At 42.5% G+C, this 51,261-nt stretch overlaps 1 protein-coding gene across 1 annotated transcript; it reads right to left on the reverse strand.

The window, feature by feature from the left end:
* Window positions 1–7,568: 7,568 nt before the first annotated feature.
* On the reverse strand, window positions 7,569–43,486 carry LOC113249757 (cytochrome P450 3A12-like). The gene is made up of 13 exons (XM_048224738.2): window positions 43,220–43,486; window positions 39,158–39,251; window positions 37,215–37,267; window positions 34,854–34,953; window positions 24,648–24,761; window positions 24,310–24,398; window positions 22,876–23,024; window positions 17,688–17,815; window positions 16,564–16,630; window positions 13,291–13,451; window positions 11,401–11,627; window positions 8,944–9,106; window positions 7,569–7,783 (listed from the first exon to the last, which is right to left on the reverse strand). The coding sequence occupies exons 1-13, from the start codon at window positions 43,288–43,290 to the stop codon at window positions 7,688–7,690; spliced, it is 1,512 nt and encodes a 503-aa protein (XP_048080695.1). The 5' UTR covers window positions 43,291–43,486; the 3' UTR covers window positions 7,569–7,687.
* Between the last annotated feature and the right edge of the window lie 7,775 nt (window positions 43,487–51,261).

Consider the following 51,261-nt stretch of genomic DNA (forward strand, 5'->3'; position numbering starts at 1 on the left):
GAGGGTTCAGAGGGGAGGGGGGTGGGGGAATGGGTTAGGCTGGTGATGGGTAGTAAGGAGGGCATGTATTGCATGGTGCACTGGGTGTTATACGCAACTAATGAATCATCGAACTTTACATCAAAAACCAGGGATGTACTGTATGGTCACTAACATAATATAATAAAAAAATATTTTAAAAAACAGGATCATAGGAGAAGGGAGGGAAAAATATAATAAGATAAAATCAGAGAAAAAGACAAAAAATAAAAGACTCTTAACAATAGGAAACAAACAGGGCTGCTGGAGGAGATACGGGTAGGGGATGGGGAAACTTGGTGATGAGCATTAAGGAGGGCACGTGATGTAATGAGCAATGGGTGTAATATGCAACTGACGAATAACTGAAGTCTACAACTGAAATTTAAAAAAATAAAAATAAATAAATAAAAATAAGTCAATCAGAACAAAAATAAATGGGGATAAAATATCAAAATTTTAAATAAAGACACGTTCACTACGTTAATTTTATGTAAGTAATTCACAACAAAAAATGGAAGGGGAAATATTACTAAAGCTAGAGAATAATTCAAGAAGTTCCGTTATCTGACCATAGGGGTCTCTGAACAAAGAAAAGACAAAATGAAAGAAATAATTTGAGAAAATTTCCCAGAATTGAAGAGCAAGACTCCAGAATAAAAGGCCAGTAGACCACACCATCCAATATACAGCCCCTGGACACATGTGGCAAGTTACATTTAGTTACACATTTTAAAAAATAGATAAAATCAGAAATGCGGTCCCCCAGCCACACCAGTCACATTTCAAGTGTGCAATAGACTCACGTGCCTGGAGGCAACCATGTTGGACAACTCAGAAACAGAACATTTGCATCATTGCTGAAGGCCTCTTGGACACCTCTGCCCAGCATAATGGATGACAGCAGATCCAGGAAGGCATTCTGTAATCCACTTTCAGAACACCAGGGACAAAAAGAAATCCCAAATGCTTGCAACTCCTTGCAAGGGGGAGGGGAGCAAGACACGGGTCACGTACAAGGAATCAGAAACCAGAAGGGCACTAATCTTCTCCACAGTGATTCTAGAGACAAGTCTGGTTCTTCAAGTTCACAGAGAAAATTCTAGCCCGCCTAGAAGTCTATGCTCAAATCAGACATCAAGTAAGAGGGTAGAGCAGAGATATATTCAGACACACACATTCTTAAGAAAAATGTACTCCTCTGTATCGCTCTCCTGAAAGCTACAAGGAGATGGCCTCTGCCAAAAGGAAGGAGAAAATCAAGAAAGAGATGGGTGGAGTAAGGTGCCACTAGCTTTGTTATACCCACCGTAGTACTGTTCAACTTTCTAAAGCATGTACATCTGTATATTCATTGTTAAAGATAAATTTTTAGAAGCCTCAAACCGGGTATCAACTCCTCCCGACCCCATCTGGAGACAAGTGCTCCTTCTCTCTGCTCTCAAGGCACCAGGGCTTTGTCAAAGATTAGTTGCCCGAAGAGCCGAGGGTCCATGTCTGGGTTCTCTATTCTGTTCCATTGGTCTATGTGTCTGTTTTTGTGCCAGTACCATGCTGTCTTTGTGTTCACAGCATTGTAGTATAGCTTGAAATCAGGCAACGTGATGCCCCAGCTTTGTTTTCCATTTTCAACAGTTCCTTGGCGATTCGGGGCCTTTTCTGGGCCCGAAATTTAAGGGCTGTTTGTTCCAGTTCTCTGAAAAATGTCATTGGTATTTTGATCGGGATAGCATTGAAAGTGGAGATTGCTCTGGGTAGCATGGACATTTTAACTATGTTAATTCTTCCGATCCATGAGCATGGAATATTTTTCCATCTTTTGGTGTCTTCTTCAATGTCTTTCAAGAGTGATCTGTAGTTTCTAGAATATAGACCCTTTACCTCTCTGGTTAAGTTAATTCCGAGATAACGTATGATTTTTGGTGCTATTGTAAATGGAATCGATTCTCTAATTTCTCTTTCTTCAGTCTCATTGTTCCTGTATAGAAATGCAACTGATTTCTGAGCATTGATTTTGTATCCCACCACATTACTGAATTGCTCTATAAGTTCTAGTAATTTGGGGGTGGATTCTTTTGGGTTTTCCATATAGAGTATCATGTCATCTGAAAAGAGAGACAGTTTGACTTCTTCTTTGCCGATTTGAATACCTTTTAACCCTTTTCGTTGTCTGATCGCTGTTGCAAGGACTTCTAGTACTATGTTGAATAATAATGGTGAGAGTGTTCTAACGCCAGTAGAATGGCAAAAATTGACAAGACCAGAAACAAGAAATGTTGGAGAGGATGTGGAGAAAGGGGATCCCTCTTACACTGTTGGTGGGAATGCAAGTTGGTACAGCCACTCTGGAAAACAGTGTGGAGGTCCCTTAAAAAGTTAAAAATTGAGCTACCCTATGATCCAGCCATTGCACTACTGGGTATCTACCCCGAAGATACAGACGTAGTGAAGAGAAGGGCCATATGCACCCCAATGTTCATAGCAGCATTGTCCACAATAGCTAAATTGTGGAAGGAGCCGAGATGCCCTTCAACAGATGACTGGCTTAAGAAGATGTGGTCCATATATACAATGGTATATTACTCAGCCATCAGAAAGAACGATTACCCAACATTTGCAGCAACATGGATGGGACTGGAGGAGATTATGCTAAGTGAAATAAGTCAAGCAGAGAAAGACAATTATCATATGGTTTCACTCATGTATGGAACGTAAGAAATAGCAGGAAGATTGCTGGAGAAGGAAGGGAAGAATGAATGGGGGGTAAACAGAAGGGGGAATGAACCATGAGAGACTATGGACTCTGGGAAACAAACTGAGGGCTTCAGAGGGGAGGAGGGTGGGGGACTGGGACAGGCCGTTGATGGGTATTGAGGAGGGTACATATTGCATGGAGCACTGGGTGTTATACGCAAATAATGAATCATGGAACACTACATCAAAAAATTAGGATGTACTGTATGGTGACTAACAGAACATAATAAAAAACTATTATTAAAAAAAAAAGCACCAAGCCATATGGAATCTGTCTATCCATCGGTCTGACTTTTCCCTACCTACAGGGTATATTCGGACCTGTTCCAGAATGGTAACTAAGAAATGTTTGTGCATCTAAACAAAAACCAGAGCAACAACCTTCCTGCTGACCTCTAGAAATGTTTGAGGTTCAGAAGAACTTCAAATAGCAGGTGGTGGGAAGCGCCCAAGTCAGAAAAGAATGCAGGTACTGGTGGAGTCCACGTACTGTTTCCAAGATGTGTTTCACAAACAGCCACAATATTTACTGAAGGCCTACTGGGTGCTCAGCACTGTGTAGGCCCTGAAACGACAGCTGTGGGGTCAACATTAGCCACAAAGCCATCTCTGTCCTTTGCAGGCCAGTGGGCTCCAGCCCAGCACTGGGACTAATGAATTGTCTGGAAGCCGCTCAGCATAGTGAGTGGAGCCACGGGACAGAGGGTTCCACCTTTTCTACTCTCTCACCAAAAGGGAGTCATTAAGCTCTCTGTGCCTCAATTTCCTCAGAGGGTTTTTAGGAGGATTAAATGAGACCCTGTAAAATTAAAGCCTTTGACTTGAGCAGTCAGATCTTTCCAGCTCTCTGATTCTTCCATTTCATCGTTGTTAATCAACCAGTGGTGTTATGGTTCCAACTACAGAAATGAGAGACATACTGCTTGTGAACACACACAGATGTCCAAAGAAAATGCAGCTTTTTCATTTTTCATCTTTGACATCATCACCCCCAGGAGGCCCTTCCTGGGTGACACTGGGGAGGGAGGATTTCTTGTTACCAAAAAACAACTCCTTGGTCTCACTTAGGTAATGAGCTTCTCTGAGTTCAGTCTTTCTGATCCTCCCCTGCCACTGCCCTTTCCCTGCTCCTCCCTGAATGAGCTCAGGATGTTTGGGGTATGACTTCTGGGCTGGGAAAGAGGGCTTCAGACTCTCTTTATGCCCTGCACCTTACAAGTGACACCAGCTCTCTGCCCTGGTTCTACAGAAGGTTCCTGATGGTCTGTGGCTGTGTCCATGGCTCTATAAGGACTGGGAGTTGCCCCTGCTGACCTGGGCCCTTCTCACTGGTACCCGAGACCAAGCCTCACCATCCCCCCAACTTTGCTCGAAGTGTACATTCACTCCTGTGTTTTCTCTAGCCCTCTGACAGGGATGTACAGGCCCACAATTATCATCCCTGCATCACAGATGGGGAAACTGAGGCCCTTAGGGTTAAATAACTAGATCCTCCGGCTCCTTTCGGCACAGCTGGCTTTGGATCCAGGCACCGTCTGCATCTCCAGCAGCACGGCCTAGTGGGGGCAGTAATCTTCAGCCTCCCAACAAAACAACTGCTGGGACCCTACCGCTTTACATATGTGTACACATACCCCCCCACACACACTCCCTTGTACTCAAAGCCTTGTACACACAAGCACCATTGCTCCCATAGACACACATCCTGTACACACAAACACGCACAACTTCTGGACACACACACTCCCCTGTAAACACAAAACACATTTAAACACACACACACACCTGTACACAAATAGTCACGCACACACACGCACACACACACACACACACAGACATACACTACACTGGACACAGACACACTGGACACAGACACAGGCCACCACCACCACCACCTCGCTCCCTGCCCAGCAAGCCCAGCTGACAGTCAACCCCTGGACCGTCTGCTGAGTTCTCTGCTGTGGCATCCGAGATATCCCAGCTCCTCTGGCTCTGCATTACTGAATATTCGGAAACAAATTACCCTAACACAGTGGCATAAAACAATGATTTTATTATCTCAGAATCTGTGGGTAGGAATTTGGAAGTGACTGGGCTCAGTGGCCCTGACATTCCTCTCATGAGGCTGTGGCCACACTTGTGGTTGGGGCTGCCATAGTTCGTAAACCCGTATAATTCCTACAAAGATATTATTCATCAAAGTCAGGAAGTGGACGCTGACACATTACTACAAGTAACAGTCAGAACCTTCAATTCCCCCAACTGTCCCCACAATGTCCTTTATAGCAGAAGGACCCCGCTCACACACTGAGATTACATGTCACCCCTCTTTAGTCTCTTTGGTTCAGTCTGGAACACTTCCTTAGTTTGGTTTTTGATAAAAAACAAAATTCCAGCAAGGCAGCTTGAAGATCTAATTGGCTTTATTAAGGAATTCATGAATCGGCGCCATCCCACAGGCCAAGTTGACAGATGCTCCCAGGAGGTGTACAAAATGCAGGGTTTTCTAGGGAGAAGGGTGGGGCAGGAAGAGCACAGAGGGAAAAGAAAGCATTGCTTCAGGCCAAGACACCTTCATTCTGGGGGATGGACTTGCAGGGTTTCTATCCTGCGGACGACTCATTAGTACCCAACAGGAAATTTCAGACGGACTCTTAAAAGGTCACCTTCCTGGGATAGGCTGATCCGGGTAATTAGGCGTTGCTTGCTGTGAGGTGGGGTTGGGGGCCAGTGACTCCACTCCTGGCTTGTCTTGTCCTTTTTATCGCTTTCAGGACCGGACTATGTAGAAGATTACACACCAGTACAGATTACGAGTAGATATTCCTTCATTTTGGTTTGTCTGACAGTTTGTGGGATTTCTTTTTGGGTTTGCCTCCTTGGCAAGAATATCCCAGAGGTGACACTGGGCTCCTCACCACGACCTGTCAGGTGATGCGCCGTCACTTCCTCCTGTTCCTGATGATGCTCACTGGTCTGCCAGGTCTCTGCTCTGTGAGCTGCTCTTTCCTCAGTAACTCATGGGTGTCTGAGCTGTAGTACTTTGGAACTGTGTGAGTGTCCTCATCAACTGTAACCTATCCCTGAATTTATCTCCACCTGTGTGTACTCGAGTTTCTGGATTTATTTAATGGGTTATAATTTCTGCCTTTCATTAGTTACCATGATGCCCAAATCCCGCCTGATGGGTGGGTGAAGCCCCTCACATTAGCTCTGTGTCCCGTGGACGTGTCCCCATCACTGTGTAGCACAAGATGCTCCAGGCTCGTCATGTGCTCTCCCAGCCTGGAATCACCCATTTCTCTGAAAAGCCCTAGTTCCTTTAAGAGGAAAAAGACATTTATGAGCCAAGATCTGGGCACAAGGTGTGCTCATTGCTCTTACAGTGTCACTGTTTTAAGAGCTGTCTGTGGAGAGAGGTAGGGGGTATGTGTTTTTACACACAGACAGACAAACACACACATTTCTATCTCTCTCTACCAATCTACCATCTAGCCATCGGAAAGCATGACACTACACTGACACACTCACTTCCAGTCTCTGAATACACAGGCTTCATTTGGCTTTCTCCCTTTCCAAATCAGTGACTCCCTTCTCAAACACCGAGAAACTCCTGAAACCATGTAGCTTTAATATATTTACTTATTTGATCAATCCCCCTTCATGTAACTAACCCTCAGTCCATCCCTTGACACTCATGTATGCCCCCACCACGCTCCTTGGGTTCTCCACACTGTAGTTCAGCTCTGGAGGCTCTCCCAGACCAGCCCTCTGTGTGGGCACTTTCTCACCTAGCTTGGGCTCCCACACCCATGCCAGGCTGCTCCTCTATGTGGACACCCTCCCCACCCTACTCAGTCTCTAACTTGGAGTCACTGTGACCCCCCTGGTGTGGGGCTGCCCACCTGGCTGTGCCCTACCTATGGCTTTAGGACTGAATTATCCAGGAAGGAGAGCCAAAGGAAGAGTAGAGAAGGGAAAGAAGGGATGGGGAGGGGAGGGAAGGAAAAGGAAGAATCCTATGCAGCTCCTGATACCAGCTGAAATGGACACCTGCTTTGAGCGTTTCTGTCCAATCACCTGGCCAATCAACCATCTCTGATTTGATGTTCACTGTGTCAGGACAGTTGGGAGCTGAGGCTGGAGCACAAAGGGAAAGCACGTTCCCTGCCTACCAGAACATCAGGGCAGAGGACATGAAAACTAATCATATAATCCTAAGTGCCTCAATCGAGAGTTATAAAAAACACGTGCTCCAAAACCCGTAGAAGTAAACTATGAATATACTTTCTGAGCCACGGGCAAAGTCACAGTGGATTAACTCTCACGTATCTTGACATATCACACTGGAAATCTGAACAAGCTCCATCCACCCAGTGACTGTGATGGTCAAAACGTTCAGTCACTGGCTCTCATTCATCGTTCTACAGAATCCCCCTTACTGTGCACGAAACCATCAGTTAATACTTTTGCAAAGTGATGCTCATTGACTTGCTCAGTGGGATATTTAATGTAGAATATTCAAAATTAGACATATGATAGAAATGTTCCTGCCACAGTCACCACAGTAATTCTTGTCTCCATTAAAGTTTGCTGATAAAATTGTTGAGAAAGTTTTAGTCTTGATCAGTGCTCAGGGGAGTAGATGATACTAACTGGGGGTCTCCTGTGTGAACCAGACAGGCTGAGTCTACATCTCTGGCAATTATTATCACCTCCTTTACTCTCCACAATATCTAATGCTCCACACAGACACTGGAGAAAGTTAACGAACGTACAGAATCCCTACTCGTCCGTCACGGGCAGTACATGAAGCTCATCTTTATTTCTGGGTTTTACTCACAAAGGAAATTGAGGTCTCTGGTGATCTGGGATACAGCTTCTTGAAGAACAAAGGGGAAGTCCTTAGGGAAAGTCAGGCTCCACTCACACTCCCATCTCTTGGCTCAACCTTGAGAACAATGGGTTTTTCTGGTTGAATTATCCCTTGAGTATATAATTTCAGGGGGATCTGCAACAGTTAAACAAGCACATGAGAACCAACAAATGAAACCCTTCCAACCACAGAAGCAAAGCAGGCAAGATACATGAAGGACAATAATCCATTACAAACATATAAACACTGTTTTTAGAATCATCTATCTCTGATTCTTTAAAATTACTCTGTAAACTGTCAAGACTGGAGCATGAAGCATTCATCCATCACTCTTTCAACAGATTATCCATTGAGTACTTACTCTGTACCAGGCTGGAGACACACTCATGTTGGCTGGTGTTCTTTTTTGATTTTAATTTTAAGGGAAAAGGATGAGCGTTTAAAATTTAAAACAGGTTCCTAGCCATTATGGCAAAGAATTTTGAGAAGCGCCAGACTGAATTTTCTATACGTTGAATCCTGAGCGTCTATTACACATTTTATCGTATGGACATCCACCCTGCCACTCATCCTGTCACCTCTGCCGTGGAAATATCCATTCATGATGACAGATTGGGATGGAAGGGAGCGTAGCCAGACTGGAGTCAGGCTTGCAGAAGGTGGGGCCAAGCAGTCAGGATGGCCTGGACCCTGGGCGTCCTTCACATCAGGCAGACATGCTTCACACCACTGATGCTCAACTTTGCTGGCCCTTCAGAATCATGGGGGCACTTTCAAAGCCACGCTCTGTTAGAATCCTGTTAGAATGTCTGAGATGACCTGGTCATCAGGATTTTTAACAAACACAGTGTTCCATGTACAATGAGGGTTTAAGAACCCTGGTCACTAGAGTGTCTGTAAGTTGTGTTGGAGAAGAGCATCGTTCAAAAGTCACATCATGGTTTTCACTGCATGACATGACTGTGCACAACGTGTTCCCTTCTTTTCAGCAGACTTGAAAGAAATCTAAAACACTGCCCAAGGTCATAGGTCTGTGAATAATGATGTCACGTGAACTGTATTGACTACATGACCCTTACGGTTGGGTGGTCATAAACCACAGACATGGCACTCAAGAGCTGAAGGACCCTTCAAGGTCACAGATGGCTCCAAATAGATTCTCTGGCTGATTGAACAAATTACTAAGCATAAATGAGTCCATACACACACACACACACACACACACACATCTATTCCATATCTCTAGTTTAAAAAAACAATGAAACATTCCTTTTGCAGAAAGTTCTCTCTCTGACCTGTGTTTCTTTACAAGGTTTGAAGGAGAAGTTCTGCAGGACTCTGACAAGGGCGAGTTTCATGTTCATGATCGCAAACCTCATCCCAATGCAGTTTCGTGGTCCAGTTCCAAAAGGCAGGTATATATAAGGATTTATGCTGTCCTTGTTCTTCTTACTGAACCTGGTTCCACCATACATGTTGGAAACAAGTTAGAAAAACATAAAAACCACAAGAGCTACATATTCGGGGTTCTCAACCAGGGCTACATGGGAAACTTTGATGGGCCAGTTACTGAAATCCTGCTACGCTTACTCTGCTGTGACAATTATAAGCTACAGGTCATTGGATACCCCTTCCCCTATGGGAGCATTCAGTGTTGTTGAAGAGATGAAGTGAATGGTTTTGCAAGGATTTATCTTCAACACTAGAATTATATTCATGGTGGTGAGATGTTCACACTCTGAAAGGCAAGCAAGAAACGAGCCTGACTGAAGGAAAGGTAGGATCCTGCCTCCACCGAATGATGTTTGCCATATATCCACGGACAAAGGAAGCAGGAGAAATGCCTCCCATGATTTACATTATTATTTTTTTCCCCTTTACTTCCCTACCCTCCCTGCTAGGACCACCCCAACCACTTACACAGAACAGATTTTCAGATGATTTACATAGGCACGTGGTGCTACTCCACTATAATCATACTCACAGATATGAACAATCACTATAATTACTGAGTTTTTGTCTATCTGTTCCCCAACGCTCTAAATTCCTTGAAGGTTTGACGTATACTGTATTCAAAATTAATTCCTCCATATTTATATCAAGGAAACGTGGATTTGGGGAAAGTGATAATGGCATTGTGGTGAGGTATTATTTAAAACTCATTATATTATGGAGAAGATGGTGGAATGTTTACAGATGATATGCTTTAAAGTAAAATGGAAAACAGATATGGAATTATAACAGTGTGCGGATGGGGCAGCTGATACAGGTTAGTGGTTGTTGGGCAGGTGATGGGCACACAGAGATTCAATGAAAGTATTTCATAGACTTGTGTCTATAGAATATGCTTGTGCATATGTCAAAAATTCTCCACAATAGGGGCACCTGGGTGGCTCAGTTGGTTAAGTGTCTGTGTTCAGCTCAGGTCATGATCCCAGGGTCCTGGGATCAAGCCCCACATTGAGCTCCCTGCTCAGCAAGGAGTCTGCTTCTCCCTCTCCCTCTGCCCCTCCACCCACTCGTGCTCTTTCTCCACCCTTGTCTCCCTGTCTCTCTCTCTGTCTCTCTCTCTCAAATAAATAAAAGTTTTAATAAAATTATCCATAATAGGCATGTTCAATACATGGATTCCACACTGCCTGGCACAGTCCTTGACACACACAGGTAAGCACTTCCTCTCATGACTGAATGAATCACAGACAAGTACCAGGAGTGCTCTCTGGTTTCCATTTGAGAAGCGACAGGAGAGGCAAATGCTGAGCTTGTGGGAACCATCAGGTCTCCTGGTCCAGAAAACAGATGCCTTGGTCATTTTTGAGTTCTTTCAGCAAGTACTATGTGTAGGTGCATTGCTAGCACTAGGGACACCACGCAACAGGATGAGGGCTCTGCCATCAGGGAGCTTAGAAGCAGGGGCTAAACGTCTAGATCCCTAAAAAGTTCATCCGAATTTTGCTCACCAGTACAATAAACAGGAAAGCATGGACTTTAGCAGAATTCAAGCTGCACCCAAAGCCAGACTCTGCTCTGAATGATCAGAAGCTAGATAGCTCTCACATAGCTAGAGAGCAGAAGAGCTTGCTTTGGATGAACCCCAGGTACTGAGAGGGGTGGGAGCTGGCACAGGTCTGCAGCCACAGACAGCACAAGACCTGTGCACACCTCCATCCTCAGGAGGCCGCTCCTCCTGCCAGGGATGTGGACTCAGCTCCACAGCCTCTGCTGTCACACTACAGCTAGCAGAAACGGTGGCCCAGGGTTACAAAGATGGAATGTGAGAATGGGAGGAGTAAATTCAGAGCGCTAGAGAGGGCAAAGAACTTAATGAGAAAAAAGTCCCGTTTTCCTAAATAAGATAATGGTTAAGTATATCTTGGTATATGCATCTAATCACAAACGCAAATACGGTATGTTGTTTACAGCTTACTGTCACATTAAGTAAGTAGTTCAAAAAAGATACTGATAACATCCTAACTTACAGTAATCTATATATGCATAGAAAAATATCCACAAGGACGTACATCACATGATTAATAATGATGTATGTGACTGGTGATGACTTTCTTTTTTCTCAACTACAGTTTGTAAAAGTTTGACAACAATGATCATTTTGTAATAAGAAAAATACTTCTAAAAATAAAAAGATGTACAAATAAATAATTATACAACCACATGCTTGTCATCTATACTAAGGAAATATCAGAATATCCTCCAATGTGAGGGCGGGTTCCCCTTTCCAGGGTTCTCTATACCTTTCAGGACGGAACTCCTCAGGCTCTGGCCAGAGATCCTGGTCTCGGTGAAGAGTAAAGACTGGCACCATCACCACTGTCCCTTTGGGAATGAACACACCACTGATTTCCACATCTTTCTTACACACCCTCTCAAGTCTACCACCGATTGGGTATAATCTGAGAGTTTCATTCAACACCATGTCCAGATATTCCATCTGTGCAAGGGCATCGTAAGTGGGCAGTGCCTGGAAGGAAAGAAACAGATTTTGATACATTGAGATTTGGGATCAACATCCGACTCACTCTATACACTACTACTGAAGTCTTAGGAACACCTAAGAATCATGTATTTTGTTAAAGGGCATTATGAACATTTTAATGTCTACCATGTCCTTTGACCTGCTCGACGGCCCACTGACATGTGTGTACTAGTAATGACAAGGGGAAACTGCTGGGACCATCCCCTAAACAGGGCCTGAAATCCTTCCCAGGTAGTGCTTTTTCTTCCTCGTGTGAACAAAAGTGACTAAGACTGTGACCCTTAATCTTTTTTTTTTAATTCAATATAGTTAACATATAGTATATTATCGGTTTCAGGGGTAGAATTTAATGATTCATTAGTAGCATATAACACCCAGTGCTCATTACATCAGGTCTCCTCCTTAATGACTATCACCCAATTAACCCCATCCCCCATCCCCTCCCCTCCAGCAACCCTCAGTTTGTTTCCTATACTTGAGAGTCTCTTATGGTTTGCCTCCCTCTGTTTTTATCTTATTTTATATTTCCTTCCCTATGACCCTTAGTCTTAAGTAAAATATGTTGAAATCACCATTTCCTTTCAAAACAGAAGTCACACATCCGCACCATGGAAGAACATACAACAAGAAATATCCCCTCTGCCTCACAAACTCTTCTAGTTGAAATATCCTGCTTCCTAGCGTTTCAATTATATTCACCGTATTTAGAGAGAAACACTATACTGTATAAAAACCATAAATAATTGGGGGAGACACCAGTTCCTCTCAACACAAATAGGGCAAGAGAAGGGTAGGATTGGAGGCTACCAAATGTGGACACACAATTTCAGTTCTATGGAACGTTCAATAGGGGATCAGAACCCTATACTCAGCCCCACCCTCTGTTGCTGGAAAGGTCTCCTCCTTGTTGGTCTGGGGTTTCACTGTTTGCCCAATAGGCCACTCCAGCCCCAGAGGCCAGGTCTCTTCACAAGTAGGGAACTCCAGGTTGGGCAGGGATCTCTAAACAGTGTGGGCAATATGTGCCTATCACTTGGTGTTATATTTAAGAGACAACATTGTACAGGTTAAGAGTTCAGTAAGGATCCTGGAACCCGGGCTCCTTGCTTGGCTTCTTCACCACTAGTTATGTACGAGTCTAAGGTCATTATGTTGTCTCTCTGTAGCTCAGTTTCCTGACTTGTTACATGGAGATAATTAGAATTGACACACATAGGGTGTGTGGCAGAGACACTCTCTGCTCACCCAATGTCCATGAATGGCATCTATGAACCCCATAGATCCCAGCCCATGTGAACTTAGGGGAAACTACTTTGCAAATGGGCTGTGAATTGATGGGATGTGTGTCAGTTCAGGGCCATTTGAAAAGCAAGTGAGCAATGCTCTAATTCCTTGTTCCCCAGCCAACAATTAGTCCCCAAGTTCCAGATAATGCAGGTACAAGAAAGTGGAGCCTCTTTCCCCAGTATCACCAAATGACTATATGAAGCAGAGACTCACCCCCATTCTCCACTATGCCCACGGTGGACAGGCAAATGCGAATTAGAAGTAAACCTTTTTATGAAAACCCACTCAGTTTGAGGGCTAATCTGTTACTGAGACATAACCGAGCTTATTCTGACTCCCTCCTCAGGTATGACCCACTCACCTTATTGGGGAAAGTGGCATCAATCTCCTCCTGCAGTTTCTGCTGGACATCAGGGTGAGTGGCCAATTCATACACAAGGAAGGAAAGAGAAGTGCTAGTGGTCTCATAGCCAGCAAAAATAAAGATAATAGATTGGGCCACGAGCTCCAGATCAGAGAGAGCTAAAAGGAGAGGAATGACATTTTAGCTAGAGCAGGTGAATACAAAACATCACAGTTTAGGTGATAGAAATCTATTTGAAACTCCCAATTCCCTTGCAGGGAATATGTAAAAGCAATTCAGAATCAAATTCACAGTGGTTTGCACTCTGATGTCTATCTTACAGACCCAGAAAAGCCAGAAGTTGTCTTGATCTGGTTATTCCCATGGTCTAAACTATTCTTGGCCATCTGCTCCTGCTCATGCCATGCTCCCCACCAACACACATAGGTAATTTCAGGAGATGGCATTTCTGTCTAAAGTACACAGAGTTATTAGTACGTCCTTCGGAGAATCCTAAAAGGACTTCAGTCCTAAGTCACATGGGATAGCTTTCTCCCCCAGGAAAGTTTAAATCCTTCCAGCTAAAATGGAACTTAAATTTCTTTAGAGAGTTTGCAATGCTAAGGCTTGATGGCCAGGAAAAATGAATGATCGTTCATCTAAACATAGTTGCGGGAACTTAAGAGAACACAATTGGGCTACAGATAAACTCTTGCTGCTCAAAGTGCGGGATCGGCAGCACATGGAAGCTCATTAGAAATGCAGAATCTCAAACTTCACCCTAGAACTATCAGATCAAAATCTGACCTTCCATGAGATGTGGTGATTTGTGTGCACAACCTAGCTTGAGAAGCACAGATTATACCTTTCCAAGGTCTAATAGAAGACCTGGCTCACAACTTCTCAAGTGGATGACCTCTGATATGTACAGAAACTACGACACAGACAAAGCGAGAAGAGTGGTGATTGAACCAGGATAATTCATGCCATTAAAGGAGCAGAAGAAGGAATGTGTCAATAGCAGGGTACTGGCCAGCAAGAAATAGAGACAAACTGAATCCAGTGAATGGAATTAGCAATGCCTATTCAATCATGGCCTCAAAGTCACCTTCCTTAGTGAACGGCCCCACTCTGAATATAAGTTGTTCTCTCCTTTGATTTTCTCCTGGCAGAAACTCTGTATGGTCATGCTCTAATCTCTTTGATCAGAACTGTATCAGGACATTTAGATACTTAAGCACTGAAATGAACACGGTGCCTGCCACAAACATGTAATTCACAACTAAAAACAATAAAAAAGTGTAAAAAAAGGTCTATAGAGCTCTGATTTCCCAGTCATTCTTTCTGTGATGCTGTTGTGGATAAATTTAACTATCAAATTCTTGCCCTCGATTACCCTGAACCCCATGATAATCAAAGTTTAGAACTGTGCTGTCCAATAAGGTAGCCTCTTGCCAGATGTGGCTATTTATATTTAAGTTGTACTTAGGTATACTAAATTCCATGTAAGATTCCAATTTTCAGTGACACTGGCCACATGTCAAGTGCTCAATAAACACATGTGTGTAGTGAATCTGTACAGAACCAAGCATACATAGAATATTTCCTTCCTCACAGAAAGTAGTAGAACTAGAGAGAGAGTTACATAGATAGAATAGAAGTAGACATAGTTATAGATACATATACATATACATATACATATAATATATATTATGTATTCTATATAGTGGTGTGATAGAGTAAGCCCATCTTTTTTCTCTAGAATAAACTGTTATATATTCAAGAATTTTGCGAGTTGGTTGTCAAACCATAGACAGCTTGAAATTAACCACGATGGGAATATTTCTGTCAGAGAAACAACTATAAATCAAGACTCCTTTTTTCTTTCAGATGCAGAGACCTTAATTACATCACTGGTTATGGAGATAGATATATTTATGTTGATCAGTCCTGTGTAAATATATTTGATGTTCTTTGCTTGACCCACTGAGAGGAAATAGATGCAAAGAAACCCTCGTAGAAATGAGCGCTCCTAAATCCCAGATTTTGGTTCCTAAATACCATTCTCACTAAAAGGAAACAGAGCTACTTAGAGAAATGCTGATTCCACGGCTCGTCAAGGAAGCAGCAGAGAAACCGGATGTCTCACACCAGAATGCAAGGAACTGCTCAGAAAACAAGATGGAAAAAGTATACAGAATACACTATGTGCTATAATGGTGGATATACATTATTATCATCATCACACATATGTCTAAACCCAGTTCATATACAACACCAAGGGTGAACTGTAATGTAAACTATGGATTTGGGGTGATACTAATATGTAATTGTAGGGACACTGATCGTAACAAAATTACCACATCTGGGGGGATTTTGATAGTAGGAGATGCTGTATGTAGCTGGGACAGAAGTATGGGATAAATCTCTGTGTCTTTCACTCAAATTTACAGCAAACATAAAACTGCTATAAAACTAAAGTCTATAGAAAACAAAAAAAGAAGAAGAAAGAAAGAAAGGACGCAGGATCCCACTTGAAATGGCTTCTAGAAGACAAACCTGAGAGAATTGATCATCTAAATTAAAAGAAAAACAATTTAAGAGACTAAGTTAGTAATATTGAGATTGTATTGACATATATAAATAAACAAATACAATAATGATGATTAATGGAAAGTTCACCCTAACGATGGGCTATCACTCCAAATGTAGAAGGAATGGTGGAAGTAGAAAGTCATCATTTTGCAACCATCATACTAATTATGGTTTTAGTCAAATATTATCCATGGATGATCAAAGTAGTAGGTGACATGTTAAAGAGAAATATGTAAGATGTACACATCACAAAGGCATTCGGTACCAGTTATTTCTTAATTACAAAGGGAAAAACCTTGCAGTAGATTAAGCCAGTGAACACAAGTTTAACCAAGTGTTCCAAGTGAAGGTCACCTACACTGGGGCCTGGGGCCTCCTGATGTGATGAAGCTTTGACGTGAATTTCCAGACTGAGGTTCTGATTCAGTGGGTCTCGATTAGGATGGGGGATTGACATTGCAAACAAGCTCCCATATGGCAGACCACTGACTGCTTTGTCTATCATTACCCTTTAAGCTTTGAACAAACTGTGGCTTTGTTCTTCTGGAAAATGCTCTGGCTACCATTTGTATCTGAACGTGTGTCTTTCTTCGATTTTCTGATATTCCATCTGCTAAAAATCTCCCTCCATATCTCAGAACCACCCCCTATCTCTGAGCCACCCCATTAAGGCCATCTGAAGCTCTCCTTGCTTACCTTTATGGGTGTCCATTTCTTTGGAATTCTGGGAGTTAATCATCAGCTGAAGAAAATCCACTCGGTGCTGGAAACAGAAAGAGACATTTCAATGACAAAAAGTCACTTGTGAAGTCAGAAGTAAATCAGGGGTGCAGCATCTAACTTCTCTCCTGAGAATATGGCCCCTTCACATCCAGAAGTTTAACTAGTGTTGCCAGAGGCAAAAGTGAACAAAAATGTCCAGCTACAAATCTTGAAGAGCACGATATTTCTCATGCAGGAATCCAGCCATTACGTCCCACTGCTTTTTGGTTCTTGCTCTCTCTGATCCTCAGCTTCTCTGGTCTTTGAACACAACTTCCTGGCCCAAGAGGTGCCTGGTCCCTCTCCTGTCATACCTACTGCTCAGGAGAAAGTCCCTGACTTCAGTCCTTTTGTTTTTCCAGCCTTAATTCTTAATGAATGGCCACATAGACCAATCTCCTGACCTCTGCACAGTCCACGGGCAGCTTCGAATGCCCCACCCTCCCAGAACTCTGCACAATCTTCAGAGACATCCTGGGCTACCCAGCCCTGTCTCCCTGTCCTACACACATCCTAGTGCTGCCCACCAGGCCTCAGGAAGGCAAAGCCTGCTCAGCCAGCTTGCAGCCTCAGTACCCAAAGAAGACACCTGCACACTCTAGACTATGACAGGCTCAAATTTAACATGACCAGGTGCCTGAGGGGAAATTCCACGAGCGAATGTATAAGAAAAGAGGCTTAGAATTGAAGGGATCCTTTGCCAGTGTAATATCTGCCAAAATCATACTACCAGGAAAATGATTTTACACAGTAATTTTTATGTTTTGACAACTTACTGAAGGGAAGTCGCAGTTTTTCTCTCACCAAAGTTTATGCACTGACATACTCATTGGCATGCTTATTCTTAAATTTTAAACATTGTCTCTCTGACTCATCTTCTTATCTCCTTCCCTGACCTCCACCTTCTTCATTCTCTCTGAAATGTTAGAAATCTCCTGCTCTAAACCCTAGAGTTCCCTACCTACCATTAAATCATACTTAGAAGTGTGCACGTCAAATGTATCCAGCTCAGTGAAAGATCAGAAGGGAACGTGCACATGTAACCACCACAGATTTACCTTTTGTTTATCTTTGAGGCGACTTTCCTTCATCCTTTTTATAGATTTTGTGAAAAAATCAGTAACTTTCTTTGGAAATAGGCAGATATTTAATATTTCAAAAACTGGGGTAAGGAATGGAAACAGTACTGCAAGGAAAAACAAAACAATGGAAATAACAGTGGAAATGCAAAATTTTCTGGGAGCAATTACAATTTGGTCTACCAACCTGAGGACTAAAAGACACCAGGATTCATTCATATCAGGAGTTATTCCCTCTATGACCTTTACTCGAACTTGCAAGCCAATGGCTGAGCCAGAGCAAGTCACACATACGGGCCACCACTAGCGCAGTCAGATCAGTGTCTCCTGGCACATCTTTGAAGTGACCAAAGGAACAGGATTACATTCCTGGATCTCTTAGCCTTTTATTTTTGGACCAGAGTTTCTTTGGAAACACCAGACCATAATATGCTACTTTAATTAATCATGCTGTTTAAGAAATTGTGTCAGGATGGAAATAATACGTAGTATGCCTTCAATTACAATGGAGTAAAATTAGAAAACAGGAACACAAACAACACGGAAAACCCACAAATCTGTGGAAATTACACAATATGCTCCTATACAGCCTGTCAGTAGAAAAGAAATCAAAAGGGCACTTTAGGGGTGCCTGAGTGGCTCACTCATTAAGCGTCAGCCTTTGGCTCAAGGTGTGATCCCAGGGTCCTGGGTTCAAGCCCCGCATCGGGCTCCCTGCTTCGCTGGGAGCCTGCTTCTTCCTCTCCCACTCCCCCTGCTTGTGTTCCCTCTCTCACTGGCTCTCTCTCTCTCTGTCAAATAAATAAATAAAATCTTAAAAAAAAATCAAAAGGGCACTTTAGAGTTACTTGGAGAATACAAAAATGAAGAAACCACATACCAAAACTCATGGGATGTAGCAACAGCAATGACCAGAAAAAAAGGTTTTCATTATATATGCCTACCTTTAAAAAGAACCAAGATTTCAAATCAATGACTTAGCTTTATGTCAAAAAAGATGCCAAAAATACAAGGGCACACCAATCCAAAAGCATGCAGAAGGAAGCACATAATACAGACAACAGCAGAAATTTAGGAAATAAGAGAATAAAAAACAAGAGAAACTTCAAAGAAAGCAAAGCCGATTCTTTCAAAAGACCTTTGGCTAGACTGACCAAGCAAAAAGGAGAAGAGATTCCAATTACTATGATCAGAAGTGAAGGAGGAGATTACTGTGGACATTACGAAAATAAAAAGGACTACGGGGAATACTACGAACAACTGAATGCCAATAAACTAAGTGAAGTGGAAAAATTCTTAGAAAAAGATAAACTAGAAAGTGACATTAAAAAAAACCACAGGCAATCTGAAAGACAAATGAAAAGACTGAGTTAGTAGTGAAGAAACTACTGACAAAAACAAGCTCAGCCCCGATGGTTTCTCAGGCAAGTTCTAGCAAATATTTAAAGTGCAATCAACACCAATTTTGAACAAATGCCTCCAAAAAATAGAGGAGGTAGGAACACTTCCAAACTCATTCTACCTGGCCTATATTACCCTGATACTAAAACCAGACGATGATATCACAGAATAAGAAAACTACAGACCAACGTATCTGATGACACGGATGCACAAATCTTCAACAAAATACTAGCAGACTGGACCTAGCAACATATCAAAAGAAGGATAGATCATAACCAAGAGAGGTTTATCCCAGCAATTCCAGGTTATGTAATACTATATAACAACAAAAAATCTTTTAAAAACCACATGGTCATCTCAATACAGGCAGAGAAAGTATTTGACAAAAACCCAACACCATTTAGCAATAAGAACACTCAACAAACTAGGAGCAGAAAGGAATATCCTCAACCTGATAAAGGGCATCTACAAAAACTCATAACTAACACACTAATGGATGCAAACTGGACACTTTCCCCTAAGATTAAAGAAAACAAGGATGTGTCTATCACCCACTTCTATTCAACATTGTACTAGAAGTTCTAGCCAGGAAATGTAGGCCAAAGAAAGAAAGAAAGAATGAAGGAATGAATGAATGAATGAAAGAGGGAGGGAGAGAGGGAGGGAGGGAGAAAGAAAAAAGAAAGAAAGAGGAAAGAAAGAAAGAAAGAAAGAAAGAAAGAAAGAAAGAAAGAAAAGAAGGAAGGAAGGAGAGAAAGAAAGAAAGAAAGAAAGAAAGAAAGAAAGAAAGAAAGAAAGAGAGAGGAAGGGAGGGAGGGAGGGAGGAAGGAAGGAAGGAAGGAAGGAAGGAAGGAAGGAAGGAAGGAAGGAAGGAAGAGGAAGGGAGGGAGGGAGGAGGGAATAGAGGGAAGGAGGAAGGAAGAAAAAAGAAACAGAAGTTATTCATAGAGGAAATAAAGAGTAAAAGCATCTCTATTATCAGGCAACATAATGTTATACATAGAAAATCTGAAGGAATGTAATAGAAGTCTATTGGAACAAATAAACCAGTTTAGCAGAGTTTCCGATTCAAGATCAACATACAAAATCAATTGTATTTCATACACTGCAATAAAAAATCCAAGTGAAATTAAGAATATAACTTCTTTACAATAGCATCAAGGAGAAGAATACCTAGGAATAGCTTTTTTTTTTAATAACAAGGAAATGTATTTATTGATATCTCCCCACAAATATAAGCTGAGAGCCAAATGGTTTAATTGGGAAATTTGGAATAGCTTTAACAAAAGAAGTGCTATACTCTGAAAACCACAAATATTGTTGAAATAAAGAAGATCTATGTAAATGGAAAAACATCTAATGATCATGGATTAGAATTTCATGTTGTCAAGATGGCAGTACTCCTAGAGCTGATCTACAGATTAATGCATTCCCTATCAGAATCCTAGTTGGCTTCTTTGTAGAAACTGACATACTGAATTTAAAATTCAGGGGTGCCTGGGTGGCTCAGACATTAAGCGTCTGCCTTCGGCTCAGGACATGAACCCAGAGTCCTGGGATCGAGCCCCACATCGGGCTCCTCCACTGGGAGCCTGCTTCTTCCTCTCCCACTCTCCCTGCTTGTGTTCCCTCTCTCGCTGGCTGTCTCTCTCACTGTCAAATAAATAAATAAATCTTAAAAATAAAATAAAATAAAATAAAATTCATATGGAATTGTAAGGAACCTAGAATGGCCAAAACAATCTTGAAATAAAGAAGAATAAAATTGTAGAACTCCAACTTCCAGTTTCAAAACTTACCACAAAGCTATAATGATCAAGACAGTGGTCCAGACATAAGGAAAGACATATAGATCAATGGAATTGAATTTGGAGTCCAAAATTATACCCATGTGTTTATGGTCAACTGAATTTTGAGAAGGTTTCCAATACCATTCAATGGAATAAAAATAGTCTTTTCAATAAATGGTGTTGGGACAAGTCACGTAACCTCAGATTTTACAAGAAATTCTTAAATATGACAGTAAAATCATAGACAACAAAGGGAGAAATACATACATCATATATCATCAAAATTAAAAATTTTGTGCTGCAAAGAACACTATGAAGAAAGCAAAAATACACCTACAGAATGGGGAAAAAATTGCAAATCATACATCTGATAAGGGACTTTTGTCTAGAAGATACAGAGAATTCTTACAACTCAAAAACAGATGAACAACTGCACTATAAAGGGCAAGAATTTATCTAAAGTTATGAAATAGACAACAAATGTATAAAAAGTTGTTCAACCCCACTAGCCATTAAAGAAATGCAAAACAAAACCATAATACCCTTCACACCCATTAAGGTGGCCATCATCAAAAAAGTAGACAAGTGTAGACCAAATGTGCCAAGGATGGGCAGAAACTGGAACCTTCATACTTTCTGGTGGGAATGTGAAATGGTAGAGCTATTGTAGAGAAAAGTGTGGCAGTTCCTTATTAAATTAAACACACTGTATCTTAGCAACATAGCAAGTTACAATGAAAAACATTGTACAGACATAGCAAAGTTACTTCACAATTCCACCTCTGATTATATACCCAAAAGAATTGAAAACAGGTATTCTAACAAAAACCTGGGCATGAATGTGGATGGTAGCACTATTCATAATAGCCAAGAGTTGGAAACAGCCCAAATGTCCACCAAATGATCAAACGATAAACAAAATGCAATATGTCCATATAATGGAATATTAATTGGCCATAAAAAGAACGTTCTGATGCATGGTGCAACACAGATGAACCTTGAAAACATTATGCTAATGAAGGAAAGGAATCACAAAGATCACATGTTATATGATTCTATCTGTATGAAGAGTTCAGAAGAGGCAAATCTATTAAGACAGAAAGGATTAGTGGTTGCTTAGGGCTAAAGAAAGTGGGAAGTGATAGTAAAAAAGTACAGGATTTCTGTGTTGATGACAATATTCCAACAATTGACTGCAGTAAAAATTGCGCATATCCTTGAATGCACCAAGCAGAGTTTTCCGTTTCCTTGAGTTACAACAGACATACAGGACTGTATGTGAGACGGTGTACTGCACATACTCGACATACATATATACAAAATGGTTACCACAATAAGACTAGTTAACATCCATCATCTCATACAGTTATAAAAACAAAGTTTTCCGCCATTATGAGAACTTCTACAATCTACTCTTTTGGTAATTTACAAACACCTCATACAGCGGTGCTAACTATAGTCATCATGTTGTATTTACCAGTCCAGTACCCATCTAACTTGTAACTGAAAGTGTGTACGTTAGATCATCTTCATTGAAGTACCACCCCACAACCCCTGCTTCTGATAACCACAAATCTGATCTCCTCTTTGTATGACTTTGTTTCTTGTATTGTTTTTTTTTATTCCACATGTTATTGAGCTCATACAGTATTTGTCTTTCTCTGACTCATTTCATTCATCATAATGCCCTTGGGATCCAACCATGTTGTCCAAATACAGAATGTCCTTTCATTTTTATGGTTGAATAAGATTCCATGGTATATCCATACCATATTTCAATTATTCATTCCTTGGACAATGAACACTCAGACCATAAAAATTGAACTGTACATTTTAAAAGAGGGACATATATGTTATATAAAGTTGTATCTCAGTAAAATTGTTGTAGAAAGGTAGGAAGGGAAGAATTGAGGGAGGAAGGAAGGAAGGGTAAAAAAGGGATGAGAGGAGAAAAAGAAAAATGGTACTGTACGTACATATTGAGAACAAAAATGGATCAAAGAAATCAAATTTTAAGAGCTTCTTAATATTTTCTACAAAAGGATCTTGTGGGTTGTTGAGGGAATCAATGTTCACTCCAAATGATGTGCTAGTAATCACATCCATGCTGTAGGCCCCAAAGATGCTGTGAGAGAAACAAAGACATGGATAATTAAAACCAGCACCTCTTTACTATCCTTATTCAACACATGAAGCAAGAGATGCATGTAGATTACAATGTCCAGGCAAGACAAGAGCCACACTTTCAGAACCACCTGCTGGATCATCTGAAGAGTCTATATGCCATCACACTCCCTCATGAGGTGCTCATGAGGTGCCACTGATGCAGCTGGCCTTGTGCTAGGGGTCATGGGGACACTATCACATGTTAGAAACACCTCTGAGCTCAAGGAGCTCAGCCATGGAGGGATAGAGACCCAAAGTTGGACAAATTACAGTAGTGTGTTGTGAGTATGGGCAGTAGAAGGCGGAGAAGCACTGTGTCTGAGCAGGACAGATGCTGGACTAATTAACCCTTCCTCAGGGAGTCAAGAAAGGTGAAATTGATCTGGTTCTTCTCTCGCCACAGTATCTATGCTCGGAGCTGATTCCTCTTCAACACATGACAGAACACCAACACCCTGTTCTGTGCTGCCAGGAACACCATCCCTTCTCCACACCCCTGCTAAGTCTTCTGAAAGACCCACTCTATCTCATCTCCAGTGATCTGAGATTGCCCGGAGAACTCACTCATTTCTGGAAAATGTAAGAACTAAGAATGTTCCTAGTTTAAAAATATATATTAAATCACACCAAAATTGATTTAGGGGATGCCATAGCTAAGTGATTACATGCCAGTAGTTTTCCCAGGACAGTGTGTGTGTGTGTGCGTGTGTGTGTGCGTGTGTGTGTGTTTATAATGTAATGTCTCCCTCCCATCCCATGAGCAAGGCCTTGTCTCTTTTGAGATTGGAAGAAGGACAGCTGGTCATAAGAATTAATATTTAGTGTTTTGCTAATATTCTCAACAAAATCAGGAAGGGGCTTACGTTGTTCCAACTTCCACATGTTAGTGTCCTGCCCCACCCACCTTCCCCTCCCACCATTCCATACTCTCAACATTCACAGATTTGGTACAATCATGTTTCTTTTTTTCAAGCATGTATTTTTGTCTTCCAGAATATCCAAGGTGACAATTAAGCAGATAAAGTAATCCTGCCTCATGTACCCAAACAACACCCTTTCTCTCCTGGCTGCCCTGCCTTATTAGGCGAGCTACCTCGTCTTGGCTGGCCCACTGGAGTTGTAACACCACATGCGTACTTCAGCTGCTTCGCTGGAGAAACTCAACAGTGGGAATTTGGCTCTGTGGCAGCAGCTGGAAAGCGTTGTGACAGAGCAGGAATCCCAGCAGCCCCGCTCCTACTTACTCTTTCAACATGACGTGGTTGCCTTTCTCTGCCTCCTTCCTCAGGTTCCTCACCAACACATCTCCATACTGGCCAATGATGGGGAACATCTACACACAAAATACACCACCACCTGAAGTTAAGTCTGAGAATCAAGTCCTAGAATGATGTGGCTTTCACAAGCATGGAACAATGATTTGTAATAACAAATCTTATCGTATCTCTTGTAGGACATGAAAAGACCATTTTTAGGAAGCCCGAATTCAGCAGACTACCCCTTAGAGATGGACTTTGATCTTATTTTCCATCAGCCCCCAATGTATTCCTTAACTTTCTAATTGAAACTCTTCTTTTCTTACCTCCTTGAGCTTTCCGCTAGTGAAGGTTGGAGATAGCAATGTTCGTATTCTCTTCCATTCTTCATCCTCAGACAAAGAGATTGCACTTTTCATAAATCCCGTTGGACCAATGGACTAGAGTCAAAAAAAAAAACCCACAATTTGCCCTACATAAGTTTTGGAGGTCTCAAAGATTGTGGAAAATTTGTTAAACAGGCAGAAATTATTCAACAAATATTAAGTGATTATCAACCTAGTAGTAGGCCCTATGGTGGGTGATTAACAGATACTTATCCCAAATGGCTAGCCTCCCGCAAGGCTGAGGACACATCCAGCCACCTGATGTGCTTTGTAGCCTTTATACTCCATTTCCTTTTCAACGTAAATGTGGTATGGGAAAATCTGTCAGGGAAACTACTCCTCCAGGGGAATACACAGGATTAACACTTAGTACATTCTCCTCAGCTGTGCAGAGTAGAATTGAATTGGTGGAAGGCAGCCAGATACCCTGGCAAACTGTATGTTGCCTCACACCCGTTCTGCCTGTACATATATCCACAGCATGAGAAACTCGAAAAATGGATGTCTTGATATGGTGATTAAAAAAAACCCAAAACATTGTAGTTAACACTAAAAAGATTAGGAATCTATTTGCTCTTGTGAAGAAATGATGCAGTAACATGGAAATCTCTTTCCCCTGTATTTTCACCAAAGGGACATAAGGAAAAAGGCAGAAATAATTCTATTTCTCATCTTGGGATTGGCCTAGCAAGCCAACCAATTTGAATATTTCTTCCATTTTCCAAATCTGTATTTTGTTTTAAAATGGACATCTCCATGGCTAAAGTTAACAACTTAGGCAACAACAGATGTTGGCAAGGATGCAGAGAAAGGGAGCCCTCTTACACTGTTGGTGGAAATGCAAACTGGTGCAGTCACTCTGGAAAACAGTATGAAGGTTCCTCAAAAATTTAAGAATAGAGCTACACTACAACCCAGCCATTGGACTACTAGGTATTTATCAGAAGGATACAAACATAGTGAGTTGAAGGGACACATGCACCCCAATGTTTAGAGCAGCAATGTCCACAATTGCCAAAACACTGAAAGAGCCCAGATGTCCATGACAGATGAATGGATAATGAAGACTTGATACACGTATACACACACACACACACACACACACACACACACACACATACGATGGAATATTACTCAGCCATCAAAAAGAATGAAATCTTGCCATTTGCAACAACATGGATGGGACTGGAGGCTATTACACTAAGCGAAATAAGTCAGTCAGAGAAAGACAAGTACCATATGAATTTATGTGGAATTTAAGAAACAAAACAGGGGCACTTGGGTGGCTCAGGTCATCATCCCAGGGTCCTGGGATTGAGTCCCACATCAGGCTCCCTGCTCAGTGGGGAGCCTGCTTCTCCCTCTACCTCTGCTTGTCCCACTGCTTGTGCTCTCTCACTCTTTCTCTCTGTCAAATAAATAAATAAAATCTTAAAAAACAAAACAAAACAGATGAACATAGGAGAAGGGAAGGAAAAAAAAAGTAAGAGGGAAACAGAGAGGGAGGCAAACGTAAGGCATTCTTAACTATTGGGAACAAACTGAAAGCTGCTGGTGGGGACGGGGTGAGGGGATTGGGAACTGGGTGATGGGTATTAAGGAGGGCACTTCATGTAATGGGCACTGGGTGTTGTATGCAACTATTGAATCACTGAATTCTAACTCTGAAACTAATAACACAATATATGTTAATTAAATTGAATCTAAATTTTAAAAATTTTTTAAGATTTTATTTATTTGTCAGAGAGAGAGAGAGAAAACACAAGCAGGTGGACTGGCAGGAAGAGGGAAAAGCAGGCTCCCCACTGAGCAAGGAGCCCAATGCAGAACTGGATCCCAGGACTCCAGGATCATGACATGAGCCAAAGGCAGATGCTCAACCGACTGAGCCACCCAGGCGTCCCCCCCAAAAATTTTTAATTACGATAAAATAAAAATAAAAAAATACAGTCAATACCTCTAACACCATTTCATGATAAAAACTCACAAACTAGGAAGAGAGGAAAAGTTCCTCAACTTAAGAACGAGTATCTAAAAACTTTAAAAATAACATCTCCTCAGTGAGGAAAGACTGATATTATATCGCTAAGATGATGGAACAGACACTCCAGTCTCTCTCATCCCACAAACAACAATTAGAAAGCTATCCACAAACAAAAATAGGCCTAAGAGCTTAGGAGTCCATTTAAGAAGCTTCAACAGCACAGTGGAGCAAAACTCTTGAGAATAACTGTACAAGAAAAGTAAGGAGAAAATTTCATCACCCCATGCCCCAGGTCAGCACTGCTCAGCACCAAGAGGACACTCCCTGACCTGAGATAGGTCCCCTTCCTGGGGAACAGCGAAAGGGTGAGCAACCATGAGCCTCAGCCCTTCGGGGCATGGCACAAATGACCTGTTTTGGTTTCAAACCTCCCACAGACTGGCATGGCTGACACATCTAGACACAGCCAGGAACAAAGAAGGGCAGGACTACCAGTATCAGCCATGTGACATGAGTGACCGTGTTTCTCTGTGTCCTGCTCTGCAGAAGTCTCGAGCAGGCTTTGCTGCTGAGGAACCCACAGCCAGCCCAGCACTGTGCACCCTCTAAGAGTCTGCTGCTGATCGTCCCAGAGGTTTTCACATATGCAGACTCCAGCTGCCTGAACCAACTATGCCCTCCTGGATTATTTAAATTATCAAGTCTGAGTGGGATACAGTCAGACTGGGGAAAAAAGCTTACAGGCTTACAGGACACCATCAAGTGAAACAATATTCATATTATGGGAGTCCCAGTAGTGAAGAGAGAAGTGGGCAGAATGCTTACTTAAACAAACGATGGCTGAACAGTTCCCAAACCTAGGGAAATGTATGAAATCTTGGGACATTCAATCAATAAGACTGAATCTGAAAAAGACTTCTCCAAGAGACATTATAATAAAACTGTCAAAAATTAAACCCAAAGAAAAAGTCTTGAAAGCAGCAAGAGAAAAGGAGCTCATTAGATACAAGGGAACACCTTGGAGCTATCAGTGGATTCCTCAGCAAAAAAAAAAAAAAAAAAAAAAAAAAAAGCAGAAGAGTGGGTGATTTATTTGAAGTGCTAGAAAAAAAAAATACCAACTAAGAATACTTTACCCAGGGGAGGGAGGAGGTAAGATGGCAGAGGAGTAGGGGACCCCTTTTTCAGCCGGTCCCCTGAGTCGAGTGGGATAGGTACCAGACCAGCCTGAACATCCATGGAATCAGCCTGAGATGCAGGAAGATACATCTGGATCTCTACAAATGAACATCTCCAGCTCTGAGTATTGAGGTACGAAGCAGGGAGTGGTGAAACCGTGCACAGATATCAGAAGATAAACGGAAGGGGGAGGGAGCCACCACGTTCGGGAGCCAGGAAGCGGTAGCCACCTGCACGGGGGAGCGGGGGACTCGCGGACCGGCACCCGAGAGAGAGCAGACTGAGACCGTGAGCAGGGCATCGCGCGTCACCAGACTAAAATGGAGCTCCGGTGTGCTCACTGGAACCAGACTGAGACCGGGAGCTCCAGGAGCGCACGGGGGCGGCTGGCGGCTGGCAGTGTTAGAAACAAAAAGGACAGAGATGCACCAGCCCTGGAAGCGAGGGCTGGGACTCCGGGTGTGGGGCGCACATCCCAGGACGCTGCAGGGTTGAGTAGCACCAACAGAAACAGAGTTAAAGTGGCCAGAACATCAGTAGAGAACGGTCCATGATCCCTCTGTTCTGAAACAGAGGCTGAGATTCAGCCACTGCTGCTCTGCCTCTCAGAAGAGACACAGCAAGTCCCCAGGGAAAGCCGCCAGAGAACAAAAGCCTGGAAATACCGGCTCACAGTGTGCCCATCCCCATCCCCCCTCACAGGGGACACGGAGACTCTACCCAAACTGGGTTGCCTGAGCATCGGCGCGGCAGGCCCCTCCCCCAGAAGGCAGGCTGAAAAATCAAGAAGCATACATCCCTAAGATCCCTATAAAACAAGGGCGCACGGCCTGGGTCCCGGGCAATAATTTGGGCTCTGGACAACCCCGCAACCTCTCCTCATCAGAATGACGAGAAGGAGAAAACCCCCCAGCAAAGAAAAGACAATGAGACTGTGGCCTCTGCCAAAAAACTAATGGATATGGATATAACCAAATTATCAGAAATGGAATTCAGAGTAACAATGGTCAAGATGATGTGTAGACTTGAAAAAAGTATTAACGAAAATGTTAATGAGAATATAGAATCTCTAAGGGCAGAAATGAGAGCGAATCTGGCAGAAATTAAAAATTTTATGAGCCAAATGCACTGAAAACTAGAGGCTCTGACAGCCAGGGTAAATGAGGCAGAGGGACGTATCAGCGAATTGGAGGATGGGTTAGTAGAAGAAAAAACGAAAATAGAAGCTGGAGTCAAAAAAATCCACGCTCAAGAATGTAGGTTACGGGAGATTACTGACTCAATGAAACGTTTCAATGTCAGAATCATCGGCATCCCCGAGGGGGTAGAGAAAAACAGAGGTCTAGAAGAGATATTTGAACAAATTGTAGCTGAAAACTTCCCTAATCTAGCAAGAGAAACAAACACTCGTGTCCAAGAGGCAGAGAGGACCCCTCCGAAGCTCAACCACAACAAACCTATACCACGTCACATCATAGTGCATTTCTCAAATATTAGATCCAAGGATACAGTATTGAAAGGGCCAGGGCAAAGAAATTTCTCACGTACCAAGGCAAAGTTATCAGAATTACGTCAGACCTGCCTACACAGACCTGGAATGAGAGAAAGGGTTGGGGGGGGGCATTTTTAAAGCTCTTTCAGAGAAAAACACGCAGCCAAGGATCCTTTATCCAACAAGGCTGTCATTCAGAATTGATGGAGAAATAAAGACCTTCCAGAATCGCCAGTCATTGACGAATTTCGTAACCACGAAACCAGCCCTACAGGAGATATTAAGGGGGGTTCTAAAAGTAAAAAGGCCCCAAGAGTGATACAGAACAGAAAGTCACAATCGATAGAAACAAAGACTTTACTGGCAACATGGCATCATTAAAATCATCTCTCAATAATCAGTCTCAATGTAAATGGCCTAAATGCTCCCATACAATGCCACACGGATGCAGATTGGATAAAAAGACATGACCCATCCATTTGCTGTCTACAAAAGACTCATTTTGAACCTAAAGATACATTCAGGCTGAAAGTAAAGGGATGGAATACCATCTTTCACGCCAATGGACCTCAAAAGAAAGCTGGGGTAGCAATTCTCATATCAGACAGATTGGATTTTAAACTAAAGACTATAGTTAGAGACACAGAAGGACACTATATTATTCTTAAAGGATGTACCCAACAAGTGGATATGACAATTATAAATATATATGCCCCCAACGGGGGAGCAGCAAGATACACAAGCCAACTCTTAACCAGAATAAAGAGACATATAGATAAAAATACGTTAATAGTAGGGACCTCAATACTCCACTATCAGAAATAGACAGAGCACCCATGCAGAAAATCGACAAAGAAACAAGGGCTTTGAATGCCATACTCGACCATTTTGACCTCATAGATATATATAAACACTACACTCCAGAACCAAAGAATACTCATTCTATTCTAATGCCCATGGAACATTCTCATGAATAGACCATGTTCTGGGTCACAAAACAGGTCTCAACCAACACCAAAAGACTGAAATTATTCCCTGCATATTCTCAGACCACAACGCTTTGAAATTGGAATTCAACCACAAGGAAAAATTTGGAAGAAACTCAAACACTTGGAGACTAAGAACCATCCTCCTCAGGAATGACTCGAAAACCAGGAAATCAAAAATCAATTTAAACAATTTATGGAGACCAACGAGAATGAAAACACAACGGTCCAAAACCTATGGGATACCGCAAAGGCAGTCCTAAGGGGGAAATACGTAGCCATCCAAGCCTCACTCAAAAGAATAGAAAAATCTAAAATGCAGTTTTTATATTCTCACCTCAAGAAGCTGGAACAGCAACAGAGGGACAAGCCTAATCCACGCACGAGGAAGCAGTTGACCATGATTAGAGCAGAAATCAATGAATTAGAAACCAGGAGTACAGTAGAGCAGATCAACAGAACTAGAAGCTGGTTTTTTGAGAGAATCAATAAAATTGACAGACCACTGGCAAGACTTATTCAAAAGAATAGAGAAAGGACCCAAATTAATAAAATTATGAATGAAAAGGTAGAGGTCACAACCAACACCAATGAAATTGGAAGGATTATTAGAAACTTTTATCAACAGCTTTATGCCAATAAATTAAGCAATCTGAAGAGATGGAGGCCTTCCTGGAAACCTATAAACTACCAAGACTGAAACAGGAAGAAATTGATTTTTTAAACAAGCCAATTAATTATGAAGAGATTGAGTCAGTGATAAACCACCTTCCAAAAAACAAAACTCCAGGCCCGACAGTTTTCCTGGGGAATACTACCAAACATTCAAAGAAGAAATAATACCTATTCCCCTAAAGCTATTTCAAAAAATAGAAACAGAAGGAAAGCTACCAAACTCCTTCTATGAGGCCGATATTACCTTGATCCCCAAACCAGGCAAAGACCCCATCAAAAAGGAGAATTACAGACCGATTTCCCTAGTGAATATGGACGCCAAAATCCTCAACAAGATCCTGGCTAATAGAATCCAACAGTACATTAAAAGGATTATCCATCATGACCAAGTGGGATTCATACCTGGGATGCAAGGGTGGTTCAACATTCCCAAATCGATCAGTGTCTTGGATTTTATCCAGAAAGAAAAATTCAAAAATCATATGATCCTCTCAATTGATGCAGAAAAAGCATTTGACAAAATACAGCATCCTTTCCTGATTAAAAACCTTCAGAGTGTAGGGATAGAGGCTACATTCCTCAATCTCATAGAAACCATCTATGAAAAGCCTACAGCAAATATCATTCTCAATGGGAAAAAGCTGGGAGCCTTTCCCTTAAGATCAGGAACATGACAAGGATGCCCACTTTCACACTATTATTCAACATAGTACTAGAAGTCCTTGCAACAGCAATCAGACGACAAAAAGGGATCAAAGGTATCCAAATCGGTAAAGAAGTAGAACTGTCTCTCTTCGCAGATGACATGATACTCTATATGGAAAACCCAAAAGAATCCACTCCCAAACTATTAGAAGTTATAGAGCAATTCAGTAATGTGGCGGGATACAATATCAATGCTCAGAAATCAGTTGCATTTCTATACACGAACAATGAGACTGAAGAAAGAGAAATTAGGGAATCCATCCCATTTACAATAGCACCAAAAATCATATGTTATCTTGGAATTAACTCAACCAGAGACATAAAGGATCTATATTCTAGAAACTACAAATCACTCTTGACAGACATTGAAGAAGACACCAAAAGATGGAAAAATATTCCATGCTCATGGAACGGAAGAATTAACATAGTTAAAATGTCCATGCTACCCAGAGCAATCTACACTTTCAATGCTATCCCGATCAAACTACCAATGACATTTTTCAAAGAACTGGAACAAACAGCCCTTAAATTTGTGTGGAACCAGAAAAGACCCCGAATCGCCAAGGAATTTTTGAAAAGGAAAAACACAGCTGGGGGCATCACTATGCCAGATTTCAAGCTGTACTACAAAGCTGTGATCACAAAGACAGCATGGTACTGGCACAAAAACAGACACATAGACCAATGGAACAGAATAGAGAACCCAGAAATGGACCCTCGGCTCTTTGGGCAACTAATCTCTGACAAAGCAAGAAAAAACATCTGGTGGAAAAAAGACAGCCTCTTCAATAAATGGTGCTGGGAAAATTGGACAGCTACATGCAAAAGAATGAAACTTGACCACTCTCTCACACCATACACAAAGATAAACTCCAAATGGATGAAAGACCTCCATGTGAGACAGGAATCCATCAAAATCCTACAGGAGAACATAGGCAGCAACCTATACGACATCGGCCAAAGCAACCTTCCTCATGACACATCTCCAAAGGCAAGAGAAACAAAAGATAAAATGAACTTGTGGGACTTCATCAAGATAAAAAGCTTCTGCACAGCCAAGGAAACAGTCAGAAAAACTAAGAGGCAGCCCACGGAATGGGAGAAGATATTTGCAAATGACACTACAGATAAAAGACTGTTATCCATGATCTACAAAGAACTTCTCAAACTCAATATGCGAGAAACAAATAAACAAATCATAAAATGGGCAGAAGATATGAACAGACACTTTTCCAATGAAGACATACAAATGGCTAACAGACACATGAAAAAATGTCCAAAATCATTAGCCATCAGGGAAATTCAAATTAAAACCACACTAAGATACCACCTTATGCCAGTTAGAATGGCAAAAATTGACAAGGCAAGAAACAACAAATGTTGGAGAGGATGTGAAGAAAGGGGATCCCTCCTACATTGTTGGTGGGAATGCAAGTTGGTACAGCCACTCTGGAAAACAGTGTGGAGGTCCCTTAAAAAGTTAAAAATTGAGCTACCCTATGATCCAGCCATTGCACTACTGGGTATCTACCCCAAAGATACAGACGTAGTGAAGAGAAGGGCCATATGCATCCCAATGTTCATAGCAGCATTGTCCACAATAGCTAAATTGTGGAAGGAGCTGAGATGCCCTTCAACAGATGACTGAATTTAGAAGATGTGGTCCATATATACAATGGAATATTACTCAGCTATCGAAAAGAACGATTTCTCAATATTTGCTGCAACATGGACGGCACTGGAGGAGATAATGCTAAGTGAAATAAGTCAAGCAGAGAAAGACAATTATCATATGGTTTCTCTCATCTATGGAAAATAACAACTAGGAAGATCGGTAGGAGAAGAAAGGGATAAAGAAAGGGGGGGTAATCAGAAGGGGGAATGAAGCATGAGAGACTATGGACTCTGAGAAACAAACTGAGAGCTTCACAGGGGAGGGGGGAGGGGAATGGGATAGGCTGGTGATGGGTAGTAAGGAGGGCACGTATTGCATGGTGCACTGGGTGTTATACACAACTAATGAATCATTGAACTTTACATGGAAAATCAGGGATGTACTGTATGGTGAGTAACATAATATAATAATAAAATATTACTATAAAAAAAGAAGGCGGCAAATATTATGTAAACATAGATAAGCTAATTCTAATTTGTGTGGAAAAGCAAAAGACCTAAAATACCTACATCAATTCCCAAAAAAAAATAAAATGGGAACAATCAGTGTTCATGATGCGGAGACTTACTATGTGGCTATAATAATCAAGAGAGCCTGGCATTGGTAGAGGGAGAGATACAGAGATCAATGAAAAGAACAGAGAATGAGAAACAGACACTCACAAATAGGTCCAACTCAATTTTGATACTGGTACAAAACCAATTCAGTGGAGGAAGTATAGCCTTTTCACAAATGGTGCTGGAGCAATTAGACATCCATAGGCCAAAAACAAAGATCCTTGACCTACACTTCACACCTCACAATCAACGCTAAACATTGACACAAGATGGATCGCAGACTTAAGTGTGAAACATAACACTATATAAGATTTACATTATAAATATAAAACATAAAACTATATACTTAAATATAAAACAAAAAATTAAATACTTGGAGAAAATCCTAGGGACTTAGGGCCAAGTGAAGATTTTTCAAACTTGATGCCAAAGTCACAACCCATAAAAGGATAAAAGGATAAACTGGCCATATATAAAAAAAAATGTGTGCTCTGCTGAAGACCCTGAGACAACGAAGAGACAAGCTACACACCCTGCCTATAAAAGGTTAGGAAGAGAGAGACTTTTGGTGATGGAACAGCCCTGTAACGTGACTGGGAGGGTGGATACACAAATCTACATGTAAGGTAAATGTTCAGAGAACAACACACACACACACACACACACACACACACACACACACACACACATGAGTGCATATAAAACTGTTGAAATCTAATGTCAAACTGGGCTCGGACACTCTACTATAGGTAAGCAAGATATTACCTTAGAGGAAACAGCTTGAAGGTTACATGACATGGGACCTCCTGTGAAAACTTCCTGTGAATTTACTCTTATTTTGAAATAAAAGTTTTATAAATAACTATGTAAATTTAAAATGAATTCATGCCTACCCGTCGGTTTGTGAAGACAGAATAACATTCCTTCACTAGTACTGTTTTGATCATGTCTGGATCCGTGATAGCCAACACAGGCTGTCGCCCATCATATAACCTGTGTGGGGAAAACAGAGCTGATTACACTTAACACAACAGTTTCTGCAGCTGCAGCCACGCCTGGAAGTCCAGACTTCTATCCTGATGGTACCTAATCCATTCTCTGAGATCATGGTTAGGAAAAACATGAGAACACTAATAAAAAACATGAGAACGTACCCATGTGTACGTGGGTATTTCCTGGAGTATTCTCCATAATTTTTTGTTTGTTGAAAAATGCTTCAAATATTTTAGAAGTATGTCAAATATTTCCAATAATTTATCTATATTAACAAGAAGGAAGTTAGGGAGGTAAATAACTGAATGCAAGTAAATTATCTAGGAATAAAAAAAATAATGGAGAGTCCACCCACCCAGTCACTAAAAATTATAATTTTGAAGGTATATCAAACACATGAAAGGCATAGGAGAAAATATTAGATGAAAAGTGTGCATACACTGATCACACATATGTAACATATGTCTGCAAATGAAAAGACTTGGAATGCTCAAAAGTGATGGCAAAATTATGAATTATTTCTTTGCCTATTTACTAAAATATGCTTCCCAGTTACATTTGAAAAGAAATATTATTCTTAATAGTGAGAGAGGTCCTTGATAGCATTAAGTCTGAAAAATTTGCAACAAAAGAGAAAAAGAAATATAGAAAAATATATATAACTCATTTTAGATATATTTCCTTTTTATTACTTATATTTATTCTTATATGTGGGTCCCAGGTGTGGGTTCCTTGGGCTTCATGTGACATCCCGGAGCAGCAGGGCAAGCCCACTTTTGCACATGTCTCACACAAAGCTGACTCTTTATATGTGATCCATCCCTATCTAGCCTGACTTGACTGTCATTGTGGCCTGTTAATGGGAGTCTGTAACCAGCATGAGGTTTACTTTAAGCTTAATTATACCGTAAATAAGTATTTTATTTTGTTTCCTCTATAAATCATTTGCATGTACTAGAACAAAAGGAAAGATTCACACAAGGCCTCTATTTTTTCTTTGATGTCATAGGGGAATTTCAAATGGTTTTGTGGTCACACCTAAAAATGGATGAGAACACTACACTAAATGCTACCCATCTCCAAACAGTATTCTTTTTTTTTATAGCAAATTTTTATTATATTATGTTAGTCACCATACAGTACATCCCTAGTTTTTGATGTAAAGTTCCATGATTCATTACTTGCATATAACACCCAGTGCACCATGCAGTACCTGCCGTCCTTACTACCCATCACTGGCCTATCCCATCCCCCACCCTCCTCCCTTCTGAAGCCCTCAGTTTGTTTCCCAGAGTCCATAGTCTCTCATGGTTCATTCCCCCTTCTGTTTACCCCCCCTTTCTTCTTCCCTTTCTTCTCCTACCGATCTTCCTGCTATTTCTTATGTTCCATACATGAGTGAAACCATATGCTAATTGTCTTTCTCTGCTTGACTTATTCAAACAGTAGCCAAACAGTATTCTAAAACTCAGTGTGTTTCAGTGGGAGTCATGTACACGTAGTGTTGAAGCAGTGATAGAAGTTACTGAGGTGGCACTCAGGTCTACTCTCCCAGCAGCCTGATCATATTTCTTGGATGATTTCCCTCGTCCCATCCTGTTTGTTCAAAAACACCTGGGTGGACAAGGGACAGTGCTTTTGGTTACTGTATATATTCATGATCTCACATGGCCCTAATACAGCTTCCACTACAGTCAAACTGAGATTCCTGAGACCCCCCGCCCTCCAACCTCCAGATCCAGTGTTACCGGCAGATGGGGCTCAAGAATCTGTATTTTTAACAAGCTCTCCCACATGGTTCCTACCCACAGCCAAGCATGAGAACCATGTACTAAGGTCAGAACTGGGGCCCACGATGTAACACTGCCTCCACCCAGAGCTGACTAGTACTGAATGTGGGAAGGGACAGTGGAGCTGAACCAGTGGTGATCCAGAGATCTGGGTTCCTTCTGTGCCATCACGTTGCATATGGCCCATGCCACTCAGAGCCCTACAGTTTCTGAGGACGTGACCAGAGAAGATAAAGAGGTGCAGGGAGAGAAAATCCTGGCTGTGAGCATCCCAGCACCACACTGTATCTCTCCAGGCCTGATTCACACTTGGACTTGCACACCTGGTGATGCAGGGGATCCCAGGAAGCAGAGGTTCCAGAAGCTTTACTACAGCAGGCTTCATCCCAAGGGGCTCTCGACTGAGACTGATCACACCACGGGAGCTTCATCGTAATAAGCCTATCCAATAGAAGTTTCCAGAATACTCACCCCCACATTCTTCCATACTTTCTAAAACATTTCTCGTCAAAAACAGTAATACCCTGCAAGAAGAAACAAAACAGATTACTAATCTAAATGTGCTGAGCCCTATCTCCCACAGGGACAAAAATGACTCAGATGCATGAAGTGCAGCTTACTACCTCTCACTGGCAGTGACAGGGAAGCTCTTATTCGCAGGTGTCTTTTTGGAAAGGAGAGAAAACAAGAGGATATTGAAATGGAGAAATTCAAGTCCCTCTTGAATTTTCTGCACGTGTTATAGATACTGAACAACTTACCCCGTCTGTGAAGACTACATAACCTTGGTATTACTGGCGTGTTTGGCCTGTGCATGTGTTGTCTCTAAATCTCAGAACCCTGTGAATTATTACCTCAGGGCCACGTGGGAAACTGTAGCTGAGGGAGTCAGTGTGTCCTGAACCCTCTAAACCCCCAGTCAGCATCCTGGTCATTGATCTCAGGAGCCCTACTAGAATTCCAGTGGATTTAGGATATTAAGACACCAGTGACCTCTTTTAGTCTAGCAAATTTACATAACTCTAACACATGTTTCTTGAGTGAGAAAGTGAGAGATGAGTGAATGAAAGACAAGGTGGATTCTGCCTCCCAGTCACCCAGCCAACACAGAAGGAGGGGACCATGCCACCATTCCACAAAGGGCAGAACAAATTAAAATACCTGATAAGAGTTTTCACTTTTGTCACTTAAGAAAAAAACAACAAAACGTCCCGTCCCTAAGTTTCAGCTGTGATTCTGATGTTCTAACCATGCAACACAGGGTCCCAGAGATGTGGATCTTGGGGTGCTGGTATTAAGGAAAAGTGGAAAGGAAATTAGTGCTTTTTCAGAGAGAAAAAGTCCAGGAAGTTCGTAGGTGGTAACTGGGCACCGAGGGTCTCAGCAGGGAGCAGTGGGATCTGAGAAACAAGCCTCAGGTCTGGGGGAAAGGAACTCCACAGCAGAGAGCAGCCTGCACGTGAGACTCTGCCTGCGGCCTTCTGCTGTGAGCTCCTAACCTTCTGTCCAGGGGCCGGGCCTCGGACAAGCCATCAGAGCTGGATGAGCCACAACGGCTCCATCTCCATCAGTCTGTGTGTCCACTAGTACGTTCCATTCAGTACATTAATTTCTTCATAATTTTGTCAAAGCATCTCTTTTCTAGTGATTTCGTATGAGTGGTTCTAGCTTTATGCGTAAAACAACACACACATACACAGAACTCAATCGAAGATTAAAATCTGAAGTCGATAGACAAGCACCACCTCCCGTCAGCAAAGCTCCCTCCCTGCTCAACTCACCTAGAAGGTGCCTGCAATGAGGGTAGAGAAGGAAAGCAGAGAGCTCTGGGGCAACCTCTCAAATCCCAAGACACGGCGCCATTAGCAACGGGTGAGGTACAGCTTGGAAATAACTGCAGGGGGGTGGCAATGCTTGACAGAATTCCAGTACGTGCACATTCCCAAGGTGAAGTTGGGCTGCCCAATAAACTGAAGTTCCAGAGCTATCCAGCAAAACAAAAGGCTACCCAGAGCTCGTACTGTGACAGAAAAGTCTGACTCTAGCATACACAGCTTAATGGACCACTGGTGTGGATCCCCTTGATGCTCTTCTCCTAAAACTGAATATGATGATGCCTTCCTGGGAATCCACACCTGCCAGAAACAAAAGCCTCTTCTCGCTGCTAGAACATCAAGCCCTGGATTGAAGCAGCCAGAGAGCTGGGCTGCCCACTGAGGCAAACCCTGAGGCTCCTAACAGCTGACGATAGAGCCCTGGGGTCGACCTGGCTATGTGCTGGGTGGGGCCTGTGACATGATTTCTGGAAAGTCTGAAACCTAAGCACTTCTCCCAAGGAGAAGCCTTTTTACGATGAAACTAAGCTGGGATTGACAGCCATAAGAAGCGAAAGAGGGAGCTCAAACAATACTCACGTTTCGGTAGGCCAGAATGGTTCCCACAAAAGGCAGAGGTGTTGGCCCAGGAATTCCCAGCTTCTTAAAAAGTCCATGTGTGTAGGTCCCGTATCTATAAAGTGAAAGAGAAAACCAGGTCACAGGGATGGTGGGATAGGTGCTGGGGCTGCCTGGTCACGGACGCAGAACTGGGACAGGCAAGGGAGGGAGGTAACATGTCGGCCAGAAATAATAACAGCAATTCCAACAGCAATAATTACATTCACTCATCATCTCCTTTCCCACCTCCACTGTGAGCCCCACAAAACGTCATGATGCTTCACTAAGAGCAGCTGAAATCTTCATGGTCCCAAACCTAAAGTGAAGACTTGATAAGTGTTTCCACACTTGAGTGCTCCTAAAAGGGTCATGCTTATTTCTTCCAGGAAATTCACTCATGCCTATTTAGTAAATGACTCATCCATGATTTTGGAGATTCTCATTCTAGGTGGAAAGAGGAAAGATTGTTTCTCTCCTCTGATGAAGAGATTTGGCTTAATTGCATCCACTCAAGAGCTGAAGGTTACTGACAGCTTAGAACGAAAATGTTCAGATGGTCTGCTCAGAGACTTGTGTGTTTCCTTCCTTGTAGGCCCTGTTCCTTGTGGGCTGTGGTCCTTCTTATATCTATCTTCATAGGGAGGGTTTGAGCAACGACAGGGTTCTTATTTCTGTACAATGAAAACTGTGTCCAAGGCTCCACTGGCCTCATTGAAAAGTGAGATGCTTTCAGCTCCACCCAAGTCTCTGTTGTCAGGCACACTGGTTCTCTTGAGCTGCAGAGAAGGGGGACTGACCCCTAAGTGATACCATATAAAAGAATCAGTAAGGAAACAATCCATTTCCAGACCATTCTTCCCCTCATGGCATCTGGTCCTTCAACCTGTGACACTCACCTGCTCAGCACAGCGTCAGGTACACTCATTTTGTTCAAGATGGTCACTCACCAAGCAGTTCGTTTACTGCCTCTGCGCATCAACTGTCTCAGACCCTTTATGGGTGGTGCTCCCTATGGCGGGCCTGCTTGCAATCATCTCATGGGTCTCGTGTGCAAACCCACAACTGCATCCTTGCAAGCCTTCCACTTAGGTGTTGCTGAGAGATGGCAGAGTGGAGGAAGAAGACAGGCTGAGGGAAGGAGCCGCCAGAAACCATTTTAACCATGAACTTGCTAGGCCTACAAGGCTAACGCCAAAGAGGCAAATTAGGAAAGTATGGTAGAAAAGGATGCTAGGTAGAAATGGTCACATGCCCCACAAGGCTTTCAGCTAACAGATAGGGGGCCTTCCAAAGTCCAGATACCTCCAGTTGACAGCAGAATACATGTTATGCAACATAAAATGAGTAATGATAAAATGTTCCATAGAACGGAATGAAGACCTTGTCTCCTCATCTCTGGAGTCTAACCTTTAACACAGTACAGTTTCCAAATATTCTGTAAATCCGGCAAATCTTATATTATTATATAGTCAAATAAACTCACAAAATTGCACGAACAGACATGTATTGAGGGACCAGCAGAGGGCCCTAGCAAGACCCAGCTGAGTGTCTGGATGCTACCTCCAGAACAGTTGCACACATGAGTCCCAAATGCCAGAAGCTGGGGGTGGCCTTGGTTAGTCCCACCTCCCTTCCTCGCCATCACCACCACAACAACTCACTTCCTGTTTCTAAATATTTGACGAGCTCCATGAACTCCCAAGTGAGGCCAAGCAAGTGAGTGAATGTGTCAGCAACACTGGTCCCAAGGAAATATCTGGTTTAGTGTCTAAACTCACATGGCTCCATAAGAAGGCACAGGGTGGGCTGGGTGAATTTTTCTGATTCTTTCCAGCTTCCCTCTTCTTGGTAAAGTCATGCTGCTGCTGGTACAACTGAAGGGGCTAAAAATAAAGCTACTCACTTTTATTGCCATTACATTGCATTGCATGCAGAGGGCACTGTCCACAGCTACTGACTCTTGGCTACACCAGTGTCTTCTCATTCTACACGGTTGTCTGCCTGGTGGTGACAATATCCAGTGACAGCCCCACTACCAGACAGACTACACAGTGTGGCTTACATGGTGGTCCTGTCCCCTGGCTTCTAGCAGATGAGATGCTAACCCTGCAGTCCTGTGACGAACTTCTGTAGGACCAGGATCAAGGAGTATCTCTCGGAGGTCTGCTCTGAGGGAGGAATATTCTCCCACTCCAACCCCAGTCCTATCTGAATGCTTCTCACATCAGTACTGGCTCACAGTCTCACTACTCACCTGTGCTGAGAGATTAAAATAATCTGCTGGGCCCATGTATTTAAAAAATACACAATCTATGTCATAGAAGTATGTATGGGTACATCAAATTCATATTGCCAACATTACTCTAGAAGGCTGAGGTTATCTATGTACCTTTATAGTCAAAAGCTAACAAACAGCCCTGTTGTATTGCTCAGAGAACACTCTGGGGGGCGCCTGGGGGGCTTAGTCGTTAAGCATCTGCCTTTGGCTCTGGTCAAAGGTCCTGGGATTGAGCCCTGCATCAGGCTCCCTGCTCAGCAAGGAGCCTGCTTCTCCCTCTCCCTCTGTCCCTGCTTGTGTCCCCTCTCTCGCTGTCTCTCTCTCTCTGTCAAATAAATAAATAATATCTTAAAAACAAAAGAAAAAAAAAAGAAAGAAAGAACATGTTGGAAATAGTCTTATCTCAGTAGAAAACCTATTATTAAATAGAATGAAATTAAACCACATCAATTACTCTTAAATGTCATCACACAGAAAATGTGTTGCCACAATACCCAACATTCCTAACCTTTCTCTCAGAAAATGAAAATGACATCCCCGTGTTCTATGTTCATGTCCCCATTATAATCTACACTTAAAGTGAAATTGAGACAGAGGTCAAATGTGACATGGAGGGTCTGTCCCTACCCACGCTGTGAAACTAAGTCCTTTCCCAACCTGCTCCACGGTGCCGGGAATCCCACCACTGAAAGGAATTCCTCTACTAGATGGTTCGATTCTTTCTATTGTAGTGTAACATAAAGGCAAAAACGTATTTAAAATCCAAATTGGAATTGGTGATGGGCATTAAGGAGGGCACATATTGCATGGGGCACTGGGTGTTATATGCAAATAATAAATCATGGAACATTGCATCAAAAACTGGGGATGTACTGTATGGTGACTAATATAACAAAAGAAAAATTATTAAAAATAAAATAAAATAAAATCCAAATTGGCTTTCACGATCTGTCTTTGTGGCTACTGGCAGATTTCATACCATGGGTAAAGAAATCTCTATACTAATGCTACCCCTCCCAGAGACTGGAAAGAAAAGATGAAATGAATAAAATATTAAGAAATCTGTCAAGTCTCCTCAGCTCTAAAGATGCTCACTTAGGAGTAAGGAGTTCTGCATATTACAGGGTTGGACGATGGCTAGGAGAGGGACAGAGAAAAGATGGGAGAGCCAGTCAGGAGAGGAAGGCAAGGCATCTCCAGCCCCTCTGGGAGTCTGGGTGCACCGGGTGTCTTGAGTACATGATGCCTGGTGGTAGAGGGAGGGGAGCAAGACCACCTGAGAGACACAGTCCCAGTCCTTCTACACGTCTCCTGCAGCGGACACAGACCAGAAGGTGAAGATAATGAGACAAAGACCCAAGCCATTCCGTCTGTCTCCAGAATGCCCACAGCTTGAGAAGGGGGTGAGGACCCCAGAGCACTGGGGCCTGTTGATTTCTCTGCCTCTGCTGAATTCTGCTTGATTAGTCTAGGTCCCAGCTGGTAGTCAAGCAGAAGATGATCCCTAGGAGCAAAAATGCCACTCTACCTCCCAGCTACAGAAATGGGTGTTGAGGTGTAGCGGCTTCAGCAGATCAGCAGATCTGGTGAGGTCAGTAATAACCCTTTATGTGTTCCTAGAATGCTTGAAGCAACCAACACTTAAGCAACATGCCCTTTGTTAACTCTTTCGATCCTCAAAACAGACAAGGAAAGGGGGGCGGGGGCTGATTAGCAACCGAAGTCCAGGGTTCCAGAGGCAATGAGCCTGGACAGTTACTCACAGATAGAGGAGCACCAGGCTGGTAGCCAGGAGAAGCCAGGTTTCCATGGAAAAGCTTGGAATCAGGTCCATGGCCACTTTCTCCCTGTGAATCTCCTCTACTGTTGTTCAGCAGTGTGTGCTGGTCCTTGCTGGCCTGTGTCTGCGGAGCTTCCCTTCCCACCAGTGGTGATTCACTGAGGCTGGGACGTATATACAGAAAAGGGGGTGCGGCTGGACTGCAGTCACTAGCAGGTGTCCCTCAGCCAGCAATGCTGACAAAGCATTGTGGACACTCCCAGATTGACTTTTGAGTTCATATTCTGTCCAAAATCAATAAACAACTCGGTCAAGTTATCGGTAATCTCAAAGGTTACAGAACCTCAGGCAGTCGCTGTCCTTAAATCTCTAACTTGCCCTTGTCACCATGGCTGCCTCTACCTTTAAATACATGAAGTCCTTCAAACAAGCTCGGTCTGCACATCTTTACCCATGAAGCTTCCTCTGCCTGGAAATGCCCCTGTGCCCCTTAGAAGGAACCTACTCATCCTTCAAACCCAGCTCCAACACAATCCCCTGTGTTAGGGTCTTCCCTCACCAGCCTCCTTGAACACCTATAAACAACCACTTCCTCCTCTGGGAAATTTCTGTCCCCCCAGCACTAGTTCTATTATTGTCCTCTCCACCCTCTAGCCCCATTGTTGGTCTCCACACCTATTAGCCTGAGATAGCGAGCTTCTCAAGGGTGAATCTGAGTACTTGTCAACATTCTGTTCCTAGTCCTCTGCAGACCGCTATATGCTCAGGGAGCATCCAGAAAGGTTGGTGGAGTTGAGTTGGTAGAGGTGAAATTGCTGGGCTTCCTGTGTGTCCTTTCTGGGTGGATTGCTGGTGACCAGGCCACATACTTGATGGGAGAGATCTGAGAAGATAGCATCTGGAAATTACACTAGTTCCTTACCATCACGCTGACCCATGTTCTGGTCTGCACGGCCCCAGAAACTGTGGTTTCTGTGGCATACCTCAGGAATCTCTGGGACAATGGAGCCCTGCAAATAGATACTAAGAAAGAAGTGGCTCCGACTTGAATATCAACAACGGACAGACATGGGAAGCTGGAAGATGATCCTCAGGTAAAGTAGGAGAGAAAGTTCTGGGAATTCTGAAATATTTCTGCCCCCTTTTGGTGTCTTCACTGGGCACTGTTCAATGGGGTCATGTGATTCTCCCTGTTTACACAAGTAGAGACTGAGACTCAGTGACTGCAATGGGCTTTCCAACAGCCATTGATCACAAGAACAAATTGTAAGTAAGCAAACAGGAAGAGAGACCGAAAAGCCTTCTGAATTCTGCAATGCTGGTATTCAACGTTTGCCCTTCCCTGATAAGGGTCATGACGGAAAACGGAGACTCGAGACTACAAGCGCCAACTGGTTAAATTTCTGTTCCCACCTCCATGGTGACTTGAACAGCAGCTTCCTTATGTGTCTTCCTGAACAAAGTACTCTGCCTCCTCTCAGCGGGGAAGACAGATGCTAGTCAAGATGATAGTAAGAGTATTGTTGGGAGGGATCTGCCTCCCTATGATCCCTAGTACACAGAATACATGCAAACAAGGGAAGAATGACGTCATATGGTAATCTGAACAACTTAATTCTCTCACCTAAAAAGAAAGCCTTTCTCATTTTACTCGGAAACCAAGCCTCTGTGGAAACTACTGCACTTTCATCCTCCTCCAAAACCCATGCTCGGCAATGATGATTTCATAACTAAGCTTAATACGAGCATCCGTCTGTCTTTGTCACCTCAGGGTCTGCTCCAACCTTTTGGAATCTATCCCAACAGCAATAGGCTAGTCATTGCTGGGCACTAAAAATGCAGCACTGAACCAATGCTGATGACCTGTCAGCAAGGGGACACAGTAGAAGTGTGAGCTTTGTGCCCCATCCTTCCCCAGTGGGGAACACCAGACCTGACGAGACTCGCATCCTCAGAGTTGTACAGAACGTGTGAGGGAAGACACTGTGTGTCAGAAGAACACCCCCAAACACACCGTGGCTCTCATCTACTCCTTCTGTACTTTCCATACTCTGCTCTGTGTGGGGTAAAAATATAACTAAGACCCAGACATCATGCAGGTTGAAGAGAGAGGAAACTAACAGATAATTATAATACAGCCAAGGAAAAGTAACTATGTGTCCTCCTCAAGAGTGAAGGATTTATCTGCTTTCTCAGGCTCCCTTGCTATTGGTCAAAACTGAATCTCAAATACCATTCAGGGAAGCCTTTGGCTCAGATATCAGTGTAGGTGGACAGGCTGGCAGAAACTCAGTGATGCAAGGAGCCCTGGCTGTCTAATAGTCCCATTCCTTTGTATCGTGAGCCCAGATGGTGCCTCTTCTCAGAAGCGGGGCCTGATTTCTACTGGCCAGGAGAACTGCTCACAGTAGGGGAGCCAGTGTTGCTCTGGAATGATTTGTGTATCACATTCAAATTTCACAGGTCACTATCCCGAGTGTGCAAAACTGAAAGCAAGATTCTGTGTCTGTTCCTAAGCTATCAAGCTCCCAATCTTCTCGGTAAGGTCAAGCTTGATCTTGCCAATTTTGGATACCAAGGTGGTATCTAAGTGTTGGTGGCAGGGCCCTGTGGTAGGTGTGGCAGTGGTGAGGTAAGTGACAGGTCCGTGGACATTCCTGCCATTGGAGGAGGTGGGCCCCTCTCCCACTGTCATTCGATACTGGACTGTACCTGCTGCATTCAGTCCATGGGCCAAGCACGACATATGAAAAAAGTCAAAACCTTGCCCTATGAACCTGACGCTCTAAAGGAGGGAGAGACACTAAACAAATCACAACACAAGTATCGAGCGATAAATCAAGAGCTCCTATAAAGTAATGGTATTTGGTATATCTGTTGACTTTGCCCAGCCAGATACCTGACCCTCACAAGCCCTTTACAAATGGTCACTGAATATGAACTCATAAACAGGTCAACTGGTGACTAAGGACAAGAGTTATAGAGTAACCCCAAATGATGCAATGTAGTTTCTTTTACCAGGAGAAGGAGACATGAGTTCAAGTTTTAAATGAAACAGAATTAAAAAGGTGAGAGTTTGCTGGATGTGGACTATTGATCTTTTCCCTTCTTATCAATTATATGTAAATAGCTCTTTTTACCACCGGCTGTGCGAGGAGCCACTGAGAACACAATGTTTAGAGACTTCATTTCCTGGATTCTAATTGGAGCCTGCAGTGTCTGTCCAGCTGTGTAAATACAGGGCAGAGAGCAGGACCACCACACCTCACTTTTCCCCACCTCTGTAGGATCGAAAGAAACTCCAGGATAAGAACCCACTTGTCCTCCTTTCCTAGCGGGCAGAATTGGTCTCTAAACAGTTCCCTAAGTGGAGTGCCTTGTAGGTCAAGAAAAGTTAAACTCCAAAAGAACCAAACAGCAGGAATAAGGAGAATTCATTCTCTCTTTGCCAACACACTGTTTTAGAAAATTCAGTTGGGACGTCCAAGCAGGACTGAGACCAAAGAAGAGAGTGGGGCATTCCACTTAAGGGCAAAACTGCCAAGTTCTTGGTAATCATATAAATAACACACTTTATTAGAGCACAGTATTTTTTAAAAATCAATATTAATGCAAAGTAATCAATGAGGTAAATGGTACCATTTCATCCTTTTGATGGCTGAGTAATATTCCGTTGTGTATCTATATCACAATTTCCTTATCCATTCATCTGTTGATGGACATCCGAGCTTGGACGAACTGGAGGGTGCTATGCTAAGCCAAATAAATCAATCGAAGAAAGGCAATTAACATATGGTTTCACTCATATGTGGAACTGAAGAAACAAAACAGAGGATCATAGGACCATATGCACCCCAATGTTCATAGCAGCTTTGTCCACAATAGCTAAATCATGGAAGGAGCCGAGATGCCCTTCAACAGATGACTGGATTAAGAAGTTGTGGTCCATATATACAATGGAATATTATTCAGCTATCGAAAAGAACGAATTCTCAATATTTGCTGCAACATGGACAGCACTGAAGGAGATAATGCTAAGTGAAATAAGTCAAGCAGAGAAAGATAATTATATGGCTTCTCTCATCTATGGAACATAAGAACTAGGAAGATCGGTAGGAGAAGAAAGGGATAAAGAAAGGGGGGGTAATCAGAAGGGGGAATGAAGCATGAGAGACCAGGACTCTGAAAAACAAACTGAGGGTTCAGAGGGGAGGGGGGTGGGGGAATGGGTTAGGCCGGTGATGGTAGTAAGGAGGGCACGTATTGCATGGTGCACTGGGTGTTATACGCAACTAATGAATCATCGAACTTTACATCAAAAACCAGGGATGTACTGTATGGTCACTAACATAATATAATAAAAAAATATTTTAAAAAACAGGATCATAGGAGAAGGGAGGGAAAAATATAATAAGATGAAATCAGAGAAAAAGACAAAAAATAAAAGACTCTTAACAATAGGAAACAAACAGGGCTGCTGGAGGAGATACGGGTAGGGGATGGGGCAACTTGGTGATGAGCATTAAGGAGGGCACGTGATGTAATGAGCAATGGGTGTAATATGCAACTGACGAATAACTGAAGTCTACAACTGAAATTTAAAAAAATAAAAATAAATAAATAAAAATAAGTCAATCAGAAAAAAATAAATGGGGATAAAATATCAAAATTTTAAATAAAGACACGTTCACTACGTTAATTTTATGTAAGTAATTCACTCCAAAAAATGGAAGGGGAAATATTACGAAAGCTAGAGAATAATTCAAGAAGTTCCGTTATCTGACCATAGGGGTCTCTGAACAAAGAAAAGACAAAATGAAAGAAATAATTTGAGAAAATTTCCCAGAATTGAAGAGCAAGACTCCAGAATAAAAGGCCAGTAGACCACACCATCCAATATACAGCCCCTGGACACATGTGGCAAGTTACATTTAGTTACACATTTTAAAAAATAGATAAAATCAGAAATGCGGTCCCCCAGCCACACCAGTCACATTTCAAGTGTGCAATAGACTCACGTGCCTGGAGGCAACCATGTTGGACAACTCAGAAACAGAACATTTGCATCATTGCTGAAGGCCTCTTGGACACCTCTGCCCAGCATAACGGATGACAGCAGATCCAGGAAGGCACTCTGTAATCCACTTTCAGAACACCAGGGACAAAAAGAAATCCCAAATGCTTGCAACTCCTTGCAAGGGGGAGGGGAGCAAGACACGGGTCACGTACAAGGAATCAGAAACCAGAAGGGCACTAATCTTCTCCACAGTGATTCTAGAGACAAGTCTGGTTCTTCAAGTTCACAGAGAAAATTCTAGCCCGCCTAGAAGTCTATGCTCAAATCAGACATCAAGTAAGAGGGTAGAGCAGAGATATATTCAGACACACCCATTAAGAAAAATGTACTCCTCTGTATCGCTCTCCTGAAAGCTACAAGGAGATGGCCTCTGCCAAAAGGAAGGAGAAAATCAAGAAAGAGATGGGTGGAGTAAGGTGCCACTAGCTTTGTTATACCCACCGTAGTACTGTTCAACTTTCTAAAGCATGTACATCTATATATTCATTGTTAAAGATAAATTTTTAGAAGCCTCAAACCGGGTATCAACTCCTCCCGACCCCATCTGGAGACAAGTGCTCCTTCTCTCTGCTCTCAAGGCACCAGGGCTTTGTCAAAGATTAGTTGCCCGAAGAGCCGAGGGTCCATGTCTGGGTTCTCTATTCTGTTCCATTGGTCTATGTGTCTGTTTTTGTGCCAGTACCATGCTGTCTTTGTGTTCACAGCATTGTAGTATAGCTTGAAATCAGGCAACGTGATGCCCCAGCTTTGTTTTCCATTTTCAACAGTTCCTTGGCGATTCGGGGCCTTTTCTGGGCCCGAAATTTAAGGGCTGTTTGTTCCAGAGTTGACATTTTAACTATGTTAATTCTTCCGATCCATGAGCATGGAATATTTTTCCATCTTTTGGTGTCTTCTTCAATGTCTTTCAAGAGTGATCTGTAGTTTCTAGAATATAGACCCTTTACCTCTCTGGTTAAGTTAATTCCGAGATAACGTATGATTTTTGGTGCTATTGTAAATGGAATCGATTCTCTAATTTCTCTTTCTTCAGTCTCATTGTTCCTGTATAGAAATGCAACTGATTTCTGAGCATTGATTTTGTATCCCACCACATTACTGAATTGCTCTATCAGTTCTAGTAATTTGGGGGTGGATTCTTTTGGGTTTTCCATATAGAGTATCATGTCATCTGAAAAGAGAGACAGTTTGACTTCTTCTTTGCCGATTTGAATACCTTTTAACCCTTTTCGTTGTCTGATCGCTGTTGCAAGGACTTCTAGTACTATGTTGAATAATAATGGTGAGAGTGTTCGAACGCCAGTAGAATGGCAAAAATTGACAAGACCAGAAACAAGAAATGTTGGAGAGGATGTGGAGAAAGGGGATCCCTCTTACACTGTTGGTGGGAATGCAAGTTGGTACAGCCACTCTGGAAAGCAGTGTGGAGGTCCCTTAAAAAGTTAAAAATTGAGCTACCCTATGATCCAGCCATTGCACTACTGGGTATCTACCCTGAAGATACAGATGTAGTGAAGAGAAGGGCCATATGCACCCCAATGTTCATAGCAGCATTGTCCACAATAGCTAAATTGTGGAAGGAACCGAGATGCCCTTCAACAGATGACTGGATTAAGAAGATGTGGTCCATATATACAATGCTATATTACTCAGCCATCAGAAAGAACGATTACCCAACATTTGCAGCAACATGGACGGGACTGGAGGAGATTATGCTAAGTGAAATAAGTCAAGCAGAGAAAGACAATTATCATATGGTTTCACTCATGTATGGAACGTAAGAAATAGCAGGAAGATTGCTGGAGAAGGAAGGGAAGAATGAATGGGGGGTAAACAGAAGGGGGAATGAACCATGAGAGACTATGGACTCTGGGAAACAAACTGAGGGCTTCAGAGGGGAGGAGGGTGGGGGACTGGGACAGGCCGTTGATGGGTATTGAGGAGGGTACATATTGCATGGAGCACTGGGTGTTATACGCAAATAATGAATCATGGAACACTACATCAAAAAATTAGGATGTACTGTATGGTGACTAACAGAACATAATAAAAAACTATTATTAAAAAAAAAAGCACCAAGCCATATGGAATCTGTCTATCCATCGGTCTGACTTTTCCCTACCTACAGGGTATATTCGGACCTGTTCCAGAATGGTAACTAGGAAATGTTTGTGCATCTAAACAAAAACCAGAGCAACAACCTTCCTGCTGACCTCTAGAAATGTTTGAGGTTCAGAAGAACTTCAAATAGCAGGTGGTGGGAAGCACCCAAGTCAGAAAAGAATGCAGGTACTGGTGGAGTCCACGTACTGTTTCCAAGATGTGTTTCACAAACAGCTACAATATTTACTGAAGGCCTACTGGGTGCTCAGCACTGTGTAGGCCCTGAAACGACAGCTGTGGGGTCAACATTAGCCACAAAGCCATCTCTGTCCTTTGCAGGCCAGTGGGCTCCAGCCCAGCACTGGGACTAATGAATTGTCTGGAAGCCGCTCAGCATAGTGAGTGGAGCCACGGGACAGAGGGTTCCACCTTTTCTACTCTCTCACCAAAAGGGAGTTATTAAGCTCTCTGTGCCTCAATTTCCTCAGAGGGTTTTTAGGAGGATCAAATGAGACCCTGTAAAATTAAAGCCTTTGACTTGAGCAGTCAGATCTTTCCAGCTCTCTGATTCTTCCATTTCATCGTTGTTAATCAACCAGTGGTGTTATGGTTCCAACTACAGAAATGAGAGACATACTGCTTGTGAACACACACAGATGTCCAAAGAAAATGCAGCTTTTTCATTTTTCATCTTTGACATCATCACCCCCAGGAGGCCCTTCCTGGGTGACACTGGGGAGGGAGGATTTCTTGTTACCATAAAACAACTCCTTGGTCTCACTTAGGTAATGAGCCTCTCTGAGTTCAGTCTTTCTGATCCTCCCCTGCCACTGCCCTTTCCCTGC

The sequence above is a fragment of the Ursus arctos genome, unplaced genomic scaffold, assembly GCF_023065955.2.
Source record: "Ursus arctos isolate Adak ecotype North America unplaced genomic scaffold, UrsArc2.0 scaffold_2, whole genome shotgun sequence".
Lineage (NCBI taxonomy): Eukaryota > Metazoa > Chordata > Mammalia > Carnivora > Ursidae > Ursus > Ursus arctos.

Bases quoted from the DNA above. Each gene is read 5' to 3' on its own strand.
- LOC113249757 (XM_048224738.2), bottom strand. From the start codon at position 43,290: ATGGACCTGATTCCAAGCTTTTCCATGGAAACCTGGCTTCTCCTGGCT. The intron at 24,762-34,853 runs GTAGGCATGAAT...TTTTGACTCTAG, and splicing joins CTGTCTTCACAAACCGACGG to TCCATTGGTCCAACGGGATT. The intron at 11,628-13,290 runs GTGAGTGGGTCA...CTTTCCTTCCAG, and splicing joins ATGCCACTTTCCCCAATAAG to GCACTGCCCACTTACGATGC.